The sequence below is a fragment of the Cryptomeria japonica genome, chromosome 10 (genome assembly GCF_030272615.1).
Source record: "Cryptomeria japonica chromosome 10, Sugi_1.0, whole genome shotgun sequence".
Taxonomy (NCBI): Eukaryota; Viridiplantae; Streptophyta; class Pinopsida; order Cupressales; family Cupressaceae; genus Cryptomeria; species Cryptomeria japonica.
Window position 1 is genome coordinate 7,002,231 of NC_081414.1, and position 72,089 is coordinate 7,074,319.

Genomic DNA, 72,089 nt, shown 5'->3' on the forward strand with positions numbered 1-72,089 from the left:
ATCTTGCTTCTTGACAGGTTTTCTATAGTTTCAAACTACTTTGGTACAAATCAACAGGTTTTCTCTTCTCAAGTTGAAATCCGAGAATACATTTACCATCATATAATGAAAACCCATATTTTTAATACTTAGTGTGTGTATATATGTACACTGTGTTGTTACAATTCACTGATGTTTCCAACATATTTGAAAGCAAATCAAACATAGATCTTTTATGTAACAGAGATAAACGAAATAAGATTATTTGAAAGAGATGTAATTTAAAAAGGATTTTATCTTCTTCTATTTTGTAAATTATGAAAGTGAAAATTAATTTAGCTATAGGAAGTATTGGTTTCATGAATTTGTTCACATGTATGTGTATATTTATATACATAGGTGCAAATATATGGGTATATATATATATATATATATATATATATATATATAATCTCTACCGTGTTGATTTGATCTTCAACCAAACAAAGATGAATTCTACAACAAACAGAGATGCAATTATACCGAATTGGAGTTCATAATTGACAGAAAAAGACATATATACTTCAAAAATATGATTAAGACAATGATTTCGTTCAAAAGAAATAATTTTTCTACCATTCATATTTTAAACAAACTGAAAAAATGGCCTATCTGAGAAAATCGATTCTCCTGTATTGGAATGATCAAAAACCTGAAAGATGTTATCTATTTCCCTCTCTTCTCTTTTTTCTTCTCTTTTCCCAAACTGGCTAATGTTTAAGAGTATTCTCTGTGCTTTTCCGTTGTGTTCTCAACGTATCTATTCCTTTTTTTTTTCATCTGTTGTCCCTTGAAAAATAAATACGTATTTACCTATATGTTGAGGGCGTAAGTTTTTTTTTGTTCCTGAAATCATGGCTTAAACTCTATGTTCATTAACTGCAAATTGAAGTTTTATTGTTTCCAACAACAATGGTGGTGTTTTGATTTTGCCAGGTAAGTGTAGTTTGGTTAGCAAAAATTCTTCCTCTACAAATTGATTACCAAGAGTCTTTATTACTTTTAACTAATTTTCAAAATATGCTAAGTCGATTTTCCATGAGTCTTGACTATCTAATTTGCCACTTTTAAATCCAACTGCTAATTCAGTTTTAACAGTCCCTTCCGATTTTGTTTTGCTTCCAAAATTTTGGTGTATTCAATGCATAGTGTAAAGCATGTGCAAAGTCGATTTTTCCATATTGACTTCTTTCTTATTAATTATAAGTTTCAATGTATGGAACATGCATCTGTATAATGATGATTTTATATATAAATATATATATATATATCAGCATTTCAAATGATGAAATATAAACATTGTGCTTCATCCATTTCATTTTGAAGACAATTACTCCATTTGCATAAACAATGTATATACAAACAAACATCAAAATACACGCTTAATCATTTAAAAGCATTAATTCAATCTATTTTTTAAACAATGACATCAAATTTAACTTTTCATGTAAATTTACATCCTTCGTATCAATAATCATTCATTTATTCAAGATGCATTCGATGCGACTACTATGGTGTGTGATATTCCATCTCCATTACCGAATTCGAAAAGATAAAACAACTCTACCTGAACCAAGTTCTCACCTTCATCCACGTTTACCTATTCCTGCATTCACTTGCACTCAATTGTTCATCAACAATGACAATCCCCAATTTCACAATAAAACAATTTAAATCGTTCATTTACATTTAAATTTTCATTTCCAATTCCAATTTCATTTCAATTTCGTTTTCTTTTTCCATTTCATCCATATCATCATAGTATATAAATCATTTTCCTAATTTAATATTTGTAATTAAAATATTGATAAAAATAGTATGTGACAAAAAATCATAACTTCACTTGCCAATCAAATTATTACCTAAAAACTGAATTGAAACACTGCATAGACTATTTGAACAAATCCTTTAATCTACAACACTTGAATCCACATATCCAAAAGACACCAAGCATTCTCTAGACCTATTTTGATAGATAACTTTACTGTCAAAAACATCACCAATCAATTCTATCAACTGAGCGGTAGAGGACCTGCAAACGTAATAGTGCAATATATGCAAACATAAATATTATATATTTAAAAGGACATAATTTTCACATACTAAAGGAATGCCTGACATTCTTCCATTGTAACATTAAACATTGTTTCCTGCATATTGAAACTTCTATTGCACCATCATTACTTCAAATAAAAATACTTCAACAATTCGACAAGGTAGTTCAACAATATTAGAACACATAAATACTCTTTCTTGCATACTGATATTTCTACTATACCATCCTTACTTCAACATCAACAACATAGGATAGGTTGACATTAATGAAAACACAAGATAGGTTGACATCAATGACAACAAAGCAAAAAACTCAAGTTTCCAACAATCTCCCCATTTGTCATTGATGGAAACAACACCAACAACAAAGAGCACATACAACTGATCTCTCTCCCTCTTTTATATCAAGGACAAAGGATACTCTTCTATACTCTCTTTCTCCCTTACTGATAAGATTTGATGATTACAATACTTATTGCTCCTCTTAAGAGCAGTCACCGCATCAATCTAGGAGCAAAAGATGAATTCTAGAACCACCTTGGAAGGATGCACTGATTGAATCCATCTAATTTAAAAAAGGAGGGGAAAGGACCCCCAACTTTTGCCAGAGCTACTCGAAGGTATCCTTTTCCAATGATTTAGTAAAGATATTTGTAATTATTCTTTAGTAGGATGTATATATTCCAGTTTGATTTCCTTCTCTGCAACCTTCTCTCTTAGTAAATGATATTGGATTGCAATATGTTTAGTCCTTGAATGCATTACCAGATTATTTGAAATATTAATAGCACTTGAATTATCACACAAAATAGGAATTTCTTCATCATACACTACTTTGATATCTTTTAGAGTTTGTTTCATCCACATGACCTTAGTGCAACAAGATGCTACTGCACAATATATTTTGCTTTTGCAATGGATATTGATATTGAATCCTATTTCTTACTTAACCAGGAGATCAATCTATCTCTAAAGAAAAATGCACCACCACTTGTATCCCTTCTGTCATTTGCACATTTGAATCAATCAACATCTATTTATGCTTTCAGTGTGAAGTTATCATCCTTCTTGTACTAGATAATCCAAAGTTCATAGTTTCTTTTAGATACCTAAATATCATTTTCACTACTTGTTCAAGTGATTGCTTAAGACTAGCTTGATATCTAGCCACCAAACAAACAACCTGCATAATATCTGGTCTTGAGATAGTTAGATACAATATTCCTCTTATCATAGGCTTGTACCATTTTTTATCCACCTGAAAAGATTAATCTTCTCTTGTATCAAACTTGCACAAACCATCTTCATCTTTCTTTATGTAACACTTACTTCCAAATATTTTGAAGTACTTAATTGTAGGAGGTTTGTCATTCTAAAGTTCATAAGGTGTGTTTGTGTGATTTAATTTGATCTATACTCTATTAAGTAGATAAACTAAAATATTTACATCTTCTTTCCAGTATACATTAGTCAAGCTAGCATCCTTCAACGTAGTTCTCGCCATTTCAACCATAGTTTTATTCTTATTTTCAACTACACCATTCTACTAAGGAGTCCTCGGAGCAGAAAATTCCTTCTAATACCATATTTTTCACAAAAGTCGATAAATTGACTTGATGTAAACCCTCCTCCTCTATCTGACCTTAAGCATTTAATTCTACCATTTATTTGATTCTCAACCATTGACTCAAATTCTTTAAACCTATCAAATTCTTTAGACTTTTCTCTTAAGAAAGTAACCCAAGTCATTCAATCTAGAGTAATTATCAATAAGTAACATTTAAAATACCTTTCTCCTCTTAGTCCCCTTGTCCTTATAGGTCCATGTAGATCTGTATGAATTAACTCTAAGGGTTGTGAGGTGACACACTCCTTGTTTACGAGTCTTATCTTTGTTTACTTTCCCAATTAACATTCCCTACACATAGTATCAATAGGTTTGATGATCCTAGGTAAATATTTTACAACATGATTAAGGTTAATCTTCATCATATTATCAAATTGACATGTCCCATTCTTTTGTGCCACAACTAACATTCATTTCTTTGTGTTAATAAACAACTACTTCCATTGTTATGCTTTACATAGTAGACATTTCCATTAGTCCTTGTACCTTTTGCAACCAATCTTCTAGAGCATCAGGTTATCTGATTTCACATCCAGATCCCTAAAATATAACCTTATAACCTTTCCTATGCATCTAACTCACACTCAATAGGATATGTTTCAGACCTTTAACATAATAAACATCATCAGTTTTATGCCTACCATCAATAGAGATACTTCATTTTTTTCACAAATAGGTGAAGCTTCTTCTCCTGCAAACTTAACTGATCCACCATCATATTTATGGAAAAGGATTAGTTAAGTTTGCAGGAGAAGAGGTTCCACCTCAAAAGTAATTAATTTATGATCTTCAAACTTCAAACCACATGCAAATAATCAAAATAGAAATAAATCATGAAAGCATAAAGCAGAACAAACACATGAACAATGAATTTACATGGAAAACCCAAGCAAGGAAGAACCATAGTGAGAATCAAAATCACAATATAAATATAATATGTTACAATGTGGCCTCCAAAACCTATTGCTCCTGAGAGGACTTACAAAACCGAGGCACACAACCTTAGGTAAAGATACAAATGACTTGTAAAGCTGAAACACACTATTTTAGGGTAAGATACAGAAAGCTACCAAGAGACTCACTATCTTTTAACAGAGAAAGAAATAGATGAATTGAATTGAACAAGATATCGTAATTATGAAATCATCTTTGAATGAAGGTGTCAAGCGATCAATTTCATGGTAAAATTTTTCGACTTCAGACACAATCTCTGAACATTATCACATTGAAGATATCAAGATTAAATCTCTTCACAATAGTCTTTTGCACATCTCCAATTCTAAATCTACTTGCAAATCATCCACACACTCTTCACAACAATTCACTCATTTCCCTCACACTCATTCATACATTCACACTCCTTTATATTCAAGATAATCATCAAAACCCTTAACTAGGTCGATCACAAATAGAATAAATAGTATTACATAAATTCAACCACTCAGACCTAAAATATTTATTCTATTCCACTCCAAGAGATAGATAGGACCCAAAAACATCACAATACATCCTTTACAATGATTCCGATGGACCACACATGCTAACACATCCTCTAAGGTTGGTAACAGATAAAATGTATAGATAAGCATTCAAGCACATTAGTTAGTTAGCCAAAAAACAAATCTCCAAAGAAAATTGCATAATGTGGATCTACACACACCATGGTGAGACCCGAAACATTAACCATACTCATCCTCCAAAGAAAACCCAAAACAAACCTAAATATGATCCAAGTTGAATACAATATCACAATCAACTGAAAACCAATCAACTGAAAACTAGATAAGCTGACAACACAAAACTCTACACATCATAACTTCACTTGCTAATCAATTTATCACTTAAAAATTGAACTAAAACACTGCATAGACCATATAAACAAATCCTCCAATCCAAAACACTTGAATCCACATATTTGGAACCCACAAGACATTCTCTGAACCCGTTCTAACATATAGCTTTACTTTTAGAAACAACACCTATCAACTTTGCCAACTGAACAATAAAGGACCTACAAGCCTGATAGTGCAATATACACAGAGATATAGAAATTTTATTGAGAAGCACAGAATTTTCACATACCAAAGGAATACGAGGCATTCTTCCACTGGGACATTAAATATTATTTCTCACATATTGAAACTTCTACTACATATCATTCTTACTTCAACCAGAAATACTTCAACAATTCTACAAGGTAGTTCAACAATATCAAAACACATAAATACTCTTTCTTGCATATTGAGACTTTCACTTTACCATCATTATTTCAAAATCAACAGCAAAGGATAGGTTGACATCAATGACAACATGGGATAGGTTCACATCGATGAAAATAAAGCACAACAACTCAAGTTTCAACAGGTCCATACACATTCAAAATCAACACAAAATAGCCATCCCTCATATTCCTACAACTAAAAGTCAAAAAAAATTGTTTAGACTCAACGAGCACATAAAAAATGTTGCACTTGTTTCACAAGCAAGCCAACCTGCTAGCAAAACCAATCACACCAATAGTCAACCCTTCACCATTAGACCAAATCCTCAGAATCATATCTTTGAATTTCTCTTTCTCCATTTTGGTTTCTTGGATAAGCACAATGTCAGGAGTCTCCATAACAATCAATCATTTGAGATAATGATGTTTCTTAGGGCCATTAAGGTCCCTTATATTCTAGCTGATAACCTTCATTGAGAACTCGGGACAGGGAGGTGCTCACCTCCAGTAAAGACATACTTTCTAATTGATGCTTGAGAATAATTATCCATATCCTCACTTGTGCCTTACACTTAGCCTTACTGCCATGTGACATCCTACCCTTACAGTGTATGCTATCCTTACAATTATTACCACCTGCATCCACTATAAGGGTAGTCTTGCTTCCAAACTTCTTCATTCTCCTAGGTGCTATGGTCCACTCAGTCTCTTGATCTTAATTTCGATTTGTAACCATCTTGCCTGTTGTAACCTTACAATTTGGTTCCATTGCTTGCGATTGTCTGACTCTTATTAGTTCTTGCCAAGGCAAAACTATTGCATTCATCCAATTTTATTTTTTAATTAGTTAAATCAATCAACATTTAGAATTTAAAATTTTGAACAAAAAGTTTATTATTCATATTCATTTTATATTTTACATAATTATATAAAATTATAATTTTTCTTTACTTCCATTAGCTCATATTGGAAATAGTGGGTAGAAAAATCATTTTTCTTTGTATAAAATAACATATTTTTCTTTTAAAACATACACAATTTTTCACATAGCCTTGCTCTCTCATTCTGCAAGTTCAAAATTCAAACCCCTATCGTTCATGGTGGAGTTTGCTGGTGGGGATCTCCCCCACCGCCTATGGACCCCGTTTATGACCCTGCAATGCTAAAACTGTCTGTCACATCCTCTCCTGGTCCTATGATGGTTCCTCCCTCCAGTTTGGCTATGTTTTAGATTGACGGTTCTTCTTCGGAGAGCTCTCTGGCCATGCCTGTGGTTTCTGATCCTATTCCCGACGTGCTGGTTGTTCATGATAAACAAAATATCATGGAGCCTCCGACTGTTAACACAAATCTCAAAGGATGGAAAAATGTGTTGGTTGGAAACACTGAAACTGTGGACCCCAACATCGTCCTCGTCTACTCACAAACTGAAGAGGGAACGTCTTTAGAGCTTCCTGATTTTGTTTTGGACTACATTTTGCAAAACATGGCTAATACTCTGGTGGGAAAATTCTTCTCCTTGCACCCCACAGTGGAGATGGTCAGAAAATGGGTCAAGGACAAATGGAAACTGAAAGGGAGTGTTTCTGTTAGTGCCATGCTTGGAGCCCTCTTCCTCTTCAAATTCATTGCTGAGGAGGATGTCACTCTTGTCCTCTCTAGATGCTGGTTCTATGGTCGAAACAACCTTTCCCTCTATCATTGGAAGCCTGGCTTTGACTTAGCGGCTGACTTGCAGAAAATTGCTCTGGTATGGGTTCGGCTCCTGGGGCTTCCCCTTGAATACTGGGATGAGTCCATCTTTAAATGGATTGGGAACTCCTTTGGTCATTTTGTTGGTGTTGATGATATCACCAAAACCAACTCGCGCCTAGTCTATGCTTGTTTCTATGTTCAAGCTATTGCGAGCATGAATCTCCCCAACTTTATAACCCTCAAATTTAGGCTTGGTAGCTGGACTCAAGCCCTTGTTTATGAAAATGCCACCCTCTTTTGCCAAAAATGCCACAAATCTGGGCATATTATTTCCCAATGTAAAGCTCCGCCCCTATCTCTCAAGCTTAAGCGCCCGACCTTGGTTGAAGACCATATGCCAAATGCTCCTATTATTCATCAAGACTTGGTTGTCGGGCTTATTGTGACTCCTACTCCTGGCCCGGACCTGCCTCCCTCAGCAGTCGAGGACCCGGTTATGGAAGAATACCCCTTTGTTGAGAGTATTAACAACCTTCTCAAATCTCTTGCAAAGAATGTGGATGAAGCCTCTAAATTGGCCCTGAAGGAACAATACATCTCCCCAATGGCTAGCTCAGTTTCACTGGTTGATCAACTGGAAGATGGTTAGATTGTGAGGGACCCCACTCTCTCCCCAGAGACAGCTCGCTCCCCGTTGGTGTTTCCCACTCTTAACCAGGGTATCCTCTCACCTAGTGCTCCTGGTGCATCATCCAATGGTTGCATGACTCTTATTGACGAGGGATAGATTACTCAAAGATGCAAGACCAGGAATGCAAATCATGATGTGGGGACGAACCTTAAAGCGGGTCGGCCATCACAGAGACTATCAAGACAAAAGGAAGCAGCAAGGGATATTGCCAATGGTAGGCAATGGACCTTGGAGACATCCATAAAAGGTAATAAATGAAGGTTCTCTCATGGAACATGAGGGGCCTCAACAACCCCCAAAAGCAATATGCTCTTAAGAATTATATTTCTGAAAATAAAATTATGGTCCTTCTTCTCCAAGAAGTTAAGATGTCTATGTCTTCCTTTTCCCTTATTGCTGGGAAAATTTGGCCTGGTGCTAAGTTTGTTATCAGTGATGCTACTGGAGCCTCTGGTGGCTTGGTCACCATGTGGGACCCCTCCCATTTTTTTAGCAATCTTCTCTCCTTCTCGACCAACCTTTTGGTCTCTAAACTCTCTTCCCCAATGGACTCCTGCCTTCTCGTTAATATTTATGCCCCCAATGTCAGATCAGGTAGATTAAATCTCTAGAATGACATAACTGCTCTAATACAAAATAATGTCAATGCCCATTGGTTGATTGTAGGTGATTGCAACTCTCCTTTGATCCCCTCTGAGAAGTTGGGAGGCCTTCCAGAGTACTGTGACAACATGACTGATCTTGCCAAATTCATTGGCAGGAATGGGTTGATGGATGTGGAACTAATGGGGCAAAAATTCACTTGGTCCAATCTTAGGAAGGGAAAGATTCTTATTTAGGTCAGACTTGATAGATTTTTGATCTCGAGCAATTGGGGAATTGGTCCCTCCTTGAAGCTCACCGCCCTCCCCAGAACGGTCTCTAACCACAACCCCCTGCTCCTCTAGAATACCACAAATGTTGCAAGGAAAAATCATCCTTTTTGGTATGAAATTATGTGGAACTCTCATCCAGAGTTCAAGGATTGCATTAAAAGATGGTGGAGCACCAACATACCAGGCACACCTATGTTTAGGATTGCCTAGAAGCTCGACTTGGTCAAACAAAACGTTTGAGGTTGGAACAAATACACCTTCGGGGATATCTTCAAGCAAAAAAAGGACCTTAATAGTAAACTGTCTGTTATCCAAGAGCACATTGATCAAGGTGACTCCCTTGAAGCTACCCATATGGAGGAGGTTGCTCCCACAGAAAATGGAAGGAAAACTCCAACAAAGAAGAACTCTACTGGAAGCAGAAATCCAGGGTTCAATGGCTCAAAGAGGGTGACAAGAAGACAACTTTCTTTCACAACTCTGCTATTATCCATAGGCGTAGAAACCACATCTCCTCCCTCATGGATGACAACAATCGGGTGGTCAATGATGTAGATAGTTTGAGCAGACTAACTACCAACTATTTTGCCACTTTATTTAGGGAAGATGGTGACTTGGGGGCCCCTGTTGGGGAGGATCTTCTCAACTGCCTCCCACCACCCCTCTCGGTGGAAGATAACAACCTTATTTTGGCCCCTTTTTCTGAGGAGGAAGTCAAGTCTGCTATTTTTTCTATGGATTCCTTCAAAGCCCCGGGTCTTGATGGTTTCCCCTCGACTTTTTCCAAGATTTATGGGATGTGGTGGGCCCTGATGTTGTTTTGGCTACTAGGGATTTTTTTAGATCTCGAAGGCTCCTCAACAAGGTCAATCACACCTTCATTTCCCTTGTTCCTAAAATTTAGGAGGCGTCTACTCTCAAGGACATCCGCCCTATCAGTCTCTACAATACTATTTATAAAATCTTTAGCAAAGTTCTTGTTAATAGGCTCAAACCTTTCTTGGATCCTTTGATTAGACCTTTTCAGAAGGGTTTTGTCCTGGGTAGATAGATTCTTGATGCGGTCATCTCTACTCATGAGATTATTCACTCCATGGATAAGTGTCATCAACTGGGGATGGTGCTCAAGCTTGATATCTCCAAGGCTTATGATAGAGTCAACTGGAACTTCCTTTCCAAAGTTATAAAAGCCATGGGGTTTGGAGATAAACTCATCAAACTTATTGGGGAATGCATATCTACTGTCACCTATGCTATGCTTCTCAACGGGAGCCCCCCGGAGAAGTTCAGGGCCTCTAGAGGGTTGCAACAAGGGGATCCTATATCCCCTTACCTTATCATCATCCTTGTAGAAGTGTTGGCTTCTAACTTGAACTCTATGGTTCTCAGGGGAGCTCTACTGGGCATCAAACCTACCACTACGGCACCCCCCAATGTTCTGCAGTAGTTCGTCGATGACACTATTATTTTTGGTATCTCCTCTGTTTGGGAAGCTAAGGCTTGGAAATCCTTTCTCAACTCCTGTACTCTGGCCTCTGGCCAACACATTAACTATGAAAAGAGCAGAATTTACTTCTTTCACACTCATGTCCAACTCCAAGATAAAGTCTGCAGAATCCTTGGTTGTTAAAAGGCCTCCCTCCCTGGCACCTACCTGGGCCTCCCCTTGACTGTTAAAGATGTCTCTAATTCCTTCCAGATTTTTATCCTCAAAAGAATGTAGAAGAAGTTGGCTAGTTCGAAAGGTAGATTCCTCAGTAGTGCTGGGAAATTGCAGCTGCTCTCCTCCTCCCTCTAGGGGATCGCTATGTACTTTCTCTCCCTTTTAAAGATTTTTGCGGCTATGGCTACTAAGATTGAAAATATCCAAAAGACTTTCCTCTAAATAGGAATGGAAGAAAATAAGATGCTCGCCTTGGTGGGATGGGACAAAGTTTGTCTTCCGAAGGCCATGGGCGATTTGGGAACCCACGAGATCTCTAGGTTCAATAAGGCCCTTACGACCAAAATTGCCTGGAAGCTACTGAACAAGGATACAAATTGGAGTAGGATCATCAGGGCCAAGTACCTGGGTAATGGGGACTTTTCCTCTGTACTAAAAGAGGAGGGCCTTCCTAGGGGTTCCAAAATTTGGAATAACATCTTGAGCTGCAGGGACCCTTTATCTCATGGCTTGAGGTGGCTTATTGGAAATGGTAGGAATATTCTCTTCTGGGAGGATTGTTGGTTATGAGAGAGAGCCCTTGCTTCTTCCCCCTCCCTGAGAAGGCTCCAGGATGCCACCAAAAGCTTTTTTGGTGAAAGGGTCAGTGATTATTTCAGCAACCACACTTGGAGAGCCTTGGAGGATTGCTGCATTGATCACCCCTTCCTCCTCCCTACTGCTAGAGAGCTCCAGAATCTTTTGGCTGGTATGTTCCTCCCCCTTTTTCCTAGGGAGGATAGATTCATTTGGAAGTGGGACCCCTTTGGAGACTTCTTTCTCAGAACTACCTGCACCAACTTACTTAGAGAACCTGTTTACACCTCTATCTGGAAAGAGGTCTTGAATCCCCAACTCATCCCCAAGGTTAATTTCTTCTGGTGGACTGCTCTCCTCAATAAAATTTTGACCCAAGATAATTTGGTCAAGTGAGGATTCCAATTCCCTAACAAATGCAACCTCTGCAAAAATGATGAGGAAAGTCTTGCTCATCTCTTCCTCCACTGTGCCTTCACTCAGGAGCTCTGAGGGATGGTCTACAACAAGCTCAATATCTGTTGGATTATGAATGATAATTTGTTAAATTTGTCCCAGGAGTTTCGGGGCCCCTCTTCCAACCCCCCCACGTGAGATGGAGTATCTGGAAGGAAAGGAATGATAGGATATTCAGAGACAAAGAGGCCTCTGTGGAAACCGTGTTTGCTCGATTCCTTAAGTTGATTCTTGAGAATATCTCTGTTTCTAAAACCCGGATGACGTCCAAGCCCCCCTCTACCTGGGACTAGGAAATTGCTAGATGTGGGAACCTTCCCCCTCATTATCTCTTTTTGACTGCTCTAATAGACTCCTAAGACAAAGCACGGTCTTGTCCTCTCCGGCTATACATTTCAAACTCAATTTTGATGGGGCTGCCAGGGGGGCCTGGCTGCTGGTGGAGGGGTTATCAGATCCTATTTGGGGGCCCTTGTTGCTTCTTATGTGGGTAACCTGAATGGGAATTCCTCTAATCAGGCTGAAGCTATAGCCTAAGCCTGGGGAATTCGCCTTGCCCTCACCATGGGAATCAAGATTATGGACATTGAGGGTGACTCCAAGCTCATCATTGATGTTGTCAAAGGACAAAATAAGCTTAATTGGACAATTGAGGGAACCACCAGGGACACCCTGAGGCTCATCTCTGGGCTTGACTCGTTCATAATTATGCATGTCTTCAGAGAAGGCAACAGTGTGGTAGATGCCCTAGTAGCCATTGGTCTAAACCTCTCAGGATTGATATGTTGGAGGAGTCACAATTCCCTCTTGGACCATGTTAACTTCCTTCTTCAGGAAGAGAAATCCAAAATCTTTACTAATGATTGAGCGGCTGCCAAGTGCTTCCCTTACCCTCCTCTCTTCCCTCGGGGTAGTCTGGAGGTGTTGGTTTCATAATTCAAATTTTGGGAATATCCCTTCAATCCTTTTTGATGTGGTAAGGACTCATTCGGCCAAGCTAGTGATGATGCACGTGTTGTTGTGTTGGCAATTCCTTTGGGCTTGCAAAGTCATGATGAGGTACGATTGGATTGGTAACGTGTTGGTTGGCGTTGGTATTTTCTAGCTCTTAATAACTCGTAACTAGGAAATTATTTCTAAAAGTGAAATCATTTTTTCCCATGCGCCCAACTTCATTCCTATTTATTGACACCGGGCTTGTACACTTCCCATTTTATCTTCTTGGCTTGCTTCTCGAAGGGTCTTTACAACTTTCTCTGTGCTAATTTTTTCATGACTAAAGAATCTCTATTGGCAAAGGATATGGGGGGCCACGGAGTTAGATATGAACCAGATAATCTGGATGATTTTAAAAATGACCCCCTGGTCTGGAATTTCTGCATTGAAGGTGGGGTTGCCAATTTTTTGGAATGCCTAAAGGGCCATGATGAGCAGTTCTCGGCTGATTTTTCCTCCTCCTGGTCTGGGAGGCGTGTCTCGGTTGACGGTATTGCCTTTCATGTCTTTGAGAAGACTATTTCCCAGGCTACGAAGCTGACCCTTAACAGCCTCCGCTGGAAGAGTACCAGCCATGTTGCAAATAGAGAAGGTTTGAAATGATTCTCCTGTAACCGCGAAGAACCCATCAAGATACAAGGTGAGTTTGCTCGGGAGGTGCTCAAACACCCATGGAACATGATCTACCTTATGATCATGAAGTACTTCACTCTCGAAGGTAGGAATAAGGTATTCTACTACTATCATTTGCCCCTCCTCAATCACTTCCGCAACAATGATTTGCTTTGTCTATTGTTTTATTTACTGCACTCTATAGAAAATTCTATTAAAGACACCATGGATCCCAAGCATGGGGATGAGTCACCCTACCTCCTTCACTAGGGCCTCATTTACAGGTTGTATAAATTCCATGAGGCCCTTTGCCCCGCCCCCCCATAACCTTTTGCTCTCTCAGCCCCCCATGCCTACTCCTCAGCAGCTTGCGGCCCTATCTATGACATTCCCTAGATTCTTCCACTATCCTCATAAGAGCTTTGCTATGGCCACCATGTCCCTGCCTGCTTATGCCTTGACAATTTCCTTATCGGCGGTCTCCCCCAGTTTAACTTTGTTAGCCTCTCCTAGTGCTTCCCGCTCCCTGTCCAAGGGTAAAGGCAAAACCCCTATTAAACATAAATGTATTGTCTTTGATGACAATTCTTCCTCTGAGAATGCTGAGAATGACAATCCTTCCCTTGATTGTGAGGTTAAAAGGATATCCTCCAGACTAGCTTCCAAAAGCTATAAAAAGAAGACCTCAATGATTGAGAATTTGGACTCCGAGGAGGACCCCATTGGGGAGGAGGGAGAGGACCTTAATACCACTATGGGGGCCCCTGATGGGGATGTTGTGGATGTGAATATGACTAGGGACCCCATGGTTCCGACCACTATTGGTGCTGCTGATATGGGTAACTCTGAAATGTAAACCCAGGACCCCATTGATGTTAAGGATACAACCCCTATGAATACGAGAACTGAGGGTGTCATGGGCGAGGAAATTTATGATAACAAAGCCTTGGACTCTGGTAACTTGGACCCGGATATAAAAATGGTTGAACAGGTGATGCAATCTATCCCCTTGATGGGCCTGGTTAATGACATTGATAACTCCCCTGTTGGAGATGTGCCCAAAGAGATCGAAGAGACTACGAATGACATGGTTGCTGAGAACCCCCAGGATGTCCCTACTTTTCAGCAAATTAAAAAGTTGAGCACAGATGTGTTGGATATCACACAGAGGATTGAGAACCTCGACCCTGTGCTTGAATTGAAGACTATCAAGGATGATGTCAACTGGCTCAAGAACAAGATGGAGGCTTGGGAAGCCAAAATGGTGAGCCTTAACAAATTCCATGTGCAGGTGTTACACAGCTCGATGCTCACCCTCTCTCTGCTGAGGGAACATTATGCAAACACAGAGGAGGACAAATAAGAGGCTAGGGACCTTTACAAGTTCCTATCCAATGAATGGAACAGTGCCATGGATGCCACTGGGGTGCACAAGGCACTCTTGTAGTTTTTTTTTGTTTTCTGCTGTTGTTCTGATTTCTAAAGACTTGGTTCCTTTTTGCTGATAGTTGTTGTTAATTGCTATTATAGTGTTGTTTCTGCATTATGATTTTTAATAGTTATGCTATGTAAAGGGTCAGTGCCCTTGTTCTCACTGCATTATTAATCAAAAACATATTTATCTCTTCTATTAATTATTTGAATGACATTGATATTATTATATTGTACAAATAAACATTCAATTTATTAAATAAAAGTGAAATTTTTTTATCCTTGCAACCTCCATACAAAAATCATATTATACATATGGTAACGAAGCTTATATGGTTAGAACACGTATCCCATTAATGTTGTACGCCCATTAATGTTGTATGCACGTACTCCATGTGCTCTGGTGTTTAGCTCACATGCCTCATCTATGCGTCCTCATTATGTCATGCAAACATTGAAATTGGTAAGCTTTTTAAAATTAAAAGTGCACATTTTTCATTAAGTGTTGGTTACGTCGAAGGTGTTCCCTTATATGAGATGGACAACTTGATTTTGGCCATCAACGGTGCAAAATGTATTAATCTCGTGCAAGACGATTGTACCAATTGTGTCCGTCCATTCTTCTCATGGAAATTCACTTTTTAATGTCATTCTTTCTGCTACGAGTCTAAAACTTACAAAACAAGCTACATACTCACGGTTACCCGTGTACGTATCCCTCGAATTAAATTAACCCTCAGTGATTGAGAGTACAATGACCATGACGCTCATTAAATTGCAAAACTTGCAAAACTCGTTGAAAAAATTCTTCCACTTTCTTCGCTGCTCTTGGAAAAGGAATTAACAATTTAGTTTATCGTGAAATCATCCTTGAAAAGACAATGAACTTGGCTTGTACATACCTCCAATTGTCGAGGCTCCTTGGTATGTCTTTGTTAGGAGCAACCTTCTGTCTCACTTCTCGTATTCTCTCTTTGTCATTAATAAGAGCAACAATGGCCTGGGCCTTCTTTCTAACATTCTATCCTTGGTCCTTCCCATGTGAATCAACATACTGGAAATCAAAGAGAGTCAAAATTTGGTAAGCATATTGCTCTCGAAGATTATCTATAACACGTTCTGAGTTTTTTCCCACTAAAAATTCAAGAACTACCAAAGACTTATAAACATGGCGCCAATTTTTACTAGTATCGTTTAGCCTTCTCCAAAGCACAGACATGATTATTTGATATTCATGATAATTTCTAGTGGCTTTTGTGATATCAGCCATTATAGATCCATGAGGGCCCCAAGGCTCATTGCTTGTAACAACAAGTACCTTTTGCTAAATTCCAGCCACCTTGAGAACTTTTATATTCACATCTCTCTGAATGTCTCTATAAGTCTGATAAAAAACCTTCTTCATCACGCCTTCACCAATTTAGATCTCTCAGGAAAACCCTGTTTCTCCTACTTCGCACTATCATGATGCCCTTACTCCACTTGATCCGCCACAAATCCGTCTTAGAATCCTCTAAAACTGCAAGGAATTGAATTCGGCAAGAAAATCTCCATAAAACGTAACATCTAACTCGATTTGACGAAATTTCTCTGTTCTCACAATATAATGAATTGCTATGTGATATGAAATTTTCGTACTATATCATCTATCACTTTCATGAAATAAAAATAAGGAAATGAGAGGATGAGGGTAAAATTGGGCAAATGCTCGAACCCCAAATGATGAGAGGATGATCATAAAATACCGAAGAAGAATTCATTGTTGTAGAATAGCCCTCAATTCATTCAACCCTAGTAATATTTTATAGTAACCTTAAAAACAACCAATTCCAAGCCAAATGCAATTTTAAAAAGCCACCAAATTCAATGCAGATACAACTAAAATTGATGTAGAGGTTGGCAGCAGTAAGATGAAAAACCCACACACACACTCCTAGGTCTTACAATACCCATGCTTCTTCTCAAGGTCTCAACCCACTCAAAAGTGGAATTGGTTTCTTACCCCTATCTAGGAATGGTACAACACCTCCATGCTCTTCTTAAGACTCACTAAGACCTTCCACAATAGTGTTTTGGGATACCGGCTAGTAGCCCTATTTTACAGATTTTTTGTTTTTTTCTCCAAATTGTGCCAAAAAACATACCAAGAGAATTTGGGTTTTAGATACCCTTTTGGGACTACTATCAAACTCCAAAATTTTAGGCTTCCAACCTATTCCTGCACTCTCCAACACCTACTTGGGTCATAGGCCTAATTGATCAAGTTAGGTCTGTTTTAGAAAGGAAGTATATGAGAATGGGGTCACAAGAAGGTTATAACTATTCAAGAGGCTTATTATACTTACCAATGTTCCCAATCCAACAATTAACTCATCAATTCACCATTCTTCATTATGTGCACAATGAATCCAATTCTAGGCTAGTCTAAACCCTCAAACAATTTAGACTAGGGCTTGGTGGTAAGATTACAAAACCAACTCCTCTGACCTCTCCCCTTTGGAATCTTAGAATACATGCCTCTAACTTGCATTCTACCAATGATCATTGGATTCCAATGGGTAGATTGCAAGTTAGGGCTCCATTTGCATTGTAACCCTTGAAAATGGAGGGTTTCAGACCTGCAAAGAGTAAACCGCTTATAACTTTCTCCAAACTTCATTTCAAGAGGTCAGACTGAGTGCATTAGGAAGTTGATTCAGGTTACTTTCCAATCAACTCAGAGTTTCATCATAAGATTTCACACCCTCTACGGATAGTACGAAAAACTATCACTGTTATGGCAAAATCAGACTTGTTCTATTCACTTTCTCCACCAAACTTTACAAAACTCTTCAACCAACCTTCCCCATGGTTGTTCAAGCATATATAAATCCTTCTCAACACTCATAACCAACTTTTGAATAGTTATGAATGTTGGAGAGGTAGTTGTCATCCTACCGACAACTTTGAAAAGTTGCTTGACAATAAAGTGCAACATTTTAGCAACTTGGACAATATTGGGAATTAAGTACTTAGACATTATGGAAACATATCCAAGTTCATTATTTGACTCCAAACACCTAAGAAAACATCCTAGACCTAACAACACTGAAAATCCAAATTCCAAGCCTTCATGGCCTAATAGACCTTTCTGTTTATATGCTCACCTAAGAGATTATTGACCATACAAATAGGCACTCTATTACATCAAGCGTGATCATTGATCCAACCCATTATGACAACACAAATGAACATGTAAACACCACCATGGATAGAACCTTGCTTGAAAAGTAGAAGGTGCTCTGCACCATACTCCCGAGCTCCAAAAAACTCAAGTCCCTTGAGTTGGGATATCTGCCAATCTAGTTTCTGTCTTCTCAATGGCCTCCGAAGTCATCCAGGTAGCATCCTCTAAAGGTTGATTCTTCCATTTGACTAAGTACTCCAAGTAATTCTTCTTCCTTGTCTTCTTGCTAACCCTTTGATCCAAAATGCACTCTATCTCAAGTTTGAGAGGGGGTGGAAGTCCTTCCAACATAACTGGGCCAGAAGAATCAGATAGACCTGCAACACAAACATCATCCATAGTACCCTTATATGCATATATGTCAGAAACATTAAATATAGGAGATAGACCAACATCAGGGGGTAGATCTATCTTGTAGGAATTTGTCCATCTTTTTAGGATCTTGAAAGGACCTATCTTTTTCATGAGTAGCTTGGTATACTTCTCTTTATGGAGCCTCTTTTTTTTTAGATGAATCATCAGCATATTTCCCACCTTGAATTGAACATCTCTCCATGTGACATCTGTTGCTTGCTTGTACTTTTCAGAGGCTTGAACCAATCTATCCCTGACTTGTTGGTGTATGTCTTTCATGACTTCAAAAAAATCATCCGTTTGAGAACTCCTCCTTTCAATATTATGTACCTCTCGGAGTTCAAAAACACCTCTAGGATGGGTTCCATATACAATTTGGAAAGGACTCAGTCCTGTACTTCTGTTCACAGAGTCATTGTATGAAAATTTTGCTTGTGGAAGAATGTCATCCCAAGTGGCCCCATGGTCCTTAGTCGAGCACCTCAACAAATTCCCAAGGGATCTATTAATCACCTTTGTCTGTCCATCAGATTGAGGGTGATAAGTAGAAGAGAAAGACAAATTTGTCCCCAACCTACGTCACAAAGTCCTCCAAAAATGTCCCACAAACTTAGGATCCCAATTTGATATGATACTAAAGGATAACCCATGAAGTCTAACAACCTCCTTGAAGAACAAACCTGCAATACTAGAAGCATCATGTGTAACTTTGCATGGCAAAAAGTGTGCCATTTTTGAAAATATGTCCACAACAACATATATACTAACATATCTTGATTTATTCCTAGGGAGACCTAAGACAAAGTCCATGCTAACTGAATCCCAAGGTTTGGTAGGGATGGGTAATGGAGTATATAGACCTGCATTGGAACTTGTCCCCTTTTCCCTTTGGCATATCCCACACTCTGGCACATACTTTCTTACATCCAATTGCATCCTAGGCCAAAAGTAAAATCTCCTAACCAATTCAAGTGTCTTATCAAGTCCAAAGTGACCTGACAAAATCCCACAATGTTTTTCCTTTACAATATTGTCCCTCATGGAGCAATTAGGAATACAAAGCTAACTGCCCTTGAAAAGTAAGCCTTCTTGAAGAATATAATCAGAAAACTTAGTATGATACCTGTCATTCCTGTCCTTACAAACCTTATAGGCCTCCTTGAAATCTTCATCCTCTTGATACATGTCTTTAAAGGTAGTGATTCCCAAGCTTTCCAATTGAATCTCATGGATTGCTAAGTTCCTCCTACTAAGTGCATCAACAACTTTATTAGCCACACCTTTCTTATGTAGGATAGTGAAAGTGTAAGCTTGAAGATATTCCACCCACTTCATATGCCTGTGATTTAGTTTCTCCCGCCTGTTCAAAAAACAGAGCATGGCTATCAGTATACACAATAAACTCCTTAGGTAAGAGATAATGTCTCCACTTCCTAAGAGATTGCACCATAGCATACATCTCTAAGTCATATGTAGAATAGTTTTGCTTCGCTTCATTTAGTTTCTCACTGAAAAATGCCATAAGCCTACCCTCTTAACTCAAGACTCCTCCTATGGCCTTCTTTGATGCATCACACTCAATAGTGAAAACCTTGTGAAAGTCAGAGAGTACTAGAATAGGTTGTTCTGCAATCTTAGTTTTCAAAAACTCAAAAGACCTGTCAGCCTCCTTAGTTCAAACAAATGACATTTCCTTCCACCTTTTATGGTTTCTATCATTGGTGCACTAACCCCACTGAAATTCTTAATAATTTTTCTATAAAAACTTGCTAACCCATGGAAACCTTTTACCTCACTTGCTGATTGAGGGGTTGGCCAGTTTAGAATCGCCTCCACCTTAGATGGATCCATTTTCATATTGCCTTGAGAGATCAAAAACCCAAGGAACACTAGTTCTTCTTGCAAGAAAACACATTTATCCAAATTGATCTTCAACTGCTCCTCATGTAACCTTTTCAACACCAAATCCAAGTGCATTAAATGTTCACCCCTGTATTTACTAAAAATCAATATATCATCTAAATACACTGATAGTTCTGATACTTAATGTAAAGTACATATGCCAATAGCTAACAAAATGAGAGCGGGGGGGGGGGGGGGGGGGTGAATCATACAAACTTAATCTTCCATAAAAACAACAGATTCAATCTCGATAACTTATACTTCAGCAATATAATCAAAAACATGCAAACTCCTAAACACATAATCATCATAACACTCATAACACCAGATTTAACGTGGAAACCCAAATAGGGAAAAACCACTATGGGATTTCGGACCCACTAAGAAATATACTCTTCTATAGTATGCTCGGTTAAAAGCAAATCCCGTTAAAGATTACAAACACATTGCTAGATGTGACTCGGTTAAGGGATTTCCCTCAGATCTGTTAGGATCTTCACTTTGTTAGAAGTGACCTTGTTAAAGGATTTCAAACACTCAACTAGAATGTTACCTTGATAGAGGGTTTACAAATAAGACTGTTAAGTCCACTCGGTTAAGAGATTTTCTGTCACTTACAAAATAATAGTAATAAAATATATCTGCAACTTCACATCTAAAATGCTAAAGAAGATTCTTATTTGCTCAAAACAATCTAGTCATAGGACTTATCTTGTCCCTCTGCTGGGCTCTCTACTCTGTTATTCAAACAGGTCTTCAAGCTTCTGTGCTCGGTAATCACTATGTAGCATCCCCTGTGGATACACTTGCCCGCATTCATTGTTTATCAACAATTCTTTATTTATAAACAATTACTAACCGCTTAATCTCCTTGATCACCTTTCCCATGATCAATCTTAGCCATTAGATCTTCAGACTTGACTAGGTTCAATGTATCCTTTCAATCTACACTGTAGATCTTCCTGCCGATTTTCCTTTTCCATAGTTCCTTAACAAACTTCATGCACGACATACCAATCATTTATACATCTCCAACTAATCATTGTCCTTCATTAAATAATGCTTTTATCCATCCAATGCGTACTGTCATAACTCGGTTACAACTCGGTAAATACTAAACTTTACTCGGTAGACATTCCGCCTTCATTAACTGATATCGATAACCTTAGGGTTTACCGACTAGGTTCCTTAGGGTTTACCAACTAGGTTCTTTGCTTGGTTGCATAGTATAGTATTAACCTTACAATCAACAACATATGTAGGATATCAAAACAATCTAAACATCATGATCTCATCATTGTCTAACTCAGTAATAGTTTCCCATTGAATAACTTATTTCTCCCCTTATTCATCACATTCTTTCTGTGTCTTTTACTGACATCTTAATTCTCTTCAAATCAATCTTCTTAAGATATGGCAACATCATACTGAATCAGATAATCAATTTCTTCACATCAATGATAAAATAATGTTATAAAGATAGTTATCATCCTTCTTCGGATATATCAATAATCTTCAACAACCTTCTCAATATCCTTAATGAATATCAACAATCTCCTGATAGTGAAATGCCAACAATCTTTCTTACTGTAATGCCAACAATCTCCCCCTTTGGCATTGATGGCAAAACCAACAATTAAATGGTAATACCAACAAGATATTTCAAAATGATTTGGATTCAGATTGCTATTAGACTTCTCCTATTATCCTTAAGCTGTTAAAATCTTTTGAAGTCTTCTCCCTTTTTCATTAGGCTACTGAGCTGTTGACTTGCATTTAGTCTTCTCCATTTTTGCAATCTTCTCCCCTTGTCATAAGTCTTCTGTTATTCATCATTCAGGGCTTTACCGTTCAGTCAACCATTTAGCCTTCCAACCATTTAGTCTTCTCCCCCTTTGACAATAATGCCATAAAGTAAAAGAACTAAATCATGATTTCTTCCTCTATGAGGTGATTTCCCTTGCTGTGTATCATCTCAGTCTCAGTCAGAGTAACTTGTCTCTATTCACTTTTTCTTGCACACCTTTAGAAAAACCTTCTAAAGTGTGTAAATCAGTATCAATCCATAGATAATATTTTGTAGATTCATCGAATTGATGCTTTCACCGAACTCGGTCAGTGAGTAGAAGATAGGGGTAGGACCCCTAACTTGCTTCTGAGATACTCAAAAGTGTCCCTTGGCAATGGCTTTGTGAAGATATCTGCTAATTGCTCCTTTGAACTGATATATTCTAGCACAACTTTCTTCTCTTGAACTTCTTCTCTGAGATAATGATACTTTATAGATATATGCTTTGTCTTAGAGTGCATTACTGGATTCTTTGAAATGTTAATGGCACTAGTATTATCACAGAATATAGTTACTGGCTCGGTAAATTTCTCATTTATACCTTCCAACAATTGTTTGATCCATGCTATATTGGTGCAATTCAATGCTGCAACAACATATTCAGCTTCTGCTGTTGACTGTGAAATACATCCTTGTTTCTTGCTAAGCCAACTCACTAGTCTTTCTCCCAAAAAGAAAGCTCCACCACTTGTGCTTTTCCTGTCATCTATGTTGCCTACCCAATCAACATCAGTATAAACTTTTAAATCAAAATTATTCCTCTTTTCATATACTAAGCCATAATCTTCAGTGCCTCTCAGGTATCTGAAAATTCTCTTGATTGCTGTCATATGTGTTTCCTTGGGATCTGCAGAGAATCTTGCTACAATACCTACTGCATGTGCTATATCCGGTCTACTATGCACAACATATTGCAATTTTCCAATCATAGATTGGTAAAGTGTCTCATCAACAGATGCAGATTCATCATTCTTTGATAATTTACAGTTAGTAGTCATAGGAGTACTTACTAGTTTAGAATCCTCCATTCCAAATTTCTTCAAGATTTCCTTTATGTACTTGGATTGAGTAATGAAAATCTCATCTTTCATTTGCAATATTTGTAAACCTATAAAATACTTTATCTCACCGGTTAGTGACATCTCAAATTCTTTGCACATTTCATTTCCAAAGTTCTTGCATAGAGAGTCATTTCCACAAAATATAATGTCATTAACAAATATGATTGAGATCAGTATTCCATTGTCCTCATCTTTCTTCATGTACATGTTGCTATTTTCACTTGTCCTTATAAAACCAATCTTGATTAAATAAGAGTGCAATCTTTCATACCATGCTCTAGGTGCTTGTTTCAGACCATATAAAGCTTTGTTTAGTTTGCATACCTGATCTTTACTCTTGTCTTCAACAAATCCTTCAGGTTGTTCAATATAAACTTCTTCTTCTAGTATACCATTCAAAAATGCAGATTTAACATCCATTTGATATACCTTAAAATTTTTGAAAGCAGCATATGCCAACAGTGTTCTTACTCCCTCAAGTCTAGCCATAGGTGCAAAAGTCTCACCATAATCTATTCCTTCTTCTTGAGCATAACCTTTGCAAACTAGTCTTGCTTTGTTGCGAATGACCTCACCTTTCTCATTTAGCTTGTTTCTAAAAATCCACTTAGTATCGATTACATTTTTGTCCTTCGATCTTGGGATCAATGTCCATGTGTCATTCTTCTTGATTTGATCAATCTCTTCTATCATAGCATTTACCTAATCTTCACTGTTAAATGCCTCTTTCACTATTCTCGGTTCAAATTCAGATATTAGACATGTGTTCTGTCTAAGTTTGTTCCTTGTCATCACTGGATCATCCTTATATCCTATAATCTAACTTGATGCATGATGTCTTCTGACATACTTGGCTAATATAGGCTTGGTAGGTTCTGTATGATCTTCTTCATCACTCGGTAATTGGACATTATCTTCATTTTCTTCAGTAGCTTTCTCGGTTGAACATAAACAAATTCTTCATAATCTTCTGGTTCTTTGGAACTTCCTTCATCATTTCTTTCTACAAATTCATCAATTTTCACATTTGCACTTTCTACTATTTTGTTAGATGATTTGATCAGACATTTATATGCTTTACTTCTAGAAGAATAACCAAGAAATGTTCCTTCTTCACTTTTCTGATCAAACTTTCCATTTCTGTCATCTTTGTGAACATAGCATCTACTTCCAAAGATTTTAAAATAACTTACATTAGGTTTCTTGTCATACCAGATCTCATATGGTGTCTTCATAGTTCCTTTCTTCAATTGAACTCGGTTCAGGGTGTAAACTGCAGTGCTGATTGCTTCTCTCCAAAATGTTTGAGGTACCCTCTTTTCTATCATCAGGGTTCTGGCACAATCCACAATTGATCTGTTTCTTCTCTCGGCTATCCCATTTTACTGAGGTGTTCTTGGTGCAGATACTTGCCTCTCTTTATACCATGATCATTGCAGAATAAGTTAAATTCATCAGAAGTGAATTCTCCTCCTCTATCAGATCTAAGACATTTCAGTTGTCTTCCTGTTTCATTTTCAACTCTTGCCTTTTACCATTTAAACATTTGAAAAGCTTCTGATTTTTCTTTTAAAAACATAATTGACATCATCCTTGAGTAATCATCCATAAATAATATGAAATACTTATCACCATAATAACTTTGAACTTTGATAGGACCCCAAAGATCAGTATGTACTAGATCTAAAATTCCTTTAGAAGTGTAGGAATTACTTGTAAAGCTTGATCTTGTCATCTTACCCATCTGGCATCCTCGACACATAGCATTCTCAGGTTTTTCAAGACTCAGTAGACCTCTCACTCGGTGCTTCTTACTTATTTTGATCAGATCATCAAAATTTACATGACAAAACCTTTTATGCCATAACCAGGTATCATCTAACTTTGCATAAAGACACTTGTTTCGAGTTGAGTCAAGATGAAATGTATTACCTTTTGTTTGTGTCCCGGTAGCAGCTAACTTTCCATGCTTGTCATGAACTTTGACAATTCCTTTCTGAAATTCTATTCGGTATCCTGTATTGTTTAGCTGTGCTACACTCAACAAATTGTATTTCAATCATTCAACCCAGTATACATCATCACATTTAGCATTGTCAAGAAGTGTTATAGATCCTTTACCTTTCACTGGACATGGTGCATCATTACCAAATCTTACATAGCCTCCATCATAGTCTTCTAATTTAACAAACTTGTGTTTATCACCTATCATATGATGTGAGCATCCACTATTTATGATCCAAGAATCATTATTATTTATGTGAGATATTAGGGATTTTTCTTCATACCTCTCTTCATCAGATCCATCCTTAATAGCCACATAAACAACTTCCTCAGTATCAGTTTCATCAGATTTGTCATCGTTGGATTCCTCATCAACTACTAGACATGTCCTTCTATCTCTCCTTCTGAAGTCTCGGTTTCCTCTGTATTGGTAGTCTTTCTGCCTGTTATCTCGGTATTCTCTCTTTTCACTAGATTCTTTGTCAGGGCAGTTAGAAGCCATATGTCCTATCTTATCACAATTGAAACATTTTAAAGGTAGCTTTCCTTTATGCTTACCTTTGCCTCTCGGTAACCTTCTAGCTAATAATGCCTCAAACTCTTCTTGCTTCTTGATTTCCTCATACAGTTTGTGCACTTCTTCCATGTTCTTACAAAATCTTTCACTTGCTCCACTGTGATTCCCTTCAGAGTACTTACTCATTCTATCATTGTAATCATCAGATTCACTAATATGAAAAGAACTGAATGCAGATTCAACTTTATTTACCGAAGACCCACTGTTATCAAAATTACTTAACTCAAATGCATGTAGCTTACCAATAGTAGCATCTAAAGAAACTAGCATGTTAGGTATAAACCTCAATTCATTGATTATAGATACTTGAATAACATAGGCTGGTAGAAGGATTCTCAACAACTTACTTGTTATATCCTTTTCTTCAATAGTTCCACCTGCTCCTTTAATTTGATTGACAATCTCCTTTAGTCTTGTACTGTATTGGGTTATGTTCTCACCTTCATTCATTCTCATGGATTCAAGTTGTCCTCTTAGACTATCTACTTTTCCTCTTTGAACATGCTCATCACCTCCATACACAGATATGAGCTTAGTCCATATTGCTTTTGCATCATTACAACCTTCTAGATCATTAAACTCTGAGTCAGTCAATGCTGATGTAATTTCAATCATAGCTTGAATATGTTCTTGCTTTGCCTTTATCTCTTCCAAGGTCATAGGGTTGGTGCTTGGTGCAATATAATCATTCTCCAGATAATATGTTGCATATTCTCCAATTCCTGATAAATGCAGCTTCATCCTTTTCTGCCATGTGGAGAAACTTGACTTGTTCAGCTTCGGTGCATCCCTTTTATACATCTTCAGATGTTTGCCTCAAGTACCTTTAAATTTTTCTTCTAGAGTCCAAAGCTCTGATACCAATTGATAGTTCTAATACTTAATGTAAAGTATAGATGCCAATAGCTAACAAGACAAGAGGGGGGGGGGGGTGAATCATACAAACTTAATCTTCCATAAAAACAACAGATTCAACCTCGGTAACTTATACTTCAACAATATAATAAAAAACTACTAAACATGCAAACTCCTAAACACATAATCATCATAACACTCATAACACCAGATTTAATGTGGAAACCCAAATAGGGAAAAACCACTGTGGGATTTCAGACCCACTAAGAAATATACTCTTCTAGAGTATGCTCGGTTAAAAGCAAATCCTGTTAAAGATTACAAACACATTGCTAGATGTGACTCGGTTAAGGGATTTCCCTCAGATCTATTAGGATCTTCACTTTGTTAGAAGTGACCTTGTTAAAGGATTTCAAACACTCAACTAGAATGTTACCTTGATAGAGGGTTTACAAATAAGACTGTTAAGTCCACTCGGTTAAGAGATTTTTTGTCACTTACAAAATAACAGTAATAAAATATATCTGCAACTTCACATCTAAAATGCTAAAGCAGATTCTTATTTGCTCAAAACAATCTAGTCATAGGACTTATCTTGTCCCTCTACTGGGCTCTCTACTCTATTATTCAAACAGGTCTTCAAGCTTCTGTGTTCGGTAATCACTATGTAGCATCCCCTATGGATACACTTGCCCGCATTCATTGTTTATCAACAATTCCTTATTTATAAACAATCGCTCACTGCTTAATCTCCTTGATCACCTTTCCCATGATCAATCTTAGCCATTAGATCTTTAGACTTGACTAGGTTCAATGTATCCTTTCGATCTAAAAACATTTTACCTTGCCTCGGGACTTGAAGTCCTTTCTTGGAACTTGCACAAGGTTATTGCGGTTCAATCTGCACTGTAGATCTTCTTACCGATTTTCCTTTGCCATAGATCCTTAACAAACTTCATGCACGACATACCAATCATTTATAAATCTCTAGCTAATCATTGTCCTTCATTAAATAATGCTTTTATCCATCTAATGCGCACTGTCATAACTCGGTTACAACTCGGTAAATACTAAACTTTAGTCAGTAGACATTCCGCCTTCATTAACCAATATCGATAACCTTAGGGTTTACCGACTAGGTTCCTTAGGGTTTACTGACTAGGTTCTTTGCTCGGTTGCATAGTATAGTATTAGCCTTACAATCAACAACATATGTAGGATATCAAAACAATCTAAACATCATGATCTCATCATTGTCTAACTTGGTAATAGTTGCCCATTGAATAACTTATTTCTCCCCTTATTCATCACATTCTTTCTGTGTCTTTTCCCGACATCTTAATTCTCTTCAAATCAATCTTCTCAAGATATGGCAACATCATACTGAATTAGATAATCAATTTCTTGACATTAATGACAAAATAATGTTATAAAGATAGTTATCATCCTTCTTCGGTTATATCAATAATCTTCAACAACCTTCTCAATATCCTTAATGAATATCAACAATCTCCTGATATTGAAATGCCAACAATCTTTCTTACTGTAATGCCAACATACACTACTACAAAATGATTGATGAAAGGCTTAAGAACCTCATTCATGAGTCTCATGAATGTACTAGGGGCATTGGAAAGCCCAAATAGCATTGCCATCCACTCAAATAGGCCTTCATTGGTCTTAAAAGTTGTCTTCCATTGGACTCCATTTTTTATCTTGATTTGATGGTAACCACTTTTCAAATCCATTTTGGAATAGTACTTGGCCCCTCCTAGACAATCCATCAAGTCCTCCATTCTTATCATTGGAAATCTATATCTGATTTTTATCTTTGTAGCGTCGTAAATTGTACGCACTTGCTAGGGTGGTACAATTTCACACCTAGTTTAGCACCCACCTTGGCGCATTTTGCATTTTGCATTGCATTTCCCCTTTAGCACTTAATTAATTAAATTAATTAGGTCTAAGGTTCTATTTTATCATCTCCGATATCATAAAGTTGGGCCCTTTTCATAAAAGTGTGCCCCTTTCATTTTATTCTTCCAATACATCATTTGATCAAAAACCCTAATTAGGTCCTATTTTGAACTTGGGGCGTCAAAACATCTCGAAATCACCTGTAACTTCAGGATTCGCTCTAAAATCATCATATCCGACGGCCTTGAAAATTTGGTGAAAAGTTGTCAGGACCATGGCGTCCGGAGTGCACACGGTCCCGGACATTTTTCCCGAAATTTTAGGAGCGCGATCCAATCATAAAATAAAGCTTAACCCCAAGAAATTGGTGGGAGATTCAATCTCTAGGTCGGCCAAAAGTTGAAATTAAGACCTAGGGTTTCATATATAAGAGCTCTCTTTCTTCATTTGAAAGGATCCGAATTTTGGTTTCAGGGGACCTTCTATGCAGCGAAAGAGTAGATCTTTGAAGAATTCAACAACATTCAACATCCATCCATCAAGCATTCATCAATTTCATTCATCCATTTAGGGCTTTGAAGACATTGAAGAGCAATAGGGGATCACCGACTGAAGATTGGCTTGTACCCCTCCCTTGGGGTTGGGTATGATTTCATGTTGTTTTCATGTCTTTGCATAAGCCTCATTATATCATTTGTATTCATACTTTAGATCACTTTGCATCTTGATTTGGAGCATTTACATTATCATTTACAAGCAATTAGGGTTTACTTTCTAGGTTGCTCTAGTTTGCTTACTTGCATTTTAGGATCTTGCACACACACAAGGTCTACACACACACTACTTTTACAATACAACTTGGCTATTCGTGGAGGTGGAAATCACCAAAGAGGGGGTTTGACTAAGGCAAAACCCTATATAGCCGCCCACCATACCTTTTCAGATATAAGTGCAGATTTTGGGATTCAGACGACGCCGCAAGTTGCAGATCCGACAGAAGCAGACAGAAACTGAGCTACACACCAAAGTTTAGGGCAAAAGACCAGGACAGGGGCGTGTGGTGCCCTGGTCCTGCCAGGACAGGGGCGCTGGGCACCCTAGTCCCTAGGACAGGGGCGCTGGGTGCCCTGGTCCCTAGGACAGGGGCGCTGGGCTCCCTGGTCCTTCTGTTAGACAACGAGTTTTAGCATTTCCGACAGCTTTTCAGGTTGCAAAACAGTAGTTTCAGGAGCAGAATCAGGACAGTGGCGCCTGTGCCCCCGTCCCGAACATTTTCACTCAGATTTTAACTCCGGGTACACATCTGCACTCTTGTCTTGTCCTTGTGTTTACAACTTTCCATTGTTTAATTTCAATTCTGCAATCTTGTTATTAGTTCATACTTGCACTTTGGGGTTAGGAATTGAACTTGCATCATTCTATCTTTCAATTACAACAAAGGAATAGAAACCCTAATAGGTAGCCCGTGACTCTCTCTTCCACAAAAAGAAGTAGCCAATTGTGTGATATCTCTAGGCTCTTTCGTATTCCACAATGTGTGTCAAAAGGTAGGATTAGGGCATGTTAGCCTAGTCTCGCTTTTTCCCCTACACATTTTGGTGAACCCGACGTGAACTTATTATTGCTTTCTCTTGCATTGCATTTGTTAGATCTAGATCTAGATTTAGTGTGTTTCATTTAAGTTTCATTTTCATTAAAGAAAAAAAAAAGGGGAAAAGAAAGAGTGTGTTTCTTTGTTTCTATGCATTGTGTGTTTAAGTTTTATGCAACTTTAATTTCAAAATGTCGGATTTTTATTTGCAAGATGTTCATATTTATGATGATGTAGGCAATTATGTTGATTATTAGTATAGCCAAGATGAATTAGATGAAGCTTTAGATGAGTTTTTGAACCCTAAAGATACCAAACCTTCATTTTACCAAAAACTCATAAACATTGTTACTATGCCATTTCGGTGTGATGAGAAAGATATGTCGAATGATTCCTCTCAAGGGTACATTCCTATCAACTCTTCCACTAAATCTAGTAACATGGTTGTTTTCAATAATCCCCTCTATGAAGAGATGTCTCCTTTTGAATCAAAAGATAAACCTCTTAATAGATATGATCATGCTTTGTTGGATGATGCTCTTGATGACTTTGTGGCTTTATCGAAATCTTTAAACAAGAACAAAACTTCTAAATTAGTTAACATGATAAACCTGAATGAGCATAATAAGCCTCTCTTTGAAGTCCAAGGTGCTTATCCTTCTCCCACCTTTCAAGTTCCTAAATCACCTCTCCTTATTGTCCAAGGAGGGTGTGGTCATGATTCCTTTCTTACTCCGAATAAACCTATCATCACTGTGCAAGGAAGAAAACCTATAAGTCCTTATAGTTATGCCAAGCAATTAACTAGAGAGAGTTATCATGCGGTTGCCCATACTTATAATACTAGAAATAATAGGCAGCCTAATCCTCCTTCTGTTACTCCAGTTTCTCTTCCTAATCCTCAACCAATTCTTCCACAAGCTCCATGTATTTCACAAGTTCTTGGTAAGGAATATGATCTCATAGAACAACTTAAAGCTACCCCTGCTAAGATATCCCTTTGGGATTTGATCCAAACTTCTTTCGCTCATCATGGAATGTTACAAGATGCCTTGAAAGATTTGAATGTTCCTCCACCTAATACATCTAGTAATATAGTGTCTTTGGTTAACTCCGTGATGAATCCTAAAGCTCAAATTGTGTTTACTCAAGATGAGTTGCCTACTAGTGAAATTCAACATCAATATGATCCCTTGATGATTGTGGTTATCATAAATGACACTGATATAAGATGAACACTGGTAGATAATGGCTCTGGCCTTAATGTGTGTAGCATTAATCTATTGCATAAGATGAATGTGGATACATCCCTTATTAAGCCTGACTCTCTTCCCATTCGAGGCTTTGATAATGTGGCTAAGTCTTCATTAGGTATTATCACCTTACCCATCACAGTGGGACCTATTACTTTGCCTACTCCTATCCATGTTATGTCGGGAAATCTAACATACAACTTGTTATTAGGGAGACCTTGGATTCATAGTATGCAAGTTGTCCCCTCTACATTGCATAGACAAGTTAAATTTATTTATAACAATAAGACATATACCTTGATAGGTGATGCTAATCTTCAAGCTTGTTTGCAAACATCTACTTCCAAAGGGAGTTCTTCTAAACCTTCTTCTTCTAGTGATGATTCTTTAAACAAGATACCTATGGACGAATCATCACCCTTTGATAATCAAAATTCTTTGGATGAGCCTAAAGTTCCTGAAGAAGATTCTTCTCAACTTGAATCTACACATGAAAAGGTTTTTGATCCTGAGAAGGTTCTCGCAGAAGACGATTGGGGATCTCTTGATTTTAATCCCACCTTTGTAGGTGAGTATAGGGTTCCTCCTAGAGAGCTTAAAGTTAAAAAGAAGAAAGAAACTAAAGATCAGTCAATCTTACCTGAACCTATGAACAATAATTTTGTGGCCGCTTCTCAAACTTCATCTCCTCACACCTCTAATTCTGAAGAATTTGATTCTTTGTCTTATGAAAAACCACCTTCTCTTTCTGAAATGGCTAATCGTTATGGTCATGGTTTTCATATTTTAGCTAAGTATGGGTATAATGGAAATGGTTGTGGCGATCACGAACAAGGGATAAAGGTTCCCCTAGGGAATAATCTTTATGATGAGACCTTTGGACTTTGTTATAATCCCTACAAGCGCACTAAAGCTTCTAAGAGACCATGTATTAGTGTTAATATTATTTCTACGTCTCTACCAATGAGACACCTTGAGTATATTGATGGGGATCCTTCGCGTGCCTATGCTTTGGATGTCTTTCCTACCGATGATGCTTTAGCTGATTTTTTAGGAGCATATGATACTCTTCCTCGTTATCATCACAATAGGGGATTTCCTTATTGTTTGAACACTGAAGCTTATTTTGGAAGAGAGATTGATAATGATGAGATTGTGGAAGAATTCCCTCAGTTAAAGGATACTCCTCAACAAAGTAATCTTCTCATAAGTGACACCATTGATGTTAAGATGGATCCTTGCAATGAAGAAAAAGTTATTAAAATTGGAAAGTGTTTGGATGAAGAAGAACAAAAACAATATGCAGATTTATTACATGAATTCCCTAAGATCTTTGCTTGGACATATTCTGACATGCCTGGTATAGATCCTAAGATTGTTACTCATAATATTGTCTTAGTTCCCGATGCTAAGCCTGTGAAACAAAAGATTCGAAAAATGAATCCCAAGGTAGCTTTGCTTGTTAAGGCTGAGATTGAAAAATTATTGGAGGCTGGATTTATCCGCCCTATTGATTATTCCCCGTGGATTTCAAATATTGTCGCTGTGGCTAAATCAGATAATAAAATAAGAATGTGTACCGACTTTCGAGATTTAAATAAGGCTTCTTTAAAAGATGATTTCCCTCTCCCAAACATGGACATGATAGTTGATTCTACAACAGGACATGCTTTGTTATCCTTCATGGATGGTTTTTCAGGATACAATCAAATTTTCATTAATCCTCAAGATCAATTCAAAACTGCTTTCACCACTCCTTGGGGTACGTTTTGTTGGGCGATGATGCCTTTTGGACTTAAAAATGCCGACGCAACTTATCAACGAGCGATGACCCTTATCTTTCATGATTATATGCATAAGATTTTAGAAGATTATGTTGATGATATTTTAGCCAAATCCATTCTTCGTATAGATCATATTAAGATCCTTCGTCAAATCTTTGAAAGAATTCGTAAATATCACATGCGCTTGAATCCTCGAAAATGTGTTTTTGGTGTGGATAGTGGAAAACTATTAGGACTCATAGTTTCGCATCGTGGGATTGAGGTGGACACTAAGAAAATAGATGCTATTGTCAACATGCCACCTCCTAGAAATGTGTCTCAACTCAAAAGCTTACAAGGAAAGATTCAAGCTATTCGTAGGTTCGTATCTCAACTTGCGGATCGTACTTTTCCTTTTACTCAACTTCTCAAAAAGAATATCGCTTTTCAATGGAACGAAGATTGTCAACAAGCATTTGAAGATTTAAAAGTATACTTGGCTAATCCTCCTATCCTTCAACCTGCCGAACCTTCTAAACCCTTACTTCTTTATACAGCTGCTTCCTCTCATGCTCTCGCAACATTATTGGCACAACATGATAAAGATGGTAAGGAATGTCCGATTTATTAAATAAGTCGTACCTTACTCGATTATGAGACCCGATATTCTGTGATAGAAAGACAATGCTTGGCCTTGGTGTTTGCGACTCAGAAATTGAGACATTATCTTTTAAATTCAGAAGTCCACGTCATGGTAAAGTTTGATCTTCTGAAGCATCTTTTCTCTAAAACTGATTTATTAGGACGCCTAGCTAAGTGGGTTATGATGTTAACTGAATTTGACCTTAAACTTGTTTCACAAAGAGCAATTAAAGGGCAAGCGTTGACCAATCACTTAGTTGAGGCCCCTTCACCTTTCTCCTTCCCTAACCCTGAGTCTTTTCCCGATGACTTCATTCTTTGTATAGAGAAAGATGAAACTTGGGAGTTATACTTTGATGGCTCTAAGTGTCGTACGAGATCGGGGGTAGGTGTTGTTCTAATTTCTCCTACAAAGAAATCCATTCCCTTATCTTATCGTCTCAATTTCCTATGTACCAATAACATTGCTGAGTATGAGGCTCTTATAGCAGGAATAAAGGCAGCCTTGGCTTTGAATGTAAAGCACATACATATTTATGGAGATTCTCAATTGATTATAAGACAAGTAACATGACTGTATCAAGCAAAACAAGACAAATTATCACAATATAAAGATCTTGCTATCTCTTTGTTACAAAAATTCGATTCTTATACCATGGAACCTGTTCCTCGAAAAGATAATCGACATGCGGATGCAATGGCATGTGTGGCTTCTCTTGTATCTTTAGAGGACCCTGTGGTTGATCTTAAATTTGTTATTCACAACCTTATTTCTCCAGCTATTGTAGATGATTCTAGCTTGGTGACATGTGTGACTTTATAGACTCAGATGAATGGTATTCACATATCGTAAGATACTTGACCGATGGTACCTTTCCTGATTCCGCCAATAGGAACACTAGGGCTAGAATCCGTAAGCTGTCTGCTAGATATATCATTCTTTCTAATGTTTTTTACCGAAGGGGTTATAATGGTCTTCTCCTTAGCTATCTTAACAAATCGGAAATCCCTATTGCTCTTGAAGAGGCACATTCAGGTGCCTGTGGGGGGCATTTTGGAGGCAAATCCTTGGTTCAAAGATTGCTTCGTATAGGGTACTATTGGCAAACTATGCAGAAGGATTCTTTTTCATTTGTTAAGAAATGTCATCTATGTCAACAACACAATAATCTGATTCATGCTCCTGCCCAAGAACTTCGTTCTCATGTAGCTTCTTGGCCTTTCTCTGCATGGGGGTTGGATCTCATCAGTAAAATCTCTCCTCCTTCATCTCAAGGACACACTTTCATTATAACTGCAACAGATTACTTTACAAAGTGGGTAGAAGCTGTTCCCCTTCGCTCTACTACTGCTGAAGTGATTTGTCAATTTCTTCTAAAAAACATTATTTCTCGATTCGGGATACCTTCCACTATAATCTCAGATAATGGGACATCATTTAAGAACAAGGACGTGAAGAAATTCCTCGAGAAATATCATATCAAACATCGATTTTCTACACCATACTATCCTCAATCGAATGGTCAAGCCAAATCATCCAATAAGATAATTGAACAAATTCTTCGCAAAACCGTGAATAAGCATGGTAAGGATTGGAGTACTCAGCTAATCTATGCTCTTTGGGCCTACCAAATGAGTGTACGAATTGCTACAGGAACTACCCCTTATAATCTTGTTTATGGTGCTGATGCTATTATGCCTTTAGAGTTAGAAATTCCATCACTTAGAGTTTCTCTTAAAGGTATAGTAGATGATGACTCTTATAGAGAACAAAGAATTCAACAACTTGAGATGCTTGATGAACAGCATATAAATGCTCTTGAGCATATTCAAGCGTATCACAAAACTCTACAACGAAGCTATAATGATAAGGTTATTCAACGTTCCTTCTCAGTAGGTGACTTAGTTCTCTATGAGAATCAACGCAATGTGAATACCTTACCTGAAGAAAAGGGAAAATTTAGTCCTAATTGGCTTGGACCGTATATTGTTATTGAAGATTATGGATCAGGTGCTTACAAAATAGCGGATGTAGACAATACGCCTCTTAAAGAACCTATAAATGCTATGCACTTGCGTAGATACTATGCTTAATTCCTCATTCCTTACCTTTCATCTATCTTCTTTTCACTTCTTCAAAATTGGATAATATGTTAGCATATCTTTGTTAGAGCAAATAGAATTAAATGATATTTTGTTTAATCTATATTGCTTTGTTCTTGACAAGCGTGTTTCTTTACTCTATAGTTTGTCTTGAATTCATTTATGTAAATTGCAAAATATTTACATTTCCATTATGCTGGCATATTATACAATGTCTTTATGTGTTAAGTAGAATTGTATCATGTTGTGTTTAAGTTTAAATTAAATCACATTAGTTATATGATTCTTAGGCTTAACACATATTTCTTCTCTATCATCAATGTAGTACTTGATTAAATATTTTATTTTAATTAAGTCACACATGTATCAATTTAATCATGGAGCATTGAGAAATCAATCACATGGAAATTAAATTCAGAACATACATGTACATCTACCAAATGTATTAACTTTAATCAAAATATACATTGTTTTAGGCATTAAAGATAACACGTTTGAGACAAAGAGAAGCATATATATATATATATATATGTGGATCATGTGTTCATATACAAAAGTAGGTCACTATACATCCAAAATGTGACCTATCCTACATCATGAGATCATCTCCCATCCCTAGGGCTAGTGGCTGGAGAGTGACGACTAGACGCTCCCTCCTGATCCGGTCGTGAAGGTGGACCCATAGGTGTATAGCGTGATATAGACCATGAATGACTCCGAGAGGAACTCCTACGATCCCTATCCATAAGGATCACGCGATACAAGGTAGCCTCGACCTGAGCTGCTGCTAGGTCACGCTGTGCCCGCTGAAGGTTCTCTGATAGAACTCTCTCTCTCTCCCTCCATATTTCCACCTGTACTCGAAATGGGGAAAACAAGTCCTCATGCCGACCCGCGTTCCCCTGAGGCCTATAAGCAACCTATGAGGAACTAGGGATCTGTGCCATCATGGAAATATCTGTCACTGCTTGCTGGATCAAGGAACACCACTCCTGCACATTAGCTATAGCAGTAGAACAGATTTTGTATTAGTACCATTCTATCAAAACATTAATCAATCAATATAAACCTACTATACTTGGATCTCCCTCGTGCCAGTAGGGATCGTGATATGGTAGCATCTGTGACTGGGAACTACTAGGCTCCCCATGCTCAAATGATCTGTGCACGATGGGTACAGGTCTCCGTATCGCCTCGTGTTCCCCCTTTTGGGGAATAAGAGGAGGATCCAAGGCTATGGTATCATCTCCTGAATGGTGGGGAGCTACATCTGACTCCTCCTCATCATCTCTATCCTCCTCCTCCTCATCATCCTCATCCTCATCTGCATCCTCACCCACATCCTTGTTCTCCTCATCATCATCTCTATCTGTGTCATCCTCCTCTCCTTCCTCCTCCTCCTCGGCACTAGGCTGATCTCCTATGGGTGGATCAAGATCTCCTGCCTCCTCATGACCCTCTCCCTCCTCTGGCTCCTCTGATCTGGATCCCTAATCCTCATCTCGGTCTCCATGTCTCCATGGACCTAGATGGCCTGTCGGGTAATCTGGTGGAAAGATAGGCCCTGGGTATGTCCTCACAAACCATGAGAGATACCTGTGCTGTGCTCCGAGATCTGCGGAGTAATCAGTGACCATATCCTGATCGGACCCCTCTATATCTGTAATCTCGATATCATCTGTTGTAGGTCTCGCTACTGCTCTGGGTCTGGGAAGGACTCGTGAGTGTCGAGTATAGATAGGTACATCAGCTGGAACACACTGCTCTAGCCCAAACTGCCTCCGTACTCGGTCAAAGTAGAATGGGACTATGATATGTGAGTATCGTCCTCTCAGCAGGCGGTTCATCTGTAAGCATGCTAGCTGCCTCTCCATTCCATCCCATCTGTGCATCCGCAGATATGGTCTCCATACTGTCACCTCAGCTGTCAATCTATCGAATGTCACTCTCCAATATAGTAGATCCCCAAATCTCCACTCGCTGGTAAGTGGATAGGCAAACACCCTAGGTCGCTCACTAGCCGCATTCATCGGATAGCCGATGGGCCTGGTGCATGTGAAGTGCTAAAATATCCACACCTGCAGAAGTGTGCATGTCATCAAGCTACAACACTGTCCAAACACATACTCCTCGAGGTCATGATAGAGATGTGCAAGCATACTCCGACCCCAAGCATATACTCTCCTATGTCTCTCCATAGCCCTAATGCACCATGTGAGACCCCCATGCATGTGCGTACCTCGCCCATTAGGGCAAACAACTAGTGCAATGATGGCAATCATAAGACGTCTCACAAGGGGCACCTCTCCTATAGGATGTAAGAGCCAACTGATCATGATGCGACCTCTCGTCTCACTCGGCATGACTCTCCCTATGCAGTATATCTGCTCCCTCTGATGGTCCTTCGTTGACCGATCGGTCGCGTATGTCACGACGGCTCCTTTGATAGGTAGGCGAAGTATGCGGTACACATCCTCAAGTGTGACCGTCATCTCTCCTACTGGGAGATGGAATGTACATGCATTAAGATCCCATCGCTCCATAAGTGCCATCAACATCTCAAGATGGAATCGAATGGCCGACATGAGGATCGCATACCATAAACCCACTATCGATAATATATCCCTCTCTGCCTGAGTTAGCTGAGGAATCTGATCTCATAGACTACGAAGAATCTGCCCCGTAGTGTGCTCTCTCATGTATGGGAAACCCTGCGATGCAAAAACATCAATGTAATCAGTACTCAATCATCAAAATCATCTACGTGAAAAATGAAAACTGTCGAACATCGAAAGCTAACCCTGACACCCCTTGCCAAGCCCTGATTGGGACCATGGCGCCCTTCAGGGACCATGACGCCCTGAGAGGACCATGGCGCCCTTCAGGGACCATGGCGCCCTGAGAGGACCATGGCGCCCTTCAAGGACCATGGCGCCCTGATAGGACCATGGCGCCCTAGGTGGGACCCAGGGTCAGATTCTAGGGCCCGCATTCGATCACAGAAACTCAAATTCAACACAAATGCAAAAAGTCAAAGTCAAAGTCTAGTCAACTCACCTCGTCCAATGGCTCATCACTGATCACGGCCTGTCGCATGATCTCCATCCTCGTGGGACGCTCCGGTCATCGTGAAGGCATGATGATGGCTATGTGGGCTCCGCTACAATGAACAATACTCAGAAATCAACAAAGTGACAAATGCAATAGTCACTTTCGAGGTATATATTTTCATTCTTTATCTTTGATTTCAAAACCCTAATTTTCCTCTATCACTCATTTCATCATAACTTGAGTTTGGGAGATGCGATTTTTGAACCGTTTGTTGTGTAGGAATCGTATTTTTGTTCCCTTACTCCCGGGATGTTCCAAAACGCGCTCTGATGAAGCCTCTTCAGTGAACATCTCTCATCAATAATCTCTCACACAATTTGTCGTAAGTAAACATGCTATCCTATTTCACCTCCCTAATAAGCAAGCCAAAATAGGGGGGGCATATAGCTACTCGCAAATTTCATCACTTTCCTTAGTAAGCATTAGGTGATTCTGTGATCTAACGTGTGTTTTGTAGGGTGCGGTTCCTAACTGTGTACTGTAGATACCGCTGGGGGCTTCATTCGACAGACTTATGGATATATCCTTTTTCAAATAATGTTTACTTTCCTATACTTTAGCTTGCATATGCACGTAGTACTCATATGACCGCTAAAGTGGGGGCTAAATGTAGCATCGTAAATTGTATGCACTTGCTAGGGTGGTACAATTTCACACCTAGTTTAGCACCCGCCTTGGCACATTTTGCATTTTGCATTGCATTTTCCCTTTAGCACTTAATTAATTAAATTAATTAGGTCTAAGGTTCTATTTTATCATCTCCCATATCATAAAGTTGGGCCCTTTTCATTAAAGTGTGCCCCTTTCATTTTATTCTTCCAATACATCATTTGATCAAAAACCCTAATTAGGTCCTATTTTGAACTTGGGGGCTTGATTTCGGGGGTCAAAACATCTCGAAATCACCTGTAACTTCGGGATTCACTCTAAAATCATCATATCCGACGGCCCTGAAAATTTGGTGAAAAGTTGTCGGGACCATGGCGCCCGGAGTGCACATGGTCCCAGACATTTTTCCCGAAATTTTAGGAGCACGATCCAATCGTAAAATAAAGCTTAACCCCAAGAAATTGGTGGGAGATTCAATCTCTAGGTCGGCCAAAAGTTGAAATTAAGACCTAGGGTTTCATGTATAAGAGCTCTCTTTCTTCATTTGAAAGGATCCGAATTTTGGTTTCAGGGGACCTTCTATGCAGCGAAAGAGTAGATCTTTGAAGACTTCAACAACATTCAACCTCCATCCATCAAGCATTCATCAATTTCATTCATCCATTTAGGGCTTTGAAGACATTGAAGAGCAATAGGGGATCACCGACTGAAGATTGGCTTGTACCCCTCCCTTGGGGTTGGGTATGATTTCATGTTGTTTTCATGTCTTTGCATAAGCCTCATTATATCATTTGTATTCATGCTTTAGATCACTTTGCATCTTGATTTGGAGCATTTACATTATCATTTACAAGCAATTAGGGTTTACTTTCTAGGTTGCTCTAGTTTGCTTACTTGCATTTTAGGATCTTGCACACACACAAGGTCTACACACACACTACTTTTACAATACAACTTGGCTATTCGTGGAGGTGGAAATCACCAAAGCGGGGGTTTGACTAAGGCAAAACCCTATATAGCCGCCCACCATACCTTTTTAGATACAAGTGCAGATTTCAGGATTCGGACGACGCCGCAAGTTGCAGATCTGGTAGAAGCAGATAGAAACTGAGCTACACACCAAATTTCAGGGCAAAAGACCAGGACAGGGGCGCTAGGTGCCCTGGTCCCTGGGACAGGGGCGCTGAGCGCCCTGGTCCTTCTGTCAGACAGCGAGTTTCAGCATTTCCAACGGCTTTTCAGGTTGCAAAACAGCAGTTTCAGGAGCAGAATCAGGACAGTGGCGCCTGCGCCCCCGTCCCGAACATTTTCACTCAGATTTTCACTCCGGGTACGCATCTACACTCTTGTCTTGTCCTTGTGTTTACAACTTTCCATTGTTTAATTTCAATTCTGCAATCTTGTTATTAGTTCATACTTGCACTTTGGGGTTAGGAATTGAACTTGCATCATTCTATCTTTCAATTACAACAAAGGAATAGAAACCCCAATAGGTAGCCCGTGGCTCTCTCTTCCACAAAAAGAAGTAGCCAATTGTGTGATGCTCTTTCGTATTCCACAATGTGTGTCAAAAGGTAGGATTAGGGCATGTTAGCCTAGTCTCGCTTTTTCCCCTACACAATCTTATTGATGGCCCTAGAGTCAGTACACAACCTCCATGTCCCTTCTTTCTTGGGAGCTAGTTCTTCTGGGACTACATAGGGACTTATGCTCTTCCTAACGAACCCTTTCTCTAGAAATTCTTGGATCTGTCTTGCAACTTCTGCATTTTGTTCAGGGGTAAGCTTGTATGTTACCTTATTGGGTAGTGTAGCACCTGGTATGAGGTCAATACAATGACTAATTTCCCTTTGAGGGGGTAAGGAGTCTGCGGTACTGTCTGCAACTATCCCTTTATACTTACCTAGCAGATCTTGAACCTCTTTGGGACCTACTTTCTTTTCTATCTCCGAGCCCTTAGGCTGCTTCTTAGGTTCAGTCTTAGGCTTGACAACTATTGCAAAGAAAGGGGTATCTTTCTCCTTCAAACCCTTCATGAACTCCTTCTCATCTACTAGCATAACACTAGTCACAATATGCTTATCCTTATTGTCATCCGGAAGAGGAGTCATAGTGAAGTTCACCCCATTCTTGGTGATGGTGTAAACATTCTTCCTTCCTTCATGCCTAGCATCTACATCATATTGCCAAGGCCTTCCTAGTAGCAAATGACAAGCATCCATTTCTACCACATCACACAACACCCTATCCTTGTATTCACCTATTGAAAATTCTATCCAAAATTCTATCTTGTGAAGTTTTGCCTCTTCAAATATCTCCTTGTTGTATTGAAAAAGGATTATATTTAAGTTCAATTGAAGAGCGGATGTGAGAGTTTTTTTTTTTTTGGCTTAGGGCTTTTGAAAACAAATTTTAATTATCACTTAAGTTGATTTCTTCTCTTGAATGCCACGAGAGCTTATAACAAGGGCAATTTCATTTCAAGATGGTACTAAAAGCAAGTAAAGATCCAACTTAATTTAGGAGTCAAATAAAGAATCATAAAACTTAGCGAGGGACCACGTGATTATCCATGCGCACCTAATGTAAAGTAATGCAATTTTTCTTTGGGAAAATTACCAAACAGATATGCTAAAATGGAGGATGGAAAACTTGAAATGTTTTGTTTAAATAACATTACAAATAGTAATTAATATAATGGATATTCAAACAAAGATCTTTAAACCCAAAAGAAAAATGAACAAGAATTTATGCCTATGAGGGCATTCTCCTTAGGAGCATACAATATACTTTGTTCAACAAGAGAAATACTAAAAACCTTTAGTGTGTCCTAGTGCCATGTGTAGATGATTTAAGGGAGGAAATTAAAAAAAATTAAATGAATAAATTAGGTCTAGATAAAAGATCTAAGGTTTAGAAAGGGCCCCACCTAAATCTCCATGAAATTTAAAGGGGGGATATAATTTAATATGAACTTAGCCCTTCTTTCTATAAATATGAGACAATCTCATCCCTTTCTCACGTAACCCTAAATAAACTAAGAAAAAATTATTTAGTAGATTAAACATTTATTTGTTGCATCATAGGCATTTTCAAAATAAAATAAACTAGCAATTGCACCTTGGTGTGCAATGGGTATGCCGAAGAGGTGTGGAAGGTTAGTAAGGTAAAAAATTGTCTGTTTTTTTGCATACATTTGTGCAGTACATGAGGTTAATTAGTATCTTTGCAAGAAAGGTCTCAATGGACAAGTGATGACTTAAAATCAACTATTATAGGAATCTAAACAAGATTGAAGCAAAACCTTTGAATAAAAAAGATAAGTAGGTTTCATTACCGAAAGATTCATATATTTTTTGTAATAGAGAGGGACGAGGATGAAAAGAGAGAGAGATATAGGGGTATAGAAAGATGTAGTGATAGTGATATAGATTTAGAGGGAGAGATGGAAAAATAAATCTTGAGAGTTAGAGATAGAAAGGCAATAATTTATAGATATAGAGGTATAGGAAGAGAGGGGAAGGGGGGGGGGAATAGAGGAATACAAAGGTAGAGATGAAGATTGAGTGAGAGATGAAGAGGGAGACAAATAGATAGAAATATCTAGAGAAGATAGAAGGAGAGATAAAGATAGGTACATAGAGAGGAATAAATTGAGAGGAAGAGAGAGGTATAAATGTCTCACTTCAGCCCATGTAGGGTAGGTGGGGAGATATTTCCATCTTGATCATAATTATTCTAGTGATCAACCATGTTGATCAATGAGGGGTTAGATGAAAGAAATCTCTCCTTAGTAGTTTTAATAATAATCTCGGGTTGACCCAACACTTAGAATAGTAAAGGGGTGTGGAGCTCATACTACCTATAAAAAGAATAATGGCAGTGGGCGTGTTAGTTTAGTCTATTAGGGGTGGGTTCGAGCTAAGAAAACTAAAAAATTATCTTAGAAATAAATAAATATTTTCCTTTTATGTTGTCTACATCTTGAGAATACTATCAAGATGGATTGTAAGGAGGATTGTAATTGCTAGGTGATTCATATGCACTATGACAAGTTTGATCTAATTTTAATGATTGTTCTCTTGAATGCATTGAATATTCTCCAATACTTATGTAATAGAGGTGAATTGAGTGCATAATTTAAAATTGATTAGGGCATGATGTGAGACTTGAATTGAATGCATTGAATTTTGTTATACATTAACATAACATCAAATTGTAAAAAATTATGCAAAATTAGCCCTACACCAAAGTGTAAGATGGGATAGATTGGCTAAATATTTTATTTATTTTTATTTTTATAATTTAATTGCATAAGGATCATGTCATTGCAAGGAAAACTTCTTACTTGTAGACATAACCAAAGTTAGAAAATTAAGTTGTATTTGTGTCTAGAATGGGGTTGCATTATGTACAAACATTGAACTAATCATCAATATTAGATAATAAGTTAGCGAGACTCAAATTTTGTGTCCTTAAATAAAAAAGAATAAAAAACAAGGCTAAATTATACCTAGAGACCAACTACACATAATTTTTTTTCTTATAACTATATAAATACATTAAAATATCAACCCAAATTAAATGATAAAATGCATGAAAAAGGTAGTTTTCACCATCATAATATTATAAATATATTGAATATTGATTTAATTTCATTACAATTTTTATACATGATTTATTTTAATAAATATTTTGAATATTGATTTTAATATTATAACATTTTTCAACAATTTAATCTATTAGTAATACACAATTTATATAATTGAAAGAATATACCATTCAATCATAAATATTGTATTACATTTTTTTATATTTGAAATATAGAACAATAAATAAAATTATATGTATAAAAAAGTATAACCATATCTAGTCTTTATCAAAAACTAATATTTAAACAAAAATAAAATAATATCTAAATAAAATTATATTTATTTTTTATTATCATAAACAAATAAATCTTACATACAATATATTTAAAAATAAACAAGTGATAAAAAATAATTTTACAAAAAATTCTAAATTAAAATTATACAGCTTTAACATTTACTATTTTAATTATCAATAAATAACCATACCATATATAATCTAAAATGTTATATTCTACTTTTTAATGAAAGACAAATTTTAAATAAAATATAAAGTCTAATTAATAAAAAAATACTTTTAGATTCTATAAAAATATGATCTGAACCAAGCATTGAAAATATAATATTGTTTTTAAAATAGATTATTTTGGACCTATATGATGGTAAACTATCTTATTCTCATTTTTATGAAGAATAACATGAGAATGTTCAATGTCTTCTTGTTTGATCAAGATAGATGATTTTTTTCATGATCAAGAGTTTTTTGAACTCATCTTATGGTTAGTTTGAATGAAGATGTACGTGAGGCTCTATTTATTCAAAGGGTTTCTTGCTCAAATCAGACTAGTAGATAGAAAAATACGATCTAAACCAAGCATTGAAATAAATAAATAAAATCTCTACAAAAGTTTGCACAAAAATATAACGGTTGTATAATAAATTGGCAATTGTACCTTGGTGTGCAATGGTTACGCCGAAAAGACATGGAAGGTCAATAATTAGAGCCTATTATAAACATGCTCATGTTATGTTTACAATATAGAGAGATATAAAGATGGATAGGTAAGGATAGAAAGGAGAGATAGAGGGGGAAGAGATAAATAGTGAGAGAGGAGTCAAGAGATAGAGATAGGGGATAGAGATAGGGGATAGAGATAGATATGGATATGGAGATGGATATTGAGAGGAGAGTGAGAGATAAGGAGAGGAGGATGAAAGATAGAGATGGAAGAGATAAAAATATAGAGGGAGAGAGGAAGAGAAAGATAGAGATGGAAGAGATAAATATATAGAGGGAGAAAAAGGAAGAGAATGAGAGAGGGAGAGATAGAAAGATAAATTTAGAGATTGGGAGTGATATAAAGAGAGAGTTAGATAGAGAGATATAGGGGTAGATAGAGATGGGTAGATAACAAGATATATATAGAGGGAGAAATAGAAGAAATATGGAGAGATAGAAATGAATATGCAAAGAGATATAGATATAGAGGTATAGAAAGGAGAGGGAAAGGGAGGGGGAGAGAGATAGATGGATAGAGAGCAAGGGACATGTGTAAAGATAGAAGAGGGGAGAGAAAGATAAAGGGAGAGATGATGAGGAAAATAAATCAATGCAGAGATATAGATAGGTAAAGAGAGATAAAGATAAAGAGACATAGAAAGATAAAGAGATGTGGAGGAATAGGAAGAGGGATAGATAGTGAGAGATATAGATGATGCTAGAGTGATAAAGATATAAGGATACATAGAGAGAGGGTGTGAGGGAAAGAAACAAAGAGATAAATTAAGAGTAAAACAAACAAGGAGAAGTATAGATATGCAAATAGAGATGGAGAGAGGGAGATATAAATAGGAGAAGATGAAAAGAGGGACAAAAAAAAGAGGGAGGGATAGAGACATATGAGAAAGGAAAGAGAGAGATGGAGATATATGAGAAGATAAAGGAAGAGAGGTAGAGATAGGGAGTGAGCTAGGGAGGGAGAGAGACAGAGAAAGAGAGATGGGAGACACAAAAAGAGAGGGAGGAAAGAGGGGGAGAGAGGGAGACAAATTGGAGGAGGGAGGAAATAGGGAGAGAGATAGGTAGAGAGGGAGATAAGGAAGAAAAGGAGTGAGAGAGATAGATCAATGTATAGAGAGGGAGAGGGGGAGGAGAGATATAGATAGAGGGGGAGAAGGAGATATAGAGAGAGATAGAGAAATAAATAGAGATAGGGAGAGAGATGAAATAAGGAGATAGAAGTAGAGAAAGATATGGATAGATGGAGATAAGAGACATTTAAGTGAGGTATAGATAAAAATATACAGATATAGAGAAGGAGAGATGGAGTGTCTGTGTGTGAGAGAAAGAAACAGATAAAATAAATGTAGATAGATCATGGATATGGAGAAAGAGTTGAGTTAAAGGAATCTAATGAAACAAAGAGAGAGAGAGATGAAGATAAAGAGAGATAAACATAAAAATAGATAAAGATTTTGAGATAAAGATGAAGGTAGAAAGAGAAAGAGAGAGAGAAAGATTTCTGAAAGAGGAAAAATAAAGAATGTATAGAGGTAAATATATATAAAGAGAAGAATATATATGAGAGAGATAGAGTACAAGAGAGAAAAGGAGAGGGAGAGATTGCAAAATTCAAAATTGTATTAAATATTATCTTTAACGGGATGTGGGAAATAGATTTATAGCTTCACACCTTATGAATCATTTTTTCTCAACAACACTCCATAGATTAAGCAACCTTGCAATCTAACACTTCCCATCTAGTTCCTCAACATCTCACAAAATGTATAAAATTTATAAATATTTCAAGGAAAGTCAATTGATTAAACTATCCAAGTTAAATCATCCCAATAAGTCACAAGGGGTCATGCTAGGTTCTTGTTCAAATGGTATGAACCTTAACAATCCATATATCACAAGATAAGTCAACTTAAAGAGCATCAATTAATGTCAACAACATTGATCACCAAGGACTTACATTCATAACCATATGAAAAGTATTTTGCCTTGTGATTTTTGCATGCATCCCACCTTCACACATGAAATGTATGGATGCATTCAAGACAGTTTATATATTGCACCAAGAACATGAGAAAAAGACTGCACATTGCCAAATGAAAATAGATAAGAAAAAATATAGTCTTAATAAAATTATATAGCCATCAATTTTAGAATATGTCAATAATTTTGTTAAACTAATTACAAATGTTAGTGTGGATGTAAATTTTGAACAATTCACTTTACTCATTTCAACATATATATGTTCTTCTCTCTCTTTAGGCATCATTTTTCCAATTGCATGACAAGAAGACAATGACACATGACAAACTCAATCCAATCCTTGATCTTCTACATTTTTAGAAGTTATTTATGTGCATTTATGTTGTAATGAATGCTTCTTATATAACTACATTTAAGATCTCGTATATAATTTAATTTATTTATTTTAATAAATTAAAAACTTATAAGAAAAAAGTCTCATTGATCTTTTTTATTCACATTCTTATATTTAATTATTACAAATAATATAAAATATTAATTTATTTATATTACTTATCAATTCAAAATAATTATACTTGTATTCAAAATAAATTAATTAAGAAGTACAAAATTCATTTCTTTTACTTTTGATCTAAATCATATTTTAATTATTTGTATTATTTATTTATTCTTAGTTATATATAAGAGCCTTTATTCTTCCTTAAAAGTGTTACCCGTATTTTATTTTAAAAGTGAACTTAACTATATGAATATGAATAAAGGTAAATTCAAGGTCAATGTATAGTTATTTAAGTATGTAAAAATACAAATTATTTCAATTTGAGTGAACAGTCATGCATACAAGATAATCTTGGAAGGACGTGTTCGATGGTTGCAGGTTTAAAAGTACCAAACGAAAATCGAGACTGATGGAGTTGGTGTGTTTGGTGGATGTTTCAACTAAAAAAGCAACAAGCGGGTCTAGGGTAATTACGCCGAAGGCGTCTCCTTCCCCCCCCCCCAAAAAAAAAGTTCAATAGTAAAAGAAAGAAAATGGATGATTGTGATTGTGATCAGTTTGATTGTCTTGCACGTTTGAGGGGCTGTTTTAGCCGTTGATTGATTCAAGCAGCCCATTCATTAAAAATATCACATGGGAAACAATGATAGGTACCCATAGCTCTCGAGAGAGCAAAGGGACCAATCTTTTAGTTAGACTTGTACAAGCGTGGCAAGCTATTAAAAAGAACGAATACAAAATGACAATAAAAAGAACGAATACTGTGCGTACAGTTCACAACAAAAATAATACGCAAGTTGCTCGATATGGAAATATCATTCATGCTTGAACATTATAGTGGACGTGAAATACTAAGCGGGAAAACCGAGCATGCTCACTACGGAATTGGAATCTAGCGGCTACAGAAAGCATAAGCAGGACAATACGTAGTAGCCAGTTGCGTGGAAGAATACAGGCCATAAGAGCTAGTTGAATCTGACAAAAAGAAATCTGACCAATCAAAATGAGAGAAAATGAATGGCCAAGATTACTGCAATCGTCTTGCATTACCTCTAAACAATTCTCAACGGTTGATGTGAAAAAGGAGCTCGTCCATTTCAATCAACTAAGGAGACGCCTTCGACGTAATTAGTTTGTTTAGATATAATCAATTTAAAATTTAATAGTTTTTTTTTAAATGTGATCTTAATTAATGTGTAAAAGTAATTTTCATTTTGGTTATTTATTCTTATTTTATATGGATTATGATTGAACAAGATTAAATTTGGTCAATGAGAATTTATAAATTAGATAACGATTTAGGAAGTGGTATACGTGTATGGTTATATTAATGTATATGTATATATAGTGGAGGAAACACTATCTTGTTAGAGCCGAATCAAATGAACAATCAAGTAAAGGAACCTTGTTGGTCTCCTATTCATTAAAACATTAAGATCTTCATGGACAATTATGTAAACATCCTAGTACTAAAATGTCCTCGAAAGAATTACCAACTATAAGTTACCATCCACCACTAGCATGTTGAGTTAATCATTTTATAAGATTATATCTAGTGATGCTAAATTAAAGATGTTTTTGGTCATCACTAATTTTAGGTCTCACCATCTGGTCTTGACTATAATTACACTTATAGGAAGCCTAAGGAAACCACTTGATTGTGTTTCCCTATTACAACGTCTTATATGATATACCAAACCTAATTAGACTATTCTCCACAACAGAGTGGGAAACCCACAGTCACAACACTTGCCCACACTTCTCCTCCACCTTGCTTTCTAGACAGGGTGTTGGGAGACCTTGCACATGCATTAGCACGAAGTTTATATAGCCTTTTCTCACGTTGTAATGATGTACGAGGAATTATATTGTTAGTTTAAAAATAAATAAAAACTTACTCCTATCCAATGAGATTTGGGGTGTTATCACTGTTTTAAAACTGGGTTCTTCTTTCCCATAATTGGCTGTGGTTTTTAAAAAAAATTTGAATAAGGTGTAGTCCCTGGTGCTCCAGCTTCTTTGTTCTTAACCTAGAGGGTTTAAGGGTTTTTTAAAGTTTTAGACCTTATCTTTTTGTGTTAAACCCCCTGGTTTCTATTTTGCCGTTACTTTATTTCACTTAGATCATGGGTCGCGGGGTCGTAGGAAGTGTCCCCCCTTGTTATTTACCTAGGCGGTTACGTTGATTATTTAAAAAAAATTTCGCCTTGTATTACTTCATTCTAAAGTGTCGGGCCCAGTAAATGCCGATCAACTTGAGAAGGGATCCGACGGTCCGCGCTATTTCGCAAGGGTTAAGTGCTCACCCTTTAAAGCTGTGAAATAGCGAGAATGAATGTCAGCCGTCCATGTGTCACGACGGAGGATGTAAAGGATATAGCGGTCAAAGAAAGTGGGGCCCCCGTGGTTTTCTTTTGGCGTATTAAAAGGCAGCACGTGGCACAAGTTGCCACAGTCAGCGGGTTAGGATTAAAGGTTCAAAAGTGGGCCCCAAAGATGAGTCAGCTCACAGGTGGAGATGACCTGGCAGGAACAGCTCTTACAATTTATTGAGACCCTGTGGCTCCTTCCAGAAAATGAGAAATTGACAAGTCAGCTCCGAAAGTGACAAGGCGCCAGGTGTCCATGACGTGTCCGTGGGCCCACCATCTCTGAGAGCCTTCTTAAGGGGTTAAATACCGATCAGGTTGAAATATGATCTAACAGCTCACGTTATTTCGCAAGGGTAAGATGCCCACTTCTTAAGGCCGCGAAATAGCGAGAGTTAACGAGGGCCATCCACGTGTCTTGATGACATGCGGTCTAAAAGGAAACTGTGGGTCCCTATGGTTCCTGCTTGACAAATGAGAAATTGACAAGTCAACTCCGAAAGTGACAAGGCGCCAGGTGTCCATGACGTGTCCGTGGGCCCACCATCTCTGAGAGCCTTCTTAAGGGGTTAAATACCAATCGACTGTAGAGATGATCTGACGGTCGGCGCTATTTCGCAAGGGTAAAGTGCTCACCCTTTAAACCCGCGAAATAGCGAGGATGAATATTAGCCGTCCACGTGTCTTGATGATGACATAAGAGACAGACCTGCTGAGATGAAAGTGGGACCCCCTATGGTTCTTCTTCTGGCAAGTGACGGAGCGACAAATCAGCACAGTAGGTGACTAGGTACCAGGTGTTAGTGACGATTCAGCGGGCCCACCATTCTTGAGGACCTTTTCGAAGGATTAAAAAGTGATCAACTTGAAGGATGATCCTACGGCCCGCGCTATTTTGCAAGGGTGAGGTATTCACTTCTTAAGGTTGCGAAATAGCGAGAGTTAACGAGGGCCGTCCACATGTCATGATGATGACATGGCAAAAAGGGAAAAATATGGGCCCGCCACAGTATAAAGGGAGACATTCAGCCAGTATCAAAACAGAATGCGAAGGGATTTTCTAAGCCAATGGTTGGATGCCGCGTGGTATTATGTAGCCAATAGAAAGACGGGACCCAGACTAAAGGCAAAGCCGTCAAAATGAAATTAACAGTGAGACACTTGCAGGAAGGCTGCGACCCGTTGGAGCTAAAATATGAATTCTAGTATGAATTTGATTTTAAAAGGACGACCGAAGCATGCGGAATCAATGTTATAGTTAAGGCCCAAAGTACAAGCATTTGATTTCCTAACAACCAAGTGTAGATATCTTTTAAAAGGATTTTGCAGAAGAGTAACGCAGAGTTATCTTTTTCAAATACAGAGAAGGCGAATCAGTTGCAGAGCGAATTCCTTCAAGCAAGCATCAGGTTCTTTCTTATTTTGCAGCTATTCTTGTGTGGTGTAATAAGTGAAATTATTCTCGTATTACAGGAGTGTTTAAGAAGTGATATTCATCTTGTTGCATTGTTAAATGGCTCCTAAAAGGGAATTTTCTGGCAAGGTTGATTATTTAGAAAGAAGTGTATGTGATGACTTTTTAGAGCAATTGACGCTATCAACTAACCAGGCATCTAAGGCCAAAGAGTTAGTACCTAGGGCTCCCCGTCTGAAGATGGGAGAAGGATTATATGACAAAGGTAATTGGTTAAGAGACCCACAGGTTGGACTGTCTGGGTTGGGGCTATTTAGAGTCGGATTTGGGATGAGAAATTCTCCTGCTCCTCAAAATAGCGTTTGGGAACTAGATGTCGGGAAGTTGGTAGTCCCAGGAGTATTCATGGATACAGACTTGCTAACCCAAATGGCATTAAACTATGATTCAATCACAAGGTGCATCCGGGATGTAAATGGGAAAACCCTCGTGGAAATCAATGCAAAAGAATTGAGAACAACGTTTGGGCTCAGTAAGTTTACAAAATTCTTGGAACCCATAAACTTCACACAATTAGCTCAAGTGTACAGTGCACAGAGGAGTCATCTTAGGAATGGGCCTCTCAAAGAACTTTTTCTGAAAATGGGAGGGTTAGCAGTTGTAGGGCCCAACACACAGGAGCCTTTTTCATTGAGTATGTTTACCTCGAGGGCGAAAGGGATGTATTGGGCACTTTGCCAAGTTCTAGGAGAGGATGCTGAATCAAATATGCCAAACCATTACTTGTTAATGATTGTTCAAATTTTGAATCCTTCTCTTGCTATTACATTTGATTATGCTGCTTATATTGCTGATGCTATCCATGGAGGGTTGATAGGGATAAAGAATGGAAAGGTGGATAGGCCATTTGGGTGGTATTCACTCTTGATGCACCTCTTTCTCTTCAAAGGTGGTGATTATTTCGCCAGTGGAATGGACCTGGTAAAAGAAAAGGAAGGAGAGAAGATGCCAATACAACTATGGAGTACTGTGTTGTCATGGGACAGAGAGGATGCTAGTTTTCTAAAATTTGATAAATATTTTGCATCCAAAATAAGGACTCTCCTTTGCTCTGACAACCCAAGAGTCCCCAAGGTTCTTCTGGAATTCTTAAGACCAAAAGAATTCGCAGAGAATATCAAGATAGTTCATAACTGGGGTGATATGTACTTATATCCAGTTTCCACAGTTTTCAGAGTCTTTGGTTTCAGAGGCACCCCATTTTTGTTACCATACCAGGTCCCCCTCAAAGTGGGAATAGCTGAGATTCTTAGACAAATTGGTGCCCTACAAGAGGCAGAGCTAACAGGCAGAGGTAAAGGGACAATTTTCCCTGCAGCTACAGTAGCCCACCAATTTGTAATCACCAAGGGAGGCTGGAATTGTTTTGAGGATTTCCTCAAACCCTACCATTTGTCCACTGCAGTGTCTAGATGTGCTTATCCAGAGGACTTCTACAATGGTGTGTTCCGGAAGAAGGTAGCATGCAGAGGTAGGCCTCATCAATTCCACTTTCCTGAAGACCTCATCAGGAATGAATTTGATTTAGATGAACAAGAGTTAAGGAAAGAAAAATGGGTGGCTTACAAGAAAGCCCTGGACTTTGTGCATCAATTTGATGCTAGCTATGACCCATTGTCTAGCTTCTTCCCATTGGAAGAAAAAATAAAATGTTTGATTGTTTGCTTTGAGGATGTGATGCAAACACTAAAGGAGAAGAGGGAAGCTGTAATTAAGAATAACCCTGAAAAGGCAAGAATGATTTTAGGAAAGTTAGCTTCCACTAAAGCAATCCCTCCTGGTGACTACACCCTGCATAAGAAAGCGGGTTACAGTGTGCTGGTGTCTACAACAGGGGAGCCCTCTTCATCCAAAGGAAAGAGGAAGGTACAAGATGTCATTGACATCCAGGACAACCCAAAGAAGCAAAGGGTGGGGAAGGAAGTGCAATCAGATACACCCTTGTATTCTCCATCCCAATCCCCTATCCACATAGGAGATGAACAAGCAGCAACTGAATACCTCTCTCAGTTGGGCAGCTTGGGAGAGATTGCATACACTTATGATGAGGTGGAAGAAGGGATGCCAGAAGAGCCCACTGAAGAACAAATGGACATCACCTCAACTGAACTTAAAGGCCAGGAGTGGGATCCTGAGATAAAGAAGGCTAGTAGTGCCTTTTTAGCTGATGATAGCTTTGTCACATTTGAAGCATTCATTCAATTTATCTGGAAGCAACATATAGATAAATATAATGCTAGATGTGAAGCAAAAAGGGCAGAGCAGCCTAATAAAGATCCAGCCTCAATGGAGGAAGAAATAAAATAGGAGATGATGGAAGAATTCAAAACCATCACTCCTGAATAGGGAAGGGATCTAGTAGCACAAGCTGGAGTGCTCATTTTACCAGAATGGAATATTGTTGATGCTCTGGTGCTGGATGCAGTAAGAAAAGAGACTAAACCCATGGAAGGGGTTACATTCAGTAAGGACAATGCTGCACTAGTCATGTGGTCCCTCAAAAGAAATGAAGACAAGAAAGGTAAAGACACCTCAGGGACAAGTCACATTGGTGGATTGATGATTAAAAGAGTAGAGAGTACAGGGGTAGTAGAGGCTGCTAGCACTGTGTTAGAGACTGCCAAATTCAGTGTTGCAGTGGCTGAAAAGGAAGCCAAAGAAAAGGAGGCCCTCCAGATTAAACTGGAAATAGTTTTGAAGGCTTATGATAGTGCTAAGGAGGAGATAAGAGGCAAAGATAGCATTATTGCCAAATTGCAGAGCCAGCTGGTAGGACAACGCCAACAAGGTGAGTCTTCAACATTAATGATCGCCTCTTCTCCTGCAAGACCTCCACCTACTAGCCCCATTATTGAGCTCCCACCATCTCCTGCGCCTTCCAGTTCTCAAATGATTGAGATAACTCCCCAAGAATTGGAGAACCTAAAGCAGACTCAGGCCTATTATGCGGGGAAGTATGAGGAGAAAATAAAAGCCACAATCTCCAGTTTTGCAAACACTATAAATGCCTCACTGCTTCACAATAATGTGGGAAAGGTCATGGAGATATGGAATGAATTAAGGAGAGATAAGGCCATTTTGACACCCATTTTTGACAGATGGAGGCCAAGGGAGCAGGATTTAGAGTTCATGTGTGTTTCCTGTGATGAAGCAAGGGCCAATCCCATTATAAAATCTACCTTTGATGTTGCTAAAGTCTTAATGCAATTGGCTGCAGATGTAGATAATGTGGATAGGAAGGTCAATCTATGTAAGAAGGAATACACTGATCAGGTTTTTGAGTTGCTCCCGGGAATTTTTGCCAATCCGGATCAGATAAAAGATAAGCAAATATGGCTCAAAGAGGTAGAGGTCAAATTGTCAGCAAGGGTTAAGGGAATCATCGACCTTGATGATACCTCTTTCTTTGTCATAACAATACAGGAAATAGAAAAGATTAAATCACATTATAGTTTCCTTAATTCAGAAGTCAACAAATTGAGAAATTCTTGGAAAAGGTTGACCAAAATTAAGAGTGATGTGATTAATTTTTCATGGCCGACAGAAGAGACATATAGTGAGTGGGGAGTTAAATATTCTACCCATGATCCGGAGCAGTTGGAGAACGCCCCTGAAAAGCCAGAAGAGGTTACAACCGAACAACCTGTTGAATAGACTGCAGAAGCTGAAAAAAGCACATAACTGCTTTACACAAAAATTGTAACCTCTTCAATTTTTGAAATAATTGTAACAAACTTTCCTCGAGAAGTCCGAAGCTTTGTGCATCCATATTGTTATAAATGGATACCAGGACTAGAGGGAAAATGATCACAAAAATTTTGTAAGAAAACGCTGCAGAAAATTATCTGAGCTTTTCAAAGTTTAATGGAGAAAAAGAACTTTTTGTAAAATCTCTTCGAACGAATATCAATATACAGGCCATCGGTTTTTGAGTAAAACTCTGTGTTGTCTTCAAGTTTATTCACAAATTTATTTACTGTTTTCATTCTGAACAATCCAGGATTTTTCTTTTGAATGGAATTGCAAAGCAATCTCAGTATGAGTGTTTTTAGCTTTTCTCTTTAGGAGGGAAATTAAATATGCAAGATCACTTATACCAGTAAATTCTTTGGGAGGAACTTTGAATTTTGAGGACCATAGTTTAGTGTGAAATGATTAAATTCTTGTATGTGTCAGGCACATGTAAGAATTAGTGGAAACCGAGCTGATGGGAAGCATATAGATATTATGTTTCAGGAGTTTTATTTGAGTTAGGTGACTCTGTAACCTTGGATAAGGCACTGATATTAATGGACGTTGTTTATTGCATGCTTTGTTGATCAAAATGCTGAAGTCAAATACAATTTCTATTCATTGTTTTCAGTTGATTTCAAGGTGAATGAATCCACTGGTTTTCTGGACTGGTTTGTTGTGGGTTTATTGTTTAAAAGTGTGAAGTTAATTCACAAAGGTATACCCACCTGGGCTCTAAGGAAGCCCGAAGTGTAGAAGGTTTAAATCAAACCTTGTCATATGTTGTCTCTGGAATTTCCTTATCTTTGATGTTTTCTCTGCACCCAGTTTAGACCATATTATCTTAAGGACATTGAAGGGAATCAAATTTTGAGAACAACATGGGGCATATTGGTAAACAGATTTGTCACTACGGTTGTTTACCTGAAACTAACCCTGTTTGCCCGATGAGCAGTGACAAACGTTCCAACAGTTGGAGAGATCATTATGTGAAACACGATCTTCCTTTGTGTTTGAGAGGGGCAGCTCCCTCGTATGATAGGGGTGTTTAGGATTTTCGTGCACTTTTAACCTGAAAGTAAATAAATGAGAAAACATAGAACTTCAACAAGATTAATAACAAAAAACCTACTAGAAGACATACGAACACCAAGTAGGATTCCATAAATGATAACAATCACAAAAGGGGTTACAACCAAAAAGGTTAGTCATGCAACAATGATGAAAGAAGTACAATAAATCTCGACACACGAAGAGATAGGTTGTAACAACACATGAAAGTCAAGATACCATGAAATGATGTGTTTCATCAATAGATTTCACCAATACATAAAGGGATTACTAATTCAACATACGAGAAATTAATAACGATAACTCATGAGTACATTCAAGACACACGAACTTAATGCATTCTTCATTATCCTTTTTGAAAATATACAAGTTCAAAAACCCCTTAATACAAAGGTATGAACATCAAAAGATCCCACTTAGTTTCTCTACAAAAATCTGCAGAGTTTTCCCCCTCTGTAAGAGTCTCCCTTACAATACAAATAGCCTTGTATTTATAGGCTTCCCAAAATAACCACCTTAGTAACTAACATTAATCCTGGGTTAATAACTAACTCTTTTATGTGTGAATTTCAATGAGTTAGTAACCTACACTTTTATGCGCAAAAGAAGTCAACTTTCTAGCCTTGGGTTACAATAAGCGACATAAGTCACTTTTTACAAAAATAATATCAAACCCATTACATTGAAGAAATAATTTGTTTGTTGATTTTGTCGAGGGGGCCTCCATCTTCATTTGCTTCATTTGATCTCGTAATCATCTCACCATTTGAATTCATATCTACAAGTTCTCGAACATCCTTATCCATCATGAACATAATGTTTCTTTGAACAATAAGAAGGCTTATATGATGAGGACATTATCATGTTCATGACATTATTTTCGTGGTCTCCTAGCTTTTGTGTGTCATTCCACTACAGTTGGAGAATGTTGGTTGCGGTTCGTGAAATTAGTGTTGCAATATGCCAAACCCTTGAAGTTCTTTGACTATGGTTCCACAAGCTCTGCACTTAGATCTTCCCAACAAATATATTTGACTATTCCTTGCGATCAATGTGATCCATGAGTTATGCCATTACATTTGTTTGAAATCACCGCAAGCTGTGAGATGAATCTGAGACATTATGTAAAATGAATAGCACGTCTTGTCTTATGCTTCACATTCTTCATGTATGACGACCATGGTTTTATATCTAATAACAATCCTCATTTATTTAGTGCTTCGATCAATTTACAAACTCTGTTTCAAAGTTTTCATTTTGCGTAGGCATGGAGGGTGGCGGCAAATAATTTGACCCTATACCCGTCAATTGCATTCACTTTAAAGTTTCTATCACTTTTCCAATGAGTGCATGTGTGTATCGCTGCCATCATTTCATTACATTTCTGGGATGAAATCTCTTCGAGGAACTCTAACAAACAATTCGTGTGCTTGGTCTATGTTTCCATATTCTGTAGCATTGTTTGTGCTTCCACATTCGCCAACTCTACAAATATTTCACAGTGTTGGCCATGCAATCATCATATAATTTGAGAAGTCGACTCCTTGAGGCATGCTGCCAACTTTTCCACTTTAGCTACATGATGTGAGGATGTGTTTGAGAGAGCTTAATTAGATTGAAAATTTTGGAGAGCTTCCTTGTGTAATCCATTTTGCATTCATATTTCCATCATTTTCTTTCAATTCTTGAAATAAGACATCTTTCCAAGCTATTCTATCATACAATTCACTTGCCTTGTGTGAGCCTTTCTATTATTGTATGTTACGTGATATACTATCCAATACTCCAGATTCTGCCTTATTCTCTGTCAAACGAATAACACACATTGTCTATGCATTGCAATCTACATTTATGAGTACCAGAGTAGCTGGAATTATAACCATGCTCTAATAAATCACCATTCACCAATCGTGGAATTTGGGTTTACACTTGCCACTACATGTCTTTGGAGAATCCTGTCATATAATTTCACATGCCTTGTGTGAACTTAAGGATTTGCAACCTCATCTACTAGAGCGGCTGTGACCACAACACCTACGCAATTCTTCCATTATTATGCGTAGATGGATGTCTATTGGCAATTTGGGTATATCCTGTGATTATTGTATTTGGAGGGATCTCATTTATTCCCCTCATGTGCTACGTTAATGCCTCCATGGTCTGCATTCGCTGGGAGATAAATTTCTTTGAGGCGGATTATCAAACATTTCACGTGCATTGTTTGTTCTTCCACGGTGCATTCATGTCTGCGGTGATTCTTTCAAAAAGATACAAAGAAATAATGTTGCCTCCATGATCTACAACATATGACATTTTGTCCGTTTCAAAATCCATTTTGTGGATATCTTGCAATCATTGCGTATATCTTGCAATCATCGCGTTTCATGAGACCACATTTCTGCAATCAAAACATGCCATGAGATGACGTTTCTTTGAGAAATTCTGTCAAACATTTCACGTGCCACGTCAAGGCTTCCATGGTTTGCATCTGTCGGGTGACATAGTCCTTGGTGGCGACTTGTCAAACAGTAAACGCCTTGTCAATGCTTCCATTATCACATTTCACGTGGTGTTTTGCCAAACACTCCACGTGCATTAGCTATACCTCCATATTCTACATACAAACCATTCCAGGCAGCTGCATCTTCTATCCTCTGTGCTATGATGAATGTCGTGGTAGATTTAAAGGCATTCATTCAGGGTATAATACTACAATGGCCAAGTCAAAACTTCCACATTCTGCATTATTTCAACCATGATTTACATGCTTGGGTTACTATGTAATTTTGTCAAACAGATTGCGTGCTATACATCATTCCTTGAGATGACAATTCATTGAGGCATTCTAACAAATGGTTCACAGCTAATCTATGCCTTCCACGTTTCACATCCATATTCACATTTCAGGCATGTCCATGCTCCCTTATCCGAGATTTATCAAACATGTCAATGTGTTGTTTACTCTTATTCATTCTGCAAACATAGCGGCCAAGGCTATTAGAACATATCCATTATACTTTGGTGCATGTTGATATCCCTTCTAGAACTTCCATTCCAGGAAAGGCAAAGAGAATGTTGATGTAGTTTGCAGAGTTTGGCTCTTATAAACAAATGGCTACATTTACTTAAAAATTTCTAAAGATTCCTCGTCAAATCCATTTGGTGCATATGGTGCTATCTTCAGTGCATTGATAACCTGATACTTGAAGCTCTCTTTTCTTCTTTTTTTTTAAACTCTTATGAAAAAGGGTTATGAATGCTCATTTTTTAGGCATTTTTAACCTTCCTGGCAAAGTGGGACCTGCAAGGTTACGAAATGAGGTTAGAAATGCTCAAAAAATGAGAATTTCTAACCTTTTTATTAAAGGTTAGAAATACAGGTTAGAAATGCTCAAAAAGTGAGCATTTCTAACCTTTTTGACAAAAACGAGGTTAAGAATGCTCAAAAAGTGAGCATTTCTAACCTTCTGCTTCAGTGAACTATCTTTTAGACCCTGGAAACCATTGATTATTGAGAATGAATCAAGGAAGAATGCAACCGATGTCTGAAGATGATTTTCTTATCGCAAATGACCAAACATACTGAAATAATTTAAAATATTAAATTATCATTTGAGAAATAATTTAAATATTTTAAATATATCGCTTTGGCTGGAGAAAAATGGCATAAATTTCAAACGGTAGGGAGTTAGGTCCTGAAATTTGAAACAGGCATCAATGGAAGGGAAAAAGGTCCACACAATTATTTACACCTCGTGACGAAGCCTTAAATGAGATATTTTAATCATTTGGGAGCAACAAACACCAAAAATTGAAAGTTTAAAATATGACAAAGTAAGAACTGGGTTCAGGTGAAAGTTGGACATGTGATACAAAATGATGTTTAGATCTTGATTGCCAACTGGTTTCCCTCAATTTGTGTTAATTCTCAAAATCTTCCATTTTTCATATTTTGACTAGTAATGACCTTGGGCAACACGCTCATTACTTACGCATAAACACTCATTGGACCTTTACTCGACATTGAGATCGATTTGAAATTTAAATTTTAGGTATTCCAAATATGGGGGCAACAAGGCATTACATAAAGAATAAAGTAAAAATCATTAATAAATTTAACTAACTCTTCCTAAAAAAAAGATCCTAGAAACATTCACTATGCTACATCTATTAAGCTTAACAATTTAGTTATGATCAATCTTATCTTTCTTTTTTTTCTTTTTTGGTAATTTTTTTGTAAGAGACAACTTGTTGATCCAAATAAGTATGGTTAGTGGGGTTTGACTTGTTATCATTTTAAATTTTGTGATTTCAATAATAAAATTATAAATTTGAATTTTTTAATCTTATATTATAAAATACGTCAAGAATTCTAGGATCAAATTCTATGAATAACAAGTTTTGAGTTATAATCTTGATCCTTAAAAAATTATTCAAATTTTGAGTATCTCTCATAAGCATTTTCCAATACATTGATTATAAATATATCAAAGCTCATTATCTATCCATCTCTCTCTGCCCCTATATCTCTCCCTCTCTTCCTCTCTCAATATATCACTTCCTATATATATCTTTATCTTTCTATCTCTCCCTCTCTCATTCTCTTCCTCTCTCCCTCTATATATTTACCTCTTCCATCTATATCTATCATGCCCTTCTCTCCATATCCCTCTCCTTCTCCATATGAATCTCAATCTCCATCTCTATGTTCAAGTCTTTATCTTTATCTCGCTACCCCTTTGTATTTTCCACTATCTCTCTCTCCTTATTGCAATTATTATATGAGCCTACTAGTAATCGAGCTTATAATGTTCCTAATTCAAAGGTATTATTTCAATCAGTTTTGGATCCATGAAAGTTGATGCATAGTTGAGTTGAAGCTATCATTTCTTTATTGAGACTATTGTTAAATGGCCTATCAATTTCCTTCATGGATTGCATAAATGTATTAAAAATATAAAGCAATTTTTTTTTGAATTGACCTTCCACAACTATTCAGCGTACCCATTGCACACCAAGGTGCAATTGCTAGTTATTTTTTAATTATTAATAAGTGGTTAGTTCCCAAATTTTTTAGAGTTCATTCCAACTTTTTTTCCATGGCAATAGCAAATATTATTTTTTTACCTCTAAATAATTTTTGAAATTTTTTGAAACTAACTTGATTGAAAATCATAAACTTTTTAATAATAATTTAATATTTAAAAATTAATTTATTAATTTACTTTTCATTTAATTATTTTGTATAATTATCATTATTATAATTTTCTCTAGAGTTAATTTTTATATTTTTAAATAAAAAATATTTAATAATTATTATGACTCCATAATATAATTTTTACCTTTCTAAAATTCAATTTTCACAAATTTTAAATTAATTTAATTGAAAATCATATATTTTTTTATAATAATTTATTATTATTTTTTATATCATTTAATTATTTTTTTATAATTTAAAACATAATATTTTTATAATATTAATATTATAATTATTTACCCGTTAATGGGTCCTAGAGGGTTAATCCCCTTCCAGAAAAAGAAGAAGAAGAGGTCAAATGGGAACCACCAACTAAGGAGTGGATAAAAATAAACTTTGATGGGGCCTCTAGGGGAAATCCGGGAATCTCAAGAGTGGGAGTAGTTGCGAGAAATGATAAAGGGGTCATCCTTTTCAAGGGTGCTCGATGACTGCAGAATGGGACAAATAATGAAGCTGAAGCATGGGCGACACTAATGGCCACAGAATTGGTCATAAACATGAAAGTATCAAAGTTGCACCTGGAAGGCGACTCTCAAGTGATCATCAATGCAATCGCGAAGGGTAACACCCCGTCATGGAAACTCTCTCATTGGGTGGAGATAATTCATGAAAAACTCAACTCCTTTGAGGACTTTCGAGTCTCCCATGTCAGGCGAGGAGCCAATGCAGTGGCAGACCTCCTATCCAATATTGGATGTGACATGACATGCCAACTGGCCAAGTGGTGGAAGGGAGATGGCAGAGAGTGGAGGTGGAGTTAATGCAGTCCAAGAAGCATAAAAACCAGTAAGCACACAATACAGCTCGTAAGGACGAGTACTCACTATCAAAGGCATCACAATTAATGAGGTAGTTCAAAAGCGCAGAGTATTCGTTCGAGACAAAGGTGGAGGACAGTAAATCAGCCGTGAAATCTCTTTCTATCTATAGCATTGATTTTGCATTTATGTTTCGTTACAAACAACGATGGAGGAATTGCTATTTTGATTTACGATTAATGTATTTTCAAAGAACCGGTTAATGAGGGTTTGTTGTGTCTTTGCAGTTTAGTCTTTTTGGAGATTAACAGGTTTTGAGCAGGTTCAATGGAGGGTAACTTCACTCTCAGAACAAAGAAGAAACTGGTCCCTTTTCTAGGAACGGTGTCGACAAACGGATGCAAGGACTTTTCAAATACAAGGAAGAAAAGTTATGGAGTGCAGCTTGGCTAATGCTGGGGGAGGAATTGGTGCACATCCATTTTAGATATAGGACGAACATGGAGGTCTACTCCTTGATAATGGTCTGGGCTTGCGAATTTGAACCCGAGGTGGAGAAAGTCAAGCTTACAATGAAAAAGTTAATCGACGGGGATTACTTGATCAAACTTGATTCCATTTTGGAATGGGTGATCCCTTAGACCGAAATTCGCATCCAAGAAGGAGAGGTAGAGGAGGAGATTCTACCCTTTGTCCGAGGGCCGGAGAATCGATTGAAGGAACAATGCAGGGAGAGAGCTCGTATTGGCTGGGAAGCCATGAAGCTCTGTGTCAAATTGATACAAACAGATGAGGTTTTAAAGGCCCTCAAGGTGGTGGCGCACATGGAGGTGGGATGAGAACTGCATGACCGTTTCGAGGAAGGGAGAGTGGTCTAGTTCCTAGCAAGCCTTGAAGGAGACCCAGATTTTGGGAACTTGGACTGCATACCGAAGATGAAGACTAAAGCAGCCAAAGGGAAAGCTCTGGTAGAGATCGCAGATGAGGAGGAGAAGAAGCCGAAGCAAAGCGATTTTGACTGAGTGGCCACGGTGCTAGAAATCTATTTTTTTGCTTTCTGCTTTACTGGTTTTTTTTTATAAAAAAAACAATATTTTTGGATGACTGTAATATTTAGTGCAAGAATGCACAGTACTTCTTTTATTTCTATTTCTGTTTTAGCTGGAACACTCCATAGTAGGTTTGGACTGCAATTTTGGGCTGATGTTGAAATCTGATAAGCCTTGGAAGAAAGTAGCTATTTTTTGAAAATCAATATATCAAAATTATCGATCAAAAAAAAAATATTATAATTATTTTTAATACATATTTTCTAAAAAAAATTCTATCATATTGGTGTAGATATATTTTTTTGGTCGGTAATAAGATTATTTTATTAATAGATCCGGGATTGAAGCTGGCCCGAATCATTGGTGGCTACAATTAGGGAGCTACCTCCCCAGGAACACCTCTAACCTCCAGCGAAGGGGCAATACAGAAACTCCCAACCAAACCCTTCTTACCTTTCTTCCATTTCACCTCAATCCATCCATCCGCTTGAGCATTCTCCAATAACTTCAAATTTTGGACCCCAACATAATCCAATTTCTGAACAGCTTGGTGCCCATCCCTAAAACCTACAACACAACCTCCTTGAGAACAAGACCCACCCTCCATCTTCTGTTCAGACACTGCTTCACCCTCCATCTTCTGTTTAGACGCACAACCAACCTGTGTAGAGCTGCCACCTAAAAGAGAACCGCCTTTTTTTGCACAACCCAATCCTCTGATTGCCCTTTGCATATTATTAGTTGGGTCCAAGTCCTTTTCATTGGTAACATTTGTAAGATCCCCCACAACTTGGTGGGGGGCACAGATCTCCTACCTCCTTATCCACCATACAAAATTGTGGAGTAACCTCTTTCCACCAAGACGTTGTACGCTTCACTCTAAGCCTAGTGCAAGAATCAACATTATGTCCAGTCTTAAAACATCTTCTACATCTAAAAGGAATCCCTTCATAATCCATAGACTGAAGCCAACTCCCTTTGGAGGATGTGATAGAAATTTCTGAAGGGAGGCCCATGGAAACATCCATCTCAACCAATAAATGAGTGAAAGTAGTATGCAATAGATTTAAAGAGTCATCATCAACCATTAAAAACGTACCTAAGGAGTTCCCGACAACTTCAAAACAAGAGTCAAACCAATGCTGCATTGGAAGGTTTGGAAGTTTGATCCAAAGAGGAGTCCAATCAAAGGACTCTGACTTAGGGTTGAAAGCCGAATGCCACGGTTTCAACATCAACATGTGTTTATCCTCCCAACTCCAAGGACCACCGCCAAGAACTTTGTTTTTGTCTGCCACACTTTGGAAAACCACAACGAAAAAACCACGAGTATGTGGGTAAATAGGCACATATTCCTCCACCAAGGGTTCCCAATTAACTGAAATCCATTTGTGCAAATCACCAAGACTCGGCCATCTGCCTCTAAAGTGCCCAATAAGCCCTAACTCTGAAAAACCACTTCATTTAGCTCGACTTCCTTCTCAACCTCCTCCAATAGAATGACAGAAACAAACTTGGCCATGGGAACCAAAGTCGTAGTAGCAAGGGTTGGGTTAACCGTGCCATGAGACACACCTCCCGGTAGTAAACGGTGATCCCTTTGAACCAACAAACTCTTATTGCTTCCCCCCACCCACCTAGCATTCTTTGAAATGGGCTAAGAGCGGGAGTGAAAACCCAAACCCTGGCGAGCCCCATCATCCCGAGCATCAAATCCATCTCGGTTTCGAGCTGTCGCAAATCTGCTTGTTGACTTCACACCCAGTCGAAATCTAACACTACCACCCTTCGCCACAAACGCCCAACTTCGGGCCTCTCGACCAGGGGAAAATTCGACATGAGTGACTTTAAATGACATCGCGCTCCTAATTGTTATTTGATTATATTGGTGTAGATATTTAAATATATATCTCTAAAAGAAATAAAGAGTTTTTATTTTAATTTGAGAAGTTTATATTGTATTTGACAAATTATTTACACATCACACTATGAATATTTAATCATACATATAACATTAATAATAGAAATCAATAATATATAATCTAAATTATTCTTCATATAAATATAAATAAAATAAAAAATTGTATTTTATATTTTCAAAGAACTATTTTAAAGTAAGCTAGTTTAACTCATTTAAAAAGGTAAAAAGTAAGTACACTTATTTAAGTTGGTAAAATATATACATTTGACTGACTCTTCTTTCTAATTAAATTACATAAATTTTATAATAATAATTTTTTTATTAGTGTATATATATATATATATATATATATATATATATATATATATATATATATATATATATATATATATATATATATAGTAGGCTTATGATCAATAGTGAGCAATGGATTAACAATACTCAACATCAAAGTGTATTGGATATCATTACTATTTCATCTTGCACCCATATATACAAAGCAAAGTGAAAAGGTTCATATACTTTGATGTATTAATGTAACTATCCCTTAACTATGACATGAAATTCTTACAGTTTGAGCATGAGTTAGTGCTCCAAAATGGACCATAAAAATTTAGCTATGTTTGACTAAGCCCCTAATCTCAATTCACCAATCATATTGCCTAAGTATGCAATTTGAAGACAAACTCAAGGATCTTTTTAAGACAATTCAACAAAGAAATGGAGTTCGCAAATGGTAGAGGTAGGAAGTAGATGCAAATAGTTCAAGGGTGATGCAGGGCAATCTAAAAACCCAAAGGTACAATTCTTACAATATGAACATCATCGTACTAAACAAATAAATTTCTTCGCAAATAAAAACGAATAATTAATAATTACCCTATGACAATTTTCCACACATAGTCACTCTATCTATATTTCACTATCTTCTCCTCACTCCATCCCTCTCTCCACCTCCCTCAATACCTCTCTCTACCACTTGTCTTTGTCACCTTCTTCCTCTCTCACTCTTGCTCCCTCTATTTTTAAACTGACCAAATCTTTTTATGTTTTTTACTCTAAACTAACCACACTGTTGGCAGGAATTTGAATATGGTAGAGAAGAGTTGCTTACCAATAGACTTGTTCTCGACTAAGTGAAGCATTTGTTCGATATCTCGGAAAAAGAAATGAAAATATTTTAGAGTACAAGACAAAGGATAAATAAGCCTACCTATCCTTGAAGTTAATAATACAAAATTTTGTACATTTTTTCAATTGTGCTAGCTATATAGAAGACCTCTCAATGATTAGCAACAAATGTATCATATGTAATCGACCTATTAAGTTAATTGCTTTTATATAGTAAAAATAGTTATACCATAAATACATTTTGCACAACTTATCGATTCAAGCTAAATTCCATTTTCGTTCATATTTAATTATGTTTGCATTTCAAATTCAATTTATTTATATTGTATTCAATTAGTATTTTAATTTTTTATGACCTCTCCACCATCTAAATAAATTACCCAAATTATATATTATATATGACTATGGACATAATCATTGCACCTTATTAAGATTATTTCAACAAACTATTGCTTTGCACAGGGAACTTTCGATTTCATATCAATGAGTTTCTGCTTGTTTGAGTCGATGTAATAATTAAACCTAGCCTTATCCTTGACTTTTTCTGCCGAGTGAGAAACAGTGACATTTACTTGACATTTATCTCAGAAAAAAACTGCAACAGAGGAATAGACGGAAAGAAAAACAACCAATCTACAAAGAAGTTTGTGAAAAGCTTGGTGCTTTATCTTACCACATAGAGCTTTTATCAGAGCTAGAGAGTTGGTAGTTGTTTTGTGCTTATGCCTTCTCGTATTATCCCCATAATCTCCCACCACATTACCTTGAAGAGATAGCTTCTCAAGTTGAAAAGGAATGCGGGAGATTACCATTGGCACTCAAGACAATAGGAGCGTCACTCTTCGGCTGCACAGATATAAGAGAGTGGAGGTCTAAATTGCATCAACTCAAAAAGTCGGAATCGCATCGACAGAAAAAGGTCGCTAATCCTGACTACCGGATCATAGAGATTCTGAGATTGAGTTATGACTCCTTGCCTGCAGCTCTTAAGCCTTGTTTTTCTTATTTATCCTTCTTTCCTGAGGATGAGAAAATACATTGCGAGTATCTGATAAATCTCTGGATAGCGGAAGGACTCATTCCCCAAGGAGAAGACCAATGGGAAGTTGCTTGGAGTTACTTATACGAGTTAGCTAATCTGTGCTTGCTTGAAGTATGGGAGGATTGGAGCCTAATCAAGTATTGCAAGATCCATGACTTGCTACTTGATTTGGCCATTGATATAGCTAAGGTAAACAGATGTACATTTGCTCTTGAAGATGTCTTTACATCTGAGACAAAAAGTGATCTTTGGCGTAGAATTTTAGTGGCCAAAAAGGAGATAGATGATGAAGTCATTGCAAAAGGCATGGTTTGTTGTCCCAGATCTCTTCGCACTTTGTCACTACATAATAATCCCATTGAAAAATTCGAGGCAAAATTCTTCAGCCCTGTGAGACTGTTAAGAGTTCTCGACTTGAGCCGAACTCAGATCTCCACATTGCCCCCATGTGTTGGTAAGCAAAAACTTCTCAAGCTTTTAAATTTATCATGGACAACTATTAAGGAGGTACCAATATGCGTGAGAAGTCTCACGAGCCTTGTCATGCTCGACCTATCTTGGTGCCGACAGCTGCAAAGGTTACCAGAGTGGATAAATGAAATGAAAAGTCTCGAGCATCTCAATGTAAAGGATTGCCATTATGAGCTGGGAATTCATATGCCCAAGGGAATATCAGAGCTGGTGTCTTTGCGGGTACTTAGGTCAGATCGTTTACGGCTCTCTGTTGAAGATAATGGGTTGTTAAAGTTGGAGGATGTGGCCAAATTAACACACCTCCAAGAACTAAGCTTAAGTTCAGCATGAAAACGAGTTGAAGAGTATTGAAGATGGAATCCTTGCTCAGCTTCTGAAGATGCGTCATCTGTCAATATCAGGCTCCTCCTCAACAGAATGGCATCTACCACAGAATATCACTGCTCTGATAGACATCCAAAGACTTGAACTGGCCAATTTTGCGGTGCCAAATTGGGTGAGTAACCTAACAGATCTGAAGCATCTCACATTATTGAACTGTGGTTGTATAAATTATCCAGAGTTAGAAGAAATGCCTAACTTAGTAGTGTTGAGATTAATGGGTAATGAGAGTTGCAGAGAAATACCAAAAGCGCTTGGGAAGTCATCCATGTTTCCCAAGCTCCGGTATTTGCATGTTGAGTACTTCCCTCTTTTAGAGGAGTTTTCGGATTTGGAGGATGGAGTGATGGCCGTTCTGGAAAAATTCTGTTTTGCGAGTGTCCGGGCGTGAAGAAAGTTCCAGAGGGATTGGAACGTTTGAAAAGACTAGAATGGTTTGAGCACGTAGGCACCGGAACCGATGAATTTAGGGAGAGATTGAGTGAAGGCGGCGAAGACTGGGTAAAAATCAAAGCTAATAATCAGCATGTGAGCATAAAAGGGTATGATCTATCCATATAGTAATTTGTTATTATACCAAGAGATTTTGGTTAGTTGTAGGTCAATTTAAAATAGTAATCAAATTGTAGAAAATTAATTTTGAAAAAAAAATGGGTTCATAATATTGTAATGATACCAAAAGAAACAATGATTCAGGTTGAAACAAATGGAATAAAATAATACTATTAAAATGTTAGAAGCTTACAATTTTGGAATATTGAAAGATCACAAGTCAATTTTTTAACATAACATCCTACAATGTTAATCCTCTATGAAAAACCAGAATAAAAGCTAATCAAAATATACCAAAGATACATTAGTAACTACTTAAATGTAACTGCTTTATAGATCCGAAAAAGTTCTATCTCACTTGAATATGATTTGCATACTCAAAGAATATGTTTGATTTTTGACCAAAATGGGATGTGTGTCTCACCAAATATGTCTAAGATTCTTGCATGCAATTATAAGTCTACTGGAATTAACTGAAAAAATATTAACTTACTCCACTCAAAACACAAGTAACATTCATGGCTAATCAAAAAGGTTAGTAAACATTAATTAAAAAATGAATTGTTTTACCAAAACCATTTGCACTAGGATGAGGTGGTTGTTGCCATGGATGTTTGAATGTGAATACTCTTGCCAATAGTATAAGGTTGCATTTCAAAATGATTTGGGTTGAGGCCAATTTATAATTTTTTATCCGAAAGAATGGATGGCTAGAATGCACTAGAAATATACCAGCCTCATATTGATCGAGAGCCTCTCCAAATCCACACTTTTTCCTATACTGTCCATGCCAAAACTAGGGTTGACATATCCTTGAGTAGAGCATGGTCACAGGGTCCTTCAAATTACCACTACTTACCCCATCTTTCTTTCCTGAAACAATCTCATTGGAATTGTTGTCTATATTGGAAGGCTTAGTCTTGCTCTTATTTCCCAAGTGAGGGCCCAAGCCCCCACACTCCTTGTCCTTATGCTATATCCTCTCACACTTAAAGCATCGAATAGGAAATACTTCACAGTCCAACAACTGCATTCTCATGCCCAAAGTTGAGGAGAGTTATATCAAAAGTTGAATTCATAGGTTGAGATCTAGCTAGATGTAAATCCCTATTCTCGTCAAAGGCTTACCATTAATCGATATCTGTTCACTTTTGATGTAATTTCCCAACAAATTTCCAATCAACTTATAAATCTCTTTTATTCAGAGTTCTATGGTAGACTTAATAATTTAATCCAAATAAGGACCTTTCAAATCTACTTCTCCTATGGGATAAAACCAAGGGACCAATCCCACAAGTCAAAGCCCAACTCACCCCATGAACCAAGGACCTCCTCTCAAGGCACAATCTCTCTCCAGTTTTGAAGGAAACACAATCTAGATGAATCCTAGCGGTATAAATTCGATAAGCATATTTGATTCCTTCCAAAAATGATTTCACCATGTCTTAATTTGAGCCATCATGGGCCAGATTCCAATGAATTTAGCAATGATCATAGTTTGCTTCAACTATTCCACCTTCAAATTGAGTAGCACATTTAGAGTGGCTATTTTCTAGGCTCCTTTTGCAATGAAAATATTCACATTGAACCCCATGACAATCTTAGCTCTAATCCCTATCATCATTCTGCATGATACTCTTTGATCCGCATAAAAAAAATTCCCTAGCTTGCGGGAATCTTTTGGGGACCCCTTCCCTTAATCAACTCTCCCAATCTCCCTAGACAATGCCAAATTGATGTTTTCCCCCTCACATTCTCTTCCCTCGCCCTCATTTCCTTTATTGCATTCGCTCATGTGATCATGCCCACAAATGAAAAGCTTTATAAAAGAGTAACAACATTGCATATTAGGTCCTTTCCTACTTATTTTTATCTTTGTACACTCTGCAACGGTTGATCTAGAAGATCTTGTCAGGTAGTGTGATAAAATGACTAACTCTTCAAGGCATTTTTAATATCACCAATTCTTATATCTTTAGAAGAACATAATAAACATAAATGCATAAGGAAAGAACAAGAATCGAACAACATTTTATCTACGGACGAGTTTGAACTCAAAGGAATAGTTTATCGTTATGACTTCATCCTAGATTTATGAACTTGTACTCTAATAGTGTCAACAAAATACTCTAATATTTGAAGTGACTACCAATATGAGGTCACTAGTTTTTATCTTGACACGTCAATATCAAATCTACATCAAAATTTCTACATTCATTTATTATAGAATTAAGCAACTTAATGATCACATTTACATTTCCTAGAATGGCAAGTATAGTATATGATTTATCATTCAAATATATTTTAGTCAATATAGGTTGATTGGTCTATCTAACATGAAACAAATTACACTAGTCTCCTAACATATATGTTCATAATGCAAATCTACTAAGAACTTCCAAGCAACCCCTTACATACAAAATGTACTTGGACATATACAATTATCAACAGCTAACTATGCTAAAGCAATCCCAACTCGCCTCTCAAACCACCTTTCCTCTCACGTCTGCAATCTCAACCTGTGTAGAAATAATGGTTGTTTTCTCTACATCCTCCCTACGGCCTAAATACTCCCCAAGCAGCATGCGATGTGCTTTGTTTGCCTTCGTTGAACCCAATGGTCTACCGTGTTTGTGCTGCATCGGAGATTCTACCATCGTTTGCACCATATTTTCATTGTGTTACCCTCATTTATCAAGCTCCTCTTTGATGCTTTGTGCTTCCTTTGACTTGAGGTATGCCTTGGTGTCATTCATTCCTATCTAAGCTAAGGTCCTACGCACCTCCTTGTTGCAATTGGCACTCCAAAGGAGGAAAGGCCTCAAAGGTGGTGCAAACTCACTCACATGAAGCCAATCACCACTAGGTCAAACACAATCCTCACCGTGTCTTGCCATTCCTATGATCCTTTCAAGCCCCTAACACCACTCCATTTTTACACAGTTATTCATGATCCAATTCACAGTGTCCCTCATCTCCAATTCAAGACACCAAGATTAAAAAACTAAGGCAATGCCCACATTAGTGCAGTATCAAAATTGGGCATTGAGGTA

General features: G+C 37.5%; 2 protein-coding genes across 2 annotated transcripts; one reads left to right on the forward strand and one right to left on the reverse strand.

Annotated features, from left to right (window-relative positions):
• Window positions 1–18,226: 18,226 nt before the first annotated feature.
• Window positions 18,227–41,844, reverse strand: LOC131858696 (uncharacterized). Its single transcript, XM_059212002.1, has 3 exons — window positions 41,387–41,844; window positions 19,620–19,856; window positions 18,227–19,070 (listed from the first exon to the last, which is right to left on the reverse strand). The coding sequence occupies exons 1-3, from the start codon at window positions 41,842–41,844 to the stop codon at window positions 18,227–18,229; spliced, it is 1,539 nt and encodes a 512-aa protein (XP_059067985.1).
• A 25,538-nt stretch (window positions 41,845–67,382) lies between these two features.
• LOC131858700 (disease resistance protein RPM1-like) lies at window positions 67,383–68,433 on the forward strand. Its single transcript, XM_059212005.1, has 2 exons — window positions 67,383–67,457; window positions 67,612–68,433. The coding sequence occupies exons 1-2, from the start codon at window positions 67,383–67,385 to the stop codon at window positions 68,431–68,433; spliced, it is 897 nt and encodes a 298-aa protein (XP_059067988.1).
• Window positions 68,434–72,089: the final 3,656 nt, after the last annotated feature.

Coding starts and splice junctions, on each gene's coding strand:
- LOC131858696 (XM_059212002.1), bottom strand. CDS start 41,844: ATGACTCCTCTTCCGGATGACAATAAGGATAAGCATATTGTGACTAGT. Junction 19,857..41,386: donor AAGAAAGAAGGGACATGGAG/GTTGTGTACTGA, acceptor TTTTTTGAACAG/GCGGGAGAAACTAAATCACA. Junction 19,071..19,619: donor TGTAAGGACAGGAATGACAG/GTATCATACTAA, acceptor TTTGTGACGTAG/GTTGGGGACAAATTTGTCTT.
- LOC131858700 (XM_059212005.1), top strand. CDS start 67,383: ATGCGGGAGATTACCATTGGCACTCAAGACAATAGGAGCGTCACTCTT. Junction 67,458..67,611: donor ACAGATATAAGAGAGTGGAG/GTCTAAATTGCA, acceptor TTCTTTCCTGAG/GATGAGAAAATACATTGCGA.